This window comes from Papaver somniferum, chromosome 1, assembly GCF_003573695.1.
Source record: "Papaver somniferum cultivar HN1 chromosome 1, ASM357369v1, whole genome shotgun sequence".
NCBI classification, from domain to species: domain Eukaryota; kingdom Viridiplantae; phylum Streptophyta; class Magnoliopsida; order Ranunculales; family Papaveraceae; genus Papaver; species Papaver somniferum.
Genome location: NC_039358.1, coordinates 56,152,954 through 56,225,042, shown reverse-complemented (window position 1 = coordinate 56,225,042; position 72,089 = coordinate 56,152,954). Strand labels below are relative to the sequence as shown.

General features: G+C 39.3%; 1 protein-coding gene and 1 pseudogene across 1 annotated transcript; one reads left to right on the top strand and one right to left on the bottom strand.

Annotated features, from left to right (window-relative positions):
* The first annotated feature begins 44,535 nt into the window (after positions 1 to 44,535).
* LOC113287448 (alpha-glucosidase-like) lies at positions 44,536 to 47,869 on the top strand. Its single transcript, XM_026536213.1, has 5 exons — positions 44,536 to 44,765; positions 44,864 to 45,771; positions 45,857 to 46,087; positions 46,169 to 46,806; positions 46,875 to 47,869. The coding sequence occupies exons 1-5, from the start codon at positions 44,554 to 44,556 to the stop codon at positions 47,751 to 47,753; spliced, it is 2,868 nt and encodes a 955-aa protein (XP_026391998.1). The 5' UTR covers positions 44,536 to 44,553; the 3' UTR covers positions 47,754 to 47,869.
* Positions 47,870 to 47,936: 67 nt separating this feature from the next.
* LOC113314240 lies at positions 47,937 to 53,350 on the bottom strand (annotated as a pseudogene).
* Between the last annotated feature and the right edge of the window lie 18,739 nt (positions 53,351 to 72,089).

The window sequence follows — 72,089 nt, the reverse complement described above, 5'->3', positions numbered from 1 at the left end:
CATGCCAGGTTGCAAGGGTTACGTGGCATGTGCCAATGGCGCGTGTGGCGGCTTTGGCCTTGGGTGTGCACGGCTTGGCATGCCAGGTTGCAAAGGTCGCTTGGCATGTGCCAATGGCGCGTGTAGCGGCTTGGCCCTAGGTTTGCACGGCTTGGCATGCTAGTTTGTAAGCGTTGCTTGGCATGTGCCAATGGCGCGTGTGGCGGCTTGGCCCTAGGTTTGCACGGCTTGGAATGCTAGGTCGCAAGCGTTGCTTGACATGTGCCAATGGCGCGTGTGGCGGCTTGGCCTTAGGTTTGCACGGCTTGGCATGCTAGGTTGCAAGCGCTGCTTAGCATGTGCCAATGGAACGTGTGGCGGCTTGGCCCTAGGTTTGCACGGCTTGGCATGTTTCAATGGCACGTGTGACGGCTTGGCCCCTAGGTTTGCACAGCTTTGGCATGCAAGGTTGCAAGAGTTGCTTGGCATGTGCCAATGGCGCGTGTGGCGCAATGATTGTGCAGCTCGGATTTGACACGGTTGCCATGAAGCGCAATGATTGTGCGGCTTGGTTTTGGCATGGTTGCCATGATGCGCAACGATTGTGCGACTTGGTTTTGGAATGGTTGCCATGGTGCGCAATGATTGTGAGGCTTGGTTTTGGCATGGTTTCCATGATGCGCAACTACGGTGCGGCTTGGTTTTGGCATAGTTTCCATGATGCGCAACGATTGTGCGGCTTGGTTGCCATGATGCGCAACGATTGTGCGGCTTGGTTTTGGCATAGTTGCCATGAAGTGCAATGATTGCACGGTGCGTGCAATTGCTATGTATTGCATGATGGTTGCACGGTACGTGCATTTCTGCATGTTTGCCATGATTTTGCACAATGGTTGTGCGGTATGCGCAGACTTAGGGTTTTGTGTGTCAAAACCCTAGTTTAGCATTTGAAAAAGGATACCCTGGTCATTTTTACATAAGTGCATTAAATGTTCTAATAAATGTGTTTAGTGTCACCAGTGACGTCATGCTATACGTAAGGTTTTACGATTTTACGCCTTGTCTAAAAACCACCATCAAAATTAAGTCCCCTGCTTAGCTTGGAACATGGGCCTTGTTGCAAGGTAAGCATAAGATAGTGACAGACGAGGATAGAATTGAGACGGTAAGTCGTGAAAGAGGGACGAGGAGATTTGTATGACCTTTTTAGAGATGTAAGTAAGAATCCACAACCCTCGCATCTGGTAGCTTTTCACAAATCCCAGTATGACTAGGCGTCTTTGGGGCCAGGTTTTGGAACGCGAAGCGGAGCTGCTAGCATAGACTTGTCACGAATGGGTCTTGTCAGTACAAATGGGATCAGAATGAGCGTGGGATGTTTGGTAGATCACGACGTTGGCAAGGGAAGCGCGACAAGGGGAAACACAGGTTGCTGGAAAGGCTCTGACATGGTCCACTGGTAAGGCGGTGACATCGAAAGCGCGGGTTTTCCTGGATGGCACGGAGCATTGGCATTGGATGGGATTATCATGAAAGGCGCGGAGTGTTGCAAAAGCTGACGTGGAGCGTTGGCAAGACTGGCACTGGCAAGGAAAGCGTGGATGTCTTGAGAGTGGTAAGGCTTGCTCTTGTGTGCCCGATCTCCTTTCTCCATGCGCGGCTTTAACAGGGAATTCTTTCCTTATTCAAAAATCTTTTTTCGAGAGGTAAGTAGCATGAGCAATCCTTTCATCTGGTAGCTTTGCGCAAATCCCGGTATGATTGGGTGTCTTCAGGGCTAGGCTTTGGAACGCGAGGCGGAGCTGCTAGCATAGACTTGGCATGAAAGGGACCCATTAGAACTGACGGGCATGGAATGAGTGTGGGCCGCTCTATAAAGCGCTTGGCAAGGCATGGCGCTGGTAAGGGAAGAGCGACAAGGAAAAGTATGGACTGTTGGCAGGGCGTTGGCGTGGAAGAAAGTGCAGACTGCTTGGAAGAGTGATGATGCAAAGGAAAACGCGGACTGCTGGGCAAAGTGCTGGTGCAGAAGAAAGCGCAGACTTCTAGACACGATGCTGGCTTGTCTTTGTGGGCTTTCCTCTCCTCCTTACTCGGCCGAAACGGGAAATCCTTTCCTTATTCAAATTCCGAGAGTATTATGCTTCCTGCGTTCCTCACCAAACCCCGATCACCTTGTATGGACAGATGTGAAACTTTCCTCGTATCTTATTGCTCTTCTACCTATCTATGCGAGATACAGGTGTGTGTCCAGACCCTTTTGACTTCGGTGAATATGGAAGAAGAGCGGGAATATGACAAAGTATCCCGGCGCATTGAGAGGCTCCAGTGTAATAAAACTTCTTTTACGACCAGTTGTTAGGGCTGAATAGTCCGCCTCTCGGTTGAAACCGGTTGAAAACGGCAGCAAGATGAGTTTGTTCAACTTGTAGGAGAAGGCCATCGTAACTTCCCTGTCCAAGACGGTGTCATAGTCTTTGATTATGCGGATGAATCCGAGAATCCTCTTTGAGAGGTTGTTGAGGAGATTTTCGAGGAAGATGGCGTTGCGGTTGACGATGAAACTGAAACAGCTCATGGAGCGGACAACGAAACTGTTGGTGGTGACGCTGGGAAAGTCACAGTGGTCTATGCTGGGTCGTCTGTCGAAGCGGATGTCGGGAAGGAGACGGATATTGTTGCCGCTGAGGCGGTTTCCGAGTGGGATGTTGAGGCGTCGACTGCTGCTGATACTGCTTTCGGATGGAATCTTTATTGCCCGAGAGATTGTTGGGGAAAGTGCTTGAAGAATCTCCGACAGAGGCGTTGGCAACTCGTGTATTTGCTTTCGATGACCAGTTTTCCTTTTTGCTGTTTCTCTTTGTTGCATAGACATCTTGATGCTTTTGCGGACTTATTGTTATCTTCTTCGTATTCATGGAGAAGTTAGGGTTTCGCCAATTAGCATCCCGCTTGCGGTTTTACATCTTTGAAAAAATTCTTATGTGAAAGACCTCAATCTTCCATTAGATTTGGTTGTTCGACCTTCCAATCCCTTCAGAGCTCTTGAATAATTGAATAAGGCATTTCCTGTATATTTTCGGCTTTTTCTGGTCATGATTTGATGGTTGATCGTGTCTTCTGGGCTTCGACAGTGAAGGGCTCCCGTGTACATTCCCAATCCCCAAGTGTAGTTTGCATGTTTCCATCTTGTATGGTCAGTGGGTTTACCATGATAAGGATACCACCATCGTGTATTCGTACTTGTGATTTTGTTACTTTTTCCACGCGTAACTAAAATATGGAGGAGTACGGGTTACCGTTACAGTGATTGTTTCCATGGTGAAACTCTGGATGGTATCGACAAACGGGTGGCGGCAGTTCTTGGTAGCACATGTGATCAGAAGAGACTGTCCATGGAAGTAAAAGGATTGTCTGGATGCGTAAGTGAGCAAATTTGGAAGGAAGGAGTGGTGATTACAGGACGACCCTCGACAAGGAAGAGCGGCGGCCATGACAAAATCCTTAGAAAGAAAGAGCAGCGGCTATGACACGATCCTTGGAAGGAAGGAGGCGTTGAAGTGGCTTCGGTTCTCGGAGAGGACGTTGAAACTCATGGAGTAAAAACGCTGGAGTTTCGTCTTCGGATCCTAGAGCAGCTTATGGAAAGAACGCTGAAGCGGAGTGGCTGTTGGAGCGAATGTTAAAGCGGAGCGGCTGCTGAAGCGAACATTGAAGCGGAGCCGCTGGAGAGGATGCGTCAATCAGTGTGTTGTAAGGCTGGACGCTCTTCAAGCGGACAATGATTAGGAGCCCCCAGTTCCATTTATCAATATAGCTCTCCAAGAGAGGTTGGGATTTGGGAACGATTTCTCTGGTTGGAAAAGAATGATTTCCTGATGCGGTGCGGTTGAGAGCTGCAAATATGTCTTGACGTTGTGCCTTGGGGAAACATAGAATCTCATATAATTGTTTCATCACGGACTTCACAATTTTGTGGGCGAAGTCCCCTGAAATCATGCGTCTCTTGATAGGAAGAGAGTCTTAGTGAACTCAGGGGTTTGTTGATTTTCTTTGCTTCGATTTTGGGGAAGTCGTTCCTGATTTGTACGTGTGATGAAATCGGATTGCTGATTCCCTACGGGGCGTTCAAGTACAACGCTAGAAGGATGCAAGCTGTCAGCGCTGGGAGGATACAAGCTGCTGTAAAGATGCAAGTCGCTGTAAAGATGCAAGCTGCTGTAATATGCAAGCTGTTGTAAAGACGCAAGATGCTGTAAAGATGTAAGCTGCCGGTATTGGAAGGACGCAAGCTGTCAGCGCTGGAAGACACAAGTTTTCGGTGTTGGAAGGACGCAAGCTGTCGGCGCGCTGGAAAAGATGCAAGCTGCTGTAAAGATGCAAGCTGCCGGCACTGAAAAGATGTAAGCTGCCGGTATCGGAAGGACGCAAGTTGTCAGCGCTGGAAGACACAAGTTGCCGGTGTTGGAAAGACGCAAGCTGTCGGCGCGCTGGAAAAGATGCAAGCTGCTGGCCCTGGAAATATGCAAGTTGTCAGCACTGGATCTTGTTGGAACGAGCGGTGGCTTGGCATGGACGCTGGCTTTGCAAGGCGCTGGCTTGGCGTGGGCGATGGTTCCGGCGTGGGCGCTGTCTTGGCGTGGTGCGGTAGCAATAAAGTAGGCCAGCATATTCCAGGTATGTACTCCAGCGTTTCTTGTGTTGGTGCAAACCCTAGCCATAGGTATGTCTTCCATAAATCTATAGAAATATTGTTCTTCTCTTCGAATATTACCGTGGTAGCGTCAGGTACCTCATGAATAGTGACTGGTAATCTTTATGATGAATTGTAGGTACACATGGGCATGCAACTGATTCCACGAAGACTGGGCGTTAGGGTTTCTCTGAGATACAAGGTTGCAGGCCAAAATAACTGAAGGTCCTTCTGCGGACGTGGTCAAACAACAAGAGGCGGAGGTTGGAAGGCTGTACAAAGAGTTGTATCTGAAACAGGCGGTCCTCCAAATGACGAAGGACGTTTTCCTTGAGAAGAGCAAACCACCGTTGAATGGCTTCCTTTGGATGCACTTCTGTCTTCTGAAATTCTTCTTCTTCTTCTTGTTTTTTTTTTGAAAGGCAAATGAAACACTTGGCTTATGGTTTTGATTTTATGGATTTCTGGGTTGATAAACAAGTGTTACCTATGAGGGTTTTGGGTTATTATCCGGGATGAACCGTTTTAGGATGATGTCATTTTTTGGTTATGATTGTAAGTGATACGATCATCCCAGGGAAGATATGGAATCATGAATGTTGTGTGTCGGTAGATGACATGGGATAAAACATAAAATGGCTATCGGTGTTTTTTTTTTTCATTTTCGTGAATACTTGAAATAGTAAACCACGTATTTTTTCTAGGCAAGACTTACTCGGTTTCCCGGATCTCCTGATGAAATAAAATATCCTCCGTGTGTAAGATCGAGTTTTGTGGGAAGCCCTGCCGCGATTGTGGAAAGTCCCCAGTCGTCTTGGATTTTCCTGATGACTGGATTGTTCGCTTTCGGTTCCTGTGAAGTCCCCAGCCGTCTCTTGCAGTTTGCGACTAGTAATCAGGTTGTCTGGTAGTCGAGTTGTAGATCCCTGAACAAATCGCTTGCCTCTGCCATCCTGATGTCTGGATCGAAGTATGAGATCAGTTTTGAAAGCTGACATTGTAACCGAAAGATCAATCTCCCACTGTGGTCGCCAATTGTTTATGGGTGAAAACCGTTTCTACCGATTTTGGTAATTTCGGTAGGTGAGTGAGAAACAAATCTAAACCCTAAACAAATGTAATGCACGGGATTACTTTAGATTCGAGAGATCAATCTATACAAATCCGGCCTAAACCAAGAAATGGCCGTTCCGGATTTGCTTCGGTCACAAAAAGGAGGAGAAGGGCTGGTTTATGGAGGGAAGCGAAGAGAGTGTTGAGACCAGAACAGTTCTGGAAGACTAGTACTTGACTTGTATCATAAGGTGAAATCTTTGAGAAAGCTAGCAAAGTTGCCTTTCTGAGTGTTGTATTTCTCCTTGACCAAAAACTTGTGTTTTGGTGGAAATAGCTAAGACCTATTTATACAAGTCTAAATGAAATGAGAATAGGTGGTAACGCTTGGTATTGATGTAATTTGATGGAATTGATGTTCCATAATGAAAGAGCGTTTCACCATTACTTCCTGCATTTACTAACCGTTTTATTCTTAATACACTGTCTTGAAACGAGCATTTGTGTATGCCGCACGCTGTAAACCGCCAAGCCAAAATACTAAAGAGCATCCCCCAGTTTGTGACATGTATTGATGTCTCGAGTGTTTTCGTGGAAAACGTGTAGCATGTCGCTGGTGTTTGATAAGTTGAGCTTGACAGACGTTCCGGCTCAGTGGCGACCTTCGACGGTCGAGATTTTGCATCTTAAGAGGAATCGTGGCCTTTGATGTAGGCGCGGCATGCCAAAGTGCAAGGGTTGCACAACATGTGCCAATAGCTTGTGTGGAATGTTTTGGCTGTAGGCTGCACATCGGGTGCAAGTGGCAATGCCAAAATGCAAGTGTTGCATGGCATGTGCCAATGGCGCGCGTGGCGGCTTTGGCCTTGGGTTTGCACGGCTTGGCATGCCAGGTTGCAAGGGTCGCTTGGCATGTGTCAATGGCGCGTGTGGCGGCTTGGACCTAGGTTTGCACGGCTTGGCATGCTAGGTTGCAAGCGTTGCTTTGCATGTGCCAATGGCGAGTGTGGCGGCTTGGCCCTAGGTTTGCACGGCTTGGCATGCTAGGTTGCAAGCGTTGATTGACATGTGCCAATGGCGCGTGTGGCGGCTTGGCCCTAGGTTTGCACGGCTTGGCATGCTAGGTCGCAAGCGTTTGGCGCCGCCGACGTAGACTTGTTTTTAGGATAGAGTTTTTAGATTTATTTTTTAGGTTTTTATCTATTTGTTCTACTTTACGTTTTTGGGTTTTTGTCTTTTTACTACATATTTTGGAATTTGGAGCGAAAGAAAAATTTGCCAAAGCTTTTGGTGAATACTTAAAGATTTGGAGTTAAAGACAAAGCGAAAAGAGCGAAAGAAAAAAAAAGAGCAAAAGAAAAAAGAAAGAGAAAATTTTATTAGATTTTGTTTTATCTTTTTGATTTTTTTTAGTTTTTAGAAATTGTATTAGGATATTCTCTATTTTTGTAATTTTCTTTTTATTTTTGCACTTCCCTATTTGTACTTTGGACTTGGACACTTGGACATTCTTTTATTTTTTAAACCCTACGGAAGGGTAGTATTAAATATAAATTGTGTGCAGAGAAGGAAGACGATTACGATATCGTCTCGGCCCCTCGGGTTCGTACACGACATTGGCGTCGTGGCCCGAGTCGACTACAACGGTTCTTCGCCCGTCTGGTACGGGAGGTAAGTTTATCGAAACACTCGCGAATCCCCTGTCAGCGAGTTACTGTCTTCCTTCGTTTGAATATATGTCGAGGAACTGAATACGGATGCTTTAATTTCCTAGTAAAGGGCAAGGACTGGACATACAAGATAAGGGTTCGGATTTCATCACCGTTCTCTTCCTGCCCGCCGTAGGAAAACGATACTTAACGCGAACCTAAGCTTTAAAATTTGGAATAGAACGAGACCGATAGGGTAACGAGCTTAATAGGAAAGTCGTTCGAAGCATATTGGTTACTCTTTTGAGCATACTTTGAAGTTCATGATGGTTTCTGTGAGTAGAATGCGTGACTGAGCCGCCTTGTAATTCCGGTGAGGCCTTGGGTATCAAAGCTCCACTGAGCATCCCTCGCCTTTATTCAACTTACTTTAACTCGGATTGATTCCAGAGGGGTTTGCTCAGATTGTAACGAGTTCATTTTCGAAATATTAGAAGGTCTAGAAACAATCTAAGTGGAGCCATCATGCTTTTTGTTTGCTAGAAATTAGTAGGTTTGCTGTGGTGGAGTCAGCCTTGTTTCTGTTTGCATAGAACTTCCCTTCCTTTTAGGATTTTTCTTTTTCTTTTTATTTCGTTTTTCTAGTGTATGCCCGAGGTCATTAGAGAACGGGCTTGGAAAAGAAACACTCTAGGTCGTTTGATTAGTGATAAACCTAGTAGTTCTTCTTGTGAAGGCGGGGAGCTCGAAGACTCTTCTTTTGAGAGCCCCATTTTTGGAAACTTCAGTTTTGAGAATCTGTCTCTTCGTGAGGAAAGTCCCCCTAGTACTTCAGCTGTGCCAGCGATGACAACTTTGAAAGATTACATGTTCCCAACTAGGACCAACCGAGCTTCGTGCATTAAATTGCCAGCCAATACGGCTAATTTCGAGATAAAACCTAGTATTCTTCAGATGATCCCTATATTCTTAGGAAAAGATGATGAGAACCCTTTTTTTTTTTTCATATTAGGGACTTTGAAGAAATTTGTGGGACAGTTAGAATAAAAAACCTTACTGATGAAGTTTTGAAACTTAAGATGTTCCCCTTTTCCTTGAAAGATAAACCCAAGACCTGGCTAAACAACCTACCATCTGAATCCATTGAAACATGGCAGGAACTTATTGCTGCTTTTTATATGAAATTCTACCCTAAGCATAAAACTGCAGCTGCTAGGCAGAAAATTAGTGCTAGTGCGCAACAAGAGGGAGAGTCTCTTTATAAGTTTTTAGAGAGATTCAATGATCTCCTATCCCAGTGTCCTCACCATGGATTTGATAAGTTGAAACTCGTAGAGATTATTTATGATGGTTTAGACTATTCGACCAAAGCCATGGTCGAGGCTATGTGTGCTGGTGAGTTCACTAGTAAAAGTGCTGAGGATGCCTTTACCTTCTTAGGAGTTGTTGCTGAGAAATCCCAACAATGGGAGTCTTTTGTTGAACCCCCTAAAAGACTCTTGGTTAATAGAAGTATCACCAATATGGTACATACGAGTTTTGCGTCAGATGCTAGGTTTGCTGCTTTGTCTAGAAGGTTAGAAGATTTGGAAATGGGTCAGTCTAAAAATAGGGCCCTTGTTGAACCTAATAGAGCTTCTCAAGTCTCTAGTTGTGGAGTAGAGCCCGATAACTCATTTTGGGAGGGTCAGGTTAGTGAAGAACAAACCCATGCTGTCTATAACAACTCTAGGTTTGAAAACCGTCAAAAGTTTGACCCATACTCAGAGACCTACAACCCTGGTTGGAGAAACCATCCTAATTTTTCTTGGTCTAAGGATCATAATCCAAGGACAGTCTAGTAATCCTCAGCCTCCCCCAGGTTTTGGTCACAATAAGAATTCTTCAGGTCAAACCCAGTTCCAGAACCCTTCTGAGAATAGAATGACTAGCTTAGAGGAATCTCTTAGTATATTAAAAAAAAGCCAGGATATGTTAACACAAAGACAGGAAATGTCAGTAACGAGCCAAGTTAATTTTCAAGAGGAAACCAAGCAGAATTTTAAGAACAATTCCCAATCTCTTGCTAAGTTAGAACTTCAAGTCGGCCAAATATCTAAGTTTCTCACTGAGAGAGAAGATGGAAGGTTCCCTAGTCATACTGATCCTAAACCCCAAGGAGAGAAATCGTACAATCATGTGAATTCTATTACAACCCTTAGGAGTGGAAAGAAAGTTGACAATAAGGTCGCCATGCCTGAAAGTGAACATGCTGTAGTTCACCCTTCTGAGCCAGAAAATGAGGAGACTGATAGAGTCTCTAAAGAGACCAATGAGGGTCCTTCTGAGCCCGGATTTGTTCCCAGAGCCCCATTCCCACAACTTCTAGTTCCAACTAAGAGGAGTCCAAATTTAATGATATATTGGAGGTTTTTAAGCAGGTAACTATCAACCTACCATTGTTGGATGCGATTAAGAAGATTCCCGCTTATGCCAAGTGTTTGTACCCTATTAAAATAGCGTACGTGCATATCACATGAGGATTATAATGGAAGCCTAAATCCGGTTTATTATGGAAATCGGTGGGTTTGTTATGGAAAACCACAAGGCTTATTATGGAAGCCTGGATTTGGTTTATTATGGAAATCAGTGGGTTTATTATGGAAACCCACAAGGATTATTATGGAAGCCTGGATTTGGTTTATTATGGAAACCGGTGGGTTTGTTATGGAAACCCACAACTCCATGGTTAAAAGATCTTAATAAAAGAGGTTAAGATTTTCATGGAATAATTATTATAGATAATTATTAAATATTATTTAAGATAAATCCTGATAAAAGAGGATATTTATCTTAAGTAGTTATAATTATTATTCAAGATAATAATTATTTGGGAATTTATCATGAATCGGGTTGTTATTTGGGATTTATACAGATGAGGAGGTTATTTGGATAACTATCAAAACCATAAAGCTACATCTATTTTCTACCTACATATAGAGGAAAAATCTCAAATCAAAAGGTACATAATTCTATTCTTTTCACCATAATACACTTGCATAGAACATCCGTTGATTTTAGCATCGGAGTGTTTTTGCAGGTACCCCCACCTATTTTGATCAATTCTTTGGAGATTTTTCATCAACGGTAGCGATTGGATCACCTTTCCCGCATCTCGAAGATTGTTGGAGTGATCATTTTTTCACCAACATCTTTTGGCGCCGACTAAGGGGATACGAAGAAAAGATCGTGCTCCGTATTTGATAGAAGCCGTTCTCAAACGATTTTCGAAACTAGGGTTTCAAAATCATTGTAAACAAAAAGTTACAGAAGGTTTCACAACCTTTTCAGAAGTTACAGAAGGTTTCACAACCTTTACGGAGGTCACAGAAGGTTTCACAACCTTTTCAGAATTTCCAGAAAGTTGCAGGAAGTCTAACGACGTACCAGAAAGTTACAGGAAGTTCCAACTACGTAGCAGAAAGTTGCAGAACACAGTTCAGAGAGTTGCAGGAGCTTCTGAACACTTTCAGAAAGTTGCTGAAGGATTCTGAACGTTTTCAGAAAGTTGTGGGAAGATCCAAAAAAGTCACAGAAAGTTCTGCCAAAGTTGTTAAAAGAAAAGAGAGGCGTATGGATGCATCAGGAGTAAATCAACCTGATATGGATGTAGATGTACCCATAAAAAGTTTGATGAATCAACAAGCAAACCCTCGAATGTTGAGAAGTGTTGTTGTCCAACGAGATTACGACGAACGGGATGGAAGAGAAACATCGATGTCGTCATCGGCAACAACATCTCGATCTCGGTTTGAGGGATCTTTTCAAGGTTCAGAGAGAACAGCGTCTCGATGTGCAGGTCACCATCTCCAACCATCATCTGAAGCTTCCATCATCGAGAAGGTTTTCAAGAACAGCATCCAAGCATCCATGAACGACGACAGGCCGACCTCGTTAACAGAGGAGTAGGCTCTCGAGTTGACGATCTGTCGGCAGAACCAGCTAACGTTCAGTCAGCTTCTCAGGTTACTGTCTCACCAGCTATGCAAGCTAATATACTACCAGCTGCTTTAGTCGATGACCCACGGGTTACACAGGTTAGCAGACCTCACGTAACACCTATCGACCTAACAGTAAGGGAGCGTTTGCAAGAGCTTGAAAGAGAGAACAAACGGCTTAAGGTTGCGTTAGAGAAAAGAAAGGAAATTGAAGAAGATGCTATACCTCGTTCCAGCAGCGAGAGATCATACCGACATCGATAGTTTGGCAATGCACACAGATGGAGTGAATTTCATGACGATCTTCGTCGTCGACATAGCCAAAGAAACGAAAGAAGAAAAGAGGACGTCAGGGACGAATACCAGAGCCGAGATCACCGTGATGATGGTTATAATGGTCGATATGACATCAATAATGATCACTACTATGCAGCCGAGAGGGATAAACATGAACGAACAAATCATGTGAAGCATAGGCAGAGGGTCGATCGCAACAATGATCGTCACTCAAAGAAGTCTAGGCGTGAAAAGGAGCAAAGCAACACTCACCATACGAAGTTAGCAAGGCTGAAACGACGACTGCAGAAGCAAACTCTTAACTCTTACAGGGATCGAACTTCTGCCAGCTTTGAGAACACGGCGTAAAATAACTGCTTGAGTAATCATAGGAAAACAAAAGTTGAGATCAATAGGAACTAGTTTCCTAATTTCACAAGGAATCGACTCCATAATTTTACGCGGAGTTGGACTCTTAATACGCTATGATGGTCAGTGACTAAGAACGGTAATTTGGTTCCTATGGAGGAGAAGAATCGAACAGTGTTGCTCACAGCGAAGAGCTGACATCATTTCACGTGATCTCAAAAGCCAGGCGCAAGTGCTATCTCAGTCCGGTCGTCAAAGAAAGGTGAAGGCGCGAATTAAGGTTCTGAACCAACGTGTACGGGCTGCATATTTTGGATGGGCTATGTAATTTGGGTTTATGAACTCATTACGAGGGGTTGTAGCACCAAATGACTGTTAGAATTCCGAATAAATCCAACTATGGACGAATATGAACTTGGGAAGCTGCAGGAGTTTGACAAGATGTCGAGTTTTTGAAATTTTATACGAATTCAAATTCGTGGAGGTTATGGCGGTGATGCTTTTGAATAGAGTACGAAACGTACTTATGTAAGAAAACAGTCGGAGAAATCCAAATGCTACAGCCTACATATTGAGCCAAGCATTATACAATGGAAGACGAACAATGGGTCATAGAAGGGTCCGTCTCTGCCGTAAGCATGGTACCAGCTTAAAGTAACAATGTAATGTTCAAAAGTTTACAAGACTAGCATGTGGGACTTTAGTGACCTAAAAGTACAGCATGAGGCCATGCTAAGCGCCACGTGTTTGGTGTTTGATCTATGTGCCACATCATCGACTACTACCACTTCAGCAACTTGTGGTTTTTGCATGGATGCCACGTCAGCCCATTCTACCACGTCATCACCATCATGGAACAGTCGTCAAAGCCACGTCAGCGTCAGCGCATAGTCCTACCAGGTCATCATCCAGCGAAGCTGCCATGCCTGCAACCTTAACCAACTATGCCAGCTGGTAGTTAAGGAAAAAAGATGAAAATCAGAAATATGACCGAGTTCGAGGTTCGTGCATAGCAACATGATAGAATTCAAAGTTCTTTTGATTTATTGCTCGAGGTTCGTCAGCAACATAATAAATTGAAGATAAGCAAAGAAATCAAAGTTTTCATGTGCGGCGAAAGGGTCCGGAACCGAGGGACACGCCACACCAAGATAACATTTCGAGGCGATTCCAAAAGGAAAAATCACGATGAACCCAGAAATAAGATGGCAACGGAAAAGATACCATAATCCCATATCCATCTAGAAAGTGAGGAGCGGATATAATAGATCTAGTTCCTGCTTCACAAGGGGGCGTCTTTTCTATTCGAGAATATCTCTTCAGACATTGGGGGCGGCTAAAGTGACGCCTAGCATGCAATCAAAACCAACTTGTTTAAAGAAGTCGAATAATAGAAGACATATTTTTTAGTATCGTGGCAAGTACTGGGGGCGAATAAGATGGAAGGAACGAACGCCCGAGGAGGTATGTCCTCACTAGTTGTTACATTATAAAAGCGAATTTATAATCACAAATGAGAACTTTTTGCATGTATTTATTAAAGAAATACGTGCAATGTTTTTCTAATAAAGAGGAAGATAAGGGCGAGATATTTTAGTTATCAAAGGCGAAGTATTTTAATTATGAAGGAAATACTTGCAATGTCTTTCTATAAAAGTGAAAGACAAAGGCGAAGTATTTTGGTTATGAAGGAAATTGTTGTGATGTCTTTCTAGTAAAGAGAAAGGCGAAAAAAAAGTATTACAATATAATTAAGCTGAAGCTATAATGGAGTGAAAGGAGCAAAGGAAAAATGTTGAAGAACACATGCGGAGGAAATGCTTGCAATGTTTTTCTAATAAAGAGAAAAACAAAGTGTTTTGTTTATTAAGGAAATGCTTACAATGTTTTTCTAATAAAGAGAAAAACAAAGTGTTTTGCTTATCAAGAAAATAGCTGCAATGTCTTTCTAATAAAGAGAAAAATAAAGAGAAAAGCGTTTAGTAAAGGAGGTGGAGATAAAGAAAGGAAATGTACGAGGAAAATCTAGAGACAGTCAACCCGTAGACCAGAGATTGTCGTATATTATTCACGGACACACGAGCATTGAGTCGACAAATTCTAGGCCAGTACGGGAACAAGTGGGAAACCAATGTGCTTAGCAAATTACGGGAGCAACCTTCATTCATGTGAAGTATGTTCTCAAAGTCGAAATTGAATTATTAATTTGATCCTGATAATTTTTCTATTAAAGAGATAAATTTGAGCGTTTTTCTATCAAAGAGAAAAACCAAGGAAATGCTTCATTCACCATAAGGGTGGGAGATGAGATTAGAGAAGATTTACAAGACCAACACTTAGGTCATATGTTAGCTAATGGAAGAGAAAGAGAACATAACATGTTGATATGTTTGGCGTTTGGGTAATACTATATGGAGTTTTAAGTACGTTGTTGGTACTTTGAACGTGTTTGGTGATTAAAGAACAATGGCTTATGAGATGATTAAGTACATTTTTGGTGCTTCGAATTATTAAGCCAACTTTGGGGAAAATTCACACAACAAGCTGGCCAAGGCCACGAAAGTTTATCGAATAAACATCATATGACGAATTTGAACAAGCCGCGAAGGATAGTTCTTCTTTTGATTTTCTTAATCCGCAGAACAAGCTGGCCAAGGCCACGAAAGGTTATCGGATAAACAACATATAGCGAGCCGCGAAGGTTAGTTCTTCTTTTGATTTTCTTAATCCATCAACAAGTTGAGAATTAAGAGGGGGCGATGTTTGTACCCTATTAAAATAGCGTACGTGCGTATCACATGAGGCTTATAATGGAAGCCTAAATACGGTTTATTATGGAAACCGGTCGGTTTATTATGGAAACCGATGGGTTTTTTATGGAAACCCACAAGGCTTATTATGGAAGCCTAGATTTGGTTTATTATGGAAACCTGTGGGTTTGTTATGGAAACCCACAAGGCTTATTATGGAAGCCTGGATTTGGTTTATTATGGAAACCGGTGGGTTTGTTATGGAAACCCACAACTCCATGGGTTAAAAGATCTTAATAAAAGAGTTTAAGATTTTCATGGAATAATTATTATAGATAATTATTAAATACTATTTAAGATAAATCCTGATAAAAGAGGATATTTATCTTAAGTAGTTATAATTATTATTCAAGATAATAATTATTTAGGACAAGTGAAGATTATGATAAATATTAGAATTTATCATGAATCGGGTTGTTATTTGGGATTTATAAAGATGAGGAGGTTATTTGGATAACTATCAAAACCCTAAAGCTACATCTATTTTCTGCCTATATATAGAGGCAAAATCTCAAATCAAAAGGTACATAATTCTATTCTTTTCACCATAATACACTTGCATAGAACATCCGCTGATTTTAGCATCAGAGTGTTTTTGCAGGTACCCCCACCTCTTTTGATCAATTCTTTTGAGATTTTTCATCAACGGTACCGATTGGATCATCTTTCCCGCATCTCGAAGATTGTTGGAGCGATCATTTTTGCACCAGCACCAAGTTTCTTAAGGACTTGTGTACACGAATGTGTAAGCTTAGTGTCCAAAAGAAAGCCTTCCTAGCTAGTCACATGAGTTTCATTTTTCAGAATACTACTAATCTTAAGTATAAAGACCCAGGGTCCCCTACTATTTCATGCACAATAGGTAAATACCGTGTTGAGAAATCTTTGCTTGACTTAGGATCCAGTGTGAATTTACTTCCACACCATGTGTACCTTAAGCTAGGACTTGGTGATATGAAACCTACCCAGATGACACTTCAGTTAGCTGATAGGTCCGTTAAAATTCCTCATGGTGTGATCGAGGATGTTGAGGTCGACAAGTTTATTTATCCAGTGGATTTTGTTATCCTAGATACCCAACCTGTCCCTGACCCAGAGAACCAGATACCGGTGATTTTAGGTCGCCCATTTTTAGCAACATCCAATGCGATCATTAATTGTCGAACTGGTATTATGAATTTGTCTTTTGGTAATATGACTATTGAGCTGAACGTCTTTCATATTAGTAAGCTACCCTCTGAACTAGATGACCCGAGCATAGAAGAGGTAAACATGATAGGTACATTAGTCGAGGAGTCATTACCAAACACTTTGTTAGAATATCCATTAGAGAAATGCCTAGCTCACTTTGGGATTGATTTCGATGATGATAATGTGATTAATGAGGTGAATTCTTTGTTAATTCAACCCCTTTGTTAGACACTAGTAATGGATGGAAACCTAGGTTCGAACCACTACCAGTTTTTAAGTCTACCCTAGTTCCTTACTTAGAAGAGACTCCTAAGTTGGACCTAAAACCATTGCCAGATACCCTGAAGTATGTGTCTTTAGGGCCGTCTGAGACTTTACCTGTGATTGTTGCTTCCGACTTGGATAATGATCAGGAAAGTAGGCTAGTGACCGTCCTTCAAAACAACAAGGAAGCTTTAGGGTGGACCATAGCAGACATTAAGAGTATAAGTCCTACTGTTTGTATGCATCAGATCTATTTAGAGGAAGATACCAAACCTTCTAGGGAGATGCAACGAAGACTAAACCCTAATATGAAAGAAGTAGTTCGAACCGAGGTTCTTAAGCTGTTAGATGCAGGCATTATCTACCCCATTTCAGACAGTAAGTGGGTCAGCCCCGTTCAGGTTGTTTCCAAGAAATCCGATATTACTGTAGTCCAGAATGATAACAATGAGTTAATACCAACCCGAGTGACCACGGGTTGGCGTGTTTGTATTGACTATAGGAAATTGAACAAGGTCACTAGGAAGGACCACTTTCCCCTTCCCTTCATCGACCAGATGCTAGAGAGATTAGCTGGACATAGTTATTACTGCCTTTTAGATGGATACTCTGGCTATAATCAGATAGTTATTGCCCCAGAAGACCAGGAAGCACTTTTACTTGTCCCTTTGGTACCTTTCCGTATAGACGCATGCCTTTCGGGCTATGTAACGCCCCTGCGACTTTTCAGCGTTGTATTATGAGCATATTTTCTGATATGGTAGAAAAGTTTTTAGAGGTCTTTATGGATGATTTTTCAGTGTTTGGTTCGTCTTTCGATGAGTGCTTGCATCATTTGTCATTAGTGTTGACTAGGTGTAAGGAAAAGAATTTAGTGCTTAATTGGGAGAAATGTCATTTCATGGTTCGATCAGGAATTGTTTTAGGGCATATCGTATCTTTTAAGGGTATAGAGGTAGATAAAGCCAAAGTTGACCTTATTAAGACTTTACAGGTCCCAAAAACCGTAAGAGATATTAGGTCATTCTTAGGTCATGCAGGTTTTTATCCTCGATTCATTAAGGATTTTAGCTTGATTTCTAGACCTCTTTACAATTTGCTTGCAAAAGATGTTAAGTTTGTCTTTGATGATGCTTGTTTAGAGGCTTTTGAGAAGCTTAAGACTTTACTCACTACCGCCCCCATAGTCCAGGCACCCAACTGGAACTTACCCTTTGAGATCATGTGTGATGCTTCAGATTATGCTATTGGTGTTGTGCTAGGTCAACGAGAAAACAAATTACTTCATGTGATTTACTATGCTAGCAAAACTCTGAATGATGCCCAGTTGAATTATACCACTACCGAGAAGGAACTGTTAGCCATTGTGTTTGCCTTAGCCAAGTTTAGACCCTATCTCTTAGGTTCTAAGATCGTCATATATACTGATCATGCTGCTTTGAAATATCTTTTGTATAAGAAGGATACGAAACCTAGATTGGTTAGGTGGATCCTTTTGTTGCAAGAGTTCTCTCCAGACATTAGAGATAAAAATGGTGCCAAAAATGTAGTAGCAGACCACTTGTCTAGGATAGTTGTTAATTCCGCTGATGATTCCCTTCCTATAAGGGATAGTTTTCCTGATGAACAACTTTTCTTTGTTACCGAATTACCTTGGTATGCGAATATAGTGAACTATGTTGTTACTGGTTGAATGCCCCAACATTGGGGTAAACAAGAGCGTTCTAGGTTTTTAGCCGAGATTAAGCACTTCTTTTGGGATGATCCTTATTTGTTTAAGTATTGTCCAGACCAGATTATTAGGAGATGTATACCTGAGATTGACCAGTCCAGTATTATTTCCTTTTGTCATTGTAGATGGTGGATTTTCGACAAAGGCTAAGTTTGTAAACTTATAATTATACGAAGATCTGATTCAGAAATCAGACGTGAGTATCGAGACACGAGTCTCTCATCGAATTCTCAATGGAGAGTACCTTATCTCAGAGTACATGTGGATATATAGTCTCACGACTGGATAACGGCATATCTCATGAATACTGAATACTTTCAGTGATTATTTATATATAGCATCACGTGATGGACGGCTCCTAGACATCTTGCTCTGCTAGTATAGAGTGATAACGTCTTAAGGAACAAACAACAAGTTTACCCTGACTATATAAAGGATATGACTTACCGACAAGCTCATATCGGGATAATTAATGCTCATAGACAGCTTGCTCTGCTAGTATAGAGCCAAAAAGTTAATTATTCCTAATTACAATTGCTCTTATTCCATGGTCGAATCCAAGACTGGTCCCCTGGAATGGCAATAACTATGTTATCTCATTACTCCGATTTCATGATCGAATCCACAACTGGTCTCATAAATGGTAATAGATAAATCTTAATTACTCCGATTCTGTGGTCGAATCCACGATCCCATGGAATGGTAATGCTCACTTTATTATTCTGAATTCGTAGTCGAATCCTCAGCTGATCCTATGAATTAATAATAAACATTTTATTACTCAGTTTTGTGAATTACTCTCCACTGGATTCCACAATTAGTAATAAATAATCAACAACCAGGCGTCTGAGCTACCTCTAAGTAAGCCACGATTCAAATGGTGAAGGTGTATTCAACGATGATACACTAACAGGCACCGAACGAGTATTTCAAAAATACAACGAAACGACGAACCTATGAAAAATAGAGAAGAAAATAATAAATAATTAAAAATATTGACAGGATGCTGGGAGCACGGACACACGACCGACCGACTGTGTTGTGGTCAATCCCATGCCAGTTTATATTTTTAATGCATTTTTATTATTTTCCATGATTTAATGAAAATTCTCTCATTTTATCAAATCTCCTTCGTCTCGAGAAAACTCCTCAGTTTCATGGTACTTCCATAAACCCATAAAAATAATATAAAATTAAGGAAAGGAGTGTGGGGCGTGACCATTGGCCAACCGGCCATGCCTTGGTCCCAACCAGCCCCACACCCCACGGTTCCTTATTATTTTATTATTATTATTATTTCTCTAATTTCATGAAAAAAACTCTTTGATTTCATGGTATTTTGCACAAATCATCAAATAATAATAAAATAAAATAAATTATGAAAACTTGTGAGACCGGGCCTTGGCCGGCCGTCCATGCCCTAGCCGGTCCCACACGCCCATTTGTTTTATTATTTTAATATTAGTTTTCCTTGAATTCATCAAATTCCTTGATTTCATGGTATTTCTCTCAAATTAGGAAAATTCTCTCAAATCATCAAAATACTTAAAAATATTAAAAAAAATTTAGGGAAACTCGTGGGACAGAGCCCTAGCCGGCCGGCCATTCCTTCCACGGTCCCACACGCCCTTGTTTTTATTATTTTAATATTTTTTTCTTCCTTGAACTCATGAAAACTCCTTCAATTCATGGAAACTCCCTAAATTCATCAAACTCCTCAAAATTCATGAATTTTTCATAAAATCATCAAAATATTATAAAATTAAGGAAAAGGCACCACAGATCGTGGTCACGATCGGACGACCATGCCTTGACCACGGTGGTCCCACGCCTCCTCATTCCTTATTTGATAATTATTTTCCATCTTCTCATGGTGTTTTCCTCAGTTTCGTCGAAACCCTAATTTTGGCATATTTTCTCGAATAGATGCTCAATTGCACGCGAGAAAATATCAAAATTCTCAAAACTGAGACGCGGACGCCTTGGGGACACGAGCACGCTATCTTGACCGACCAAGATTGGATCTTTGGCTCACGGAAGCCGGTCCCATCATTTTTCACAGTTTTGACCTAATTTGCACAATTGCTCGTATTAGGTCAAAAACTCTCCCAAACACTTTGGATTTTCATGAAGTGATCATCAGGCGGTCACGAGACAGCCCAGGGCCGGTTTCATGACTCCATGGTCGGTCCCTCGCCTCGTCATAATTAATTAGATTTTCTCACCTAAGGCTCAAACGAGGATTTTCGAATAAATGATTAAACCAACATTTAATCATTCTTTCACCAACAAATCGTCAACTCTTCATGAGTTCTTTGTATTTTTTCACGTGAGCATATGGAAACTACATGGTTGATCCACGGTCCCATGTAGTCGCTCCCTCCTTCGTCCCATGGTTTAACTTCTGACGAACCATGAATTGATCATCAATTGATCAAATTAGGGTTTCTTAATCCAAGGATCATCATTCCAGATTCCAACCTTAATAATTTTACGATGACCTCATGGTCATTAATTTTATTAATTATGCTCGGTTCAACGACTAGTATTCTAATTAATATTTTGGTACGCTGCCAATAATCCATCAGACGATCAACACATGCTCAGACGATCAAATATTCAACAATTCATCACATGAGCAACACTTGCTCAGATGATAAATATTTTCTCAAACCAAGGAATATTGGTTCAACAATCAATATTCAACGATCCACCGAATGAGCAATACTTGCTCACTTCATCGTAAGAACTATACTTCTGTCTCATGACATGTTCATTTCATGAGTTTCAGAACATCATGTTCTACACTCAACAACTACATGGACTCATCGTCTCATCAAACCACGAAGTCATCAATTGACTAACAAACCACGAGACGTCAATCGTGTCACTTGGGGGATATCACTTAGGGTTTTGGTCTGGCGGTCTACAGCACGTGTGTTCAAACACACGATGGAATGTGAGAAAGTCGTGCAATTAGTTGAAGGAATTCACGAGGTAGTGGGTGGAAAATCGACCAAGTCTCCACACGTTGAGCAACTGGTTTCAAACAGATCTCCACTTCCCCACTCCTTGATTCCATCAACTGTCACACTTCATGGAATCATGGTGTCTACAATTCCAGCAATATAAATAAGTCTCTGAATCATGATTGAATCATCAACATTATCATCAATCTCACGTCTCATCGACAACACGAGATCATCAACTCATCAATTGAGCAACTACCCTCAATTGAGCAATTTCAATCACTTAGAGCTTATCGTATTCAGAATTCACACACCCAAAATCTTTAATTACCATTGATTCCACAAATTTCTCAGTTTCCCTCCTACAGATCAACACATCCTCTCTTGTGACCGAATTTACTCTGAAACGGTCATTGTCTTGATTTAGGCCGGAGTACTACAGATTGATCTCTCGAATCTAAAGCACCCCCTTTGCAGCGGTGCATCTGTGTGAGGTTTAACATTTCGCTCGGTTCGAGGAGTCTCCTCCGTACGGTCGTCTCGTCAATTCCTTAAAAACCAGCAAATCGTTTTTCCCCATCTACAGATTGGCGGCCACAATGGTAGATCATTCTCTCGGTTGTAATCTAAAAATCTCACAAGATGGTTGGTCTTAGTACTAATTCAACTAATTCAGATCAGAATATTTCAAACGGAAACATTCCTCATGTTACACCTGGCGACATGGAGGGCAGAGGGATCCCGACTTTGGCAGAGTTGGATCAAATCCTAGAGGTCCATACCAGGAACATGGACCTGATGAAGGAGACGATAAACCACATCCTCGACTTTCTCATCAGATTGACATCCGAGTTAGGCAGTATCTCCGCTACAGAAGCCTCAACACCGGGGACTGAGACGTCATCTGACCCTCAAATCAACAGCTTCACCACATACGAGAAGCCGGTGGAACAAGAGGTCACACATTTGATTGAAAATCTATGCAAACTCCTGCACTTCTCCAGGGATCAACGCACATACACATTTTCAGCACTTAACCAGATATCATCCAGCGTACAAATAACGCCACCAACACCATCAGTTGAAGAAGTCTCCCTAGTGCCTGGACATTCGATCGACAACATCTCTATTGGAGAAGAAGATCGCATGACGGATGAAGGACACAACCGAGCATTGTATGTCACTGGTTTCATCAAAGGCACCAAATTTAGAAGAGATCTTGTTGATACCGGTGCTTCCACCAACATTGTCACTATGAAGACTCTCAGGATGGCCAGATTCCCACAAGGTAAAATCGTTCGCTATCCTATCCTAATGACTGGATTTGAAGGAAGTCAAAGCCATACATATGGATATGCATACATAGATTTGAGGGTGGGCCGATTCGATCGAAAGCAAAGTTTCATGTGATCGAGCAAGAACCTGACTACCACATAATACTGGGACGCCCATGGCTCCATGATAACAAGGTGGTTCCTTCAACATACCATCAACGCATGAAGGCCCTGCTCGACAACAAGATCGTTCGCATTCCGTCTTCATCATCTCCTTATGCTCCCGTCTATGATACTGAGTTCCTTGAATCTCAAAAAGGCGTCCCGGAACCTCCAAGCAGGATTCGCAGTACTCCACTTCCAAGCTGGAAGACTATCGAGAAGGATAATAACGATCCGTCATCCTCAGCTGCTAAAATGATCAAGTCACCTACTACACCGACTAAACGCCATAATAATCAAGTCTCAACTCCATGGAAAAACTTCACGACCGATCGAGACGTAGAAGGGAGAGTCATTTATCGCCGACGGAAAGATTAGCAATTAATCGGGGAGAACGATGAAAAGTCTCCCCACCATGAAGAATCGTGTCAGAGTGAGAAATCACTTGAAGAAGAAGTCCAAGATGCCCCACGACAACTACAGGACGGCACCGACTCTACCACTGACGATCTTGAAACAATCAACATTGGGACTGAAGACGATCCAAGGCCAATCCTGATCAATTCAGTGTTATCACCAGAGGAGCGGATCGAGCTGGTAAAATTATTGAAAGAATATCAAGATGTCTTCACTTGGAAGTACGAAGAAATGCCGGGTCTGGATGAAAAACTCGTCACCCATCACCTGTACATCGTCCCTGGTTCCAAAGCTGTCAAACAACCGCCCAGACAATTTAGACACGAAGTCGAGGAGCAAATCAAGGTCGAAATCCAGAAACTGTTGGCAGCAGGGTTCATCAAGCCTATTCTTCATCCAACGTGGCTAGTAAAATGTGGTACCTGTTAAGAAGAAAAATGGTCAAATCATATGTTGTGTCGACTTCAGGAACTTGAATAAATGTTGTCCAAAGGATGATTTCCCTCTACCCAACATTGACATGCTCGTCGATGCAACCAGTGGTCTCGATATGTTCTCATTCATGGACGGCTATAGTGGGTACAACCAGATCAATATGTATGAACATGATGCCAACAAGACTGTGTTCCGTACTCCCATTAGGAATTTTCACTACACTGTGATTCCCTTTGGATTAAAGAATGCTGGTGCCACCTGTGAACGAGCCATGACTGCCATATTCCACGACATGATGCACAAGCAAGTAGAAGACTATGTTGATGATGTGGTGCTAAAATCGAAGACTCGAGCATCTCATCTCGAAGTTCTAAGACAGGTGTTTGAAAGGTGCATAAAATACAAGTTAAAAATGAATCCTCTAAAGTGCGCATTCGCAGTTTCTTCCGGAAAATTCTTAGGATTCCTGGTCACGGCTGAAGGGATCAAAGTCGACCCAGACAAGGAAAAAGCTATTACCACCATGCCTCCTCCACGTACTGTGAAGGAACTACAGATCTTTATGGGAAAGGTAAATTACATTCGACGCTTCATTCCTGGATTAGCTCAACTCATTGCTTCGTTCACACCTCTGCTGAAAAAAGGAGCAAGCTTCACCTGGACAGCTGTTCAACAAGAAGCTTTCCATAAAATACAACAAATATTATTGTCACCGGCCGTCATGAGGTCTCCAGTGCAGGGACGACCTCTGATTCTTTACACAGCCTCCAGTGACGTCGCTATCGACGCACTCCTCGCTCAGGAAGACGACGAAGGCGTCGAACGACCGATTTATTAATTCAACCGCACAATGAGAGATGCTCAACTCCGATACCCAAAGGCTGAAAGGGCATGCCTGGCATTGATACATGCAATCCAGAAGTTCAAACATTACTTACTATCTAACAGGGTCGTACTTATCTCCAAAGCTGATCCCATAAAGTTCTTGCTATCAAAGCCATCCTTGATAGGAAGACCAGCGAAGTGGCTACTCCAGATGTCAGAATTTGACATAACTTGCATGCCACCTAAATCCATCAAAGGTCAAGCGGTCGCAGACTTGCTCGCCTCTTTTCCAGGGGAAGACACAACAACACTACATGAAGAAGTGCCCGACGAATTCCCAGACATCTTGGTCATCAAGGAAGAAACATGGCTTCTATACTTTGATGGATCTTCCACCCCTAGTAGTGACACCGGAGGAGCGGGCATAGTTCTGGTGTCTCCATCTGGTGAAGTTTTCTCACATTCGTTCAAGTTGGATTTCCACTACCCCAACAACTCAGCAGAATATGAAGCCTTCCTATTAGGATTATCCTTGGCCAAGCAAGCAGGAGCAACACACCTCGAGATAAATGGAGATTCAAAATTATTGGTCAACCAGATGAATGGAACGTATTCTCTCAAAGAAATAACACTTGCTCCATTCAGAACCGAAGATCAGCGACTGTTGACCTATTTTGCTGACGCAACGATCGTCCATACTGGACGGACTAACAATAGGCATGCTGATTTCCTAGGAACTCTCGTCTCCAAGCTTCAATTCGAAGGAGCACAGAAAACGATCACTGTACAGAGGCGTACAGTATCTTCGACTTGGCTCACTCAGATCGAAGACATTCCAGCGAACGATTGGCGAGCACCCATCATTCATGAATTGAGCAGCTCTATCTCAGAAGGCCAAGTCAGCCTCAAGGAATTGAAGAACTACTTCTTGCTTCATGGAGGGCTATACTATCGAAACCCTGATGGATCTCTATCACGATGTCTTGGGAGCGACGAAGCGGAAGAAACTCAAGCGCATACATGAGGAAGTCTGTGGGCAAACGTTAGTGGTAACACTTTACAGAAAGCTTCAAAGAATGGGGTACTACTGGCCATCCATGGAGACTCAGTCAAGAATTTACAAGGATCTTGTCCTGATTCCAAACACCTCCTCATCACTTGGAGGTTTTGACGGTCCACCACACTGGGGACTGGAGGGAGCCTTACATCAAATACCTCCGGGACAACGAACTACCACTGGAAAAGAAGCAAGCAGTCAAACTCATTCAGAAAGCTAAGAGATTCGTCTATCTCGATGGGATCTTATACCGCAAAAGCTTTGGTGGAAATTTACTGAGGTGCTTAGCCGAACATGAAATCCCTACAATCCTGAAGGAAGTACATGATGGAGAACATCAAGGAAAGAGGAAACTATTTCTTCAAATTCATGAGAAATATTATTGGCCAACCATGGAAGATGATGCAGCCGCACACGTTCAGAGGTGTCACCAATGCCAAACCCATGGTAATCTCATCCACACTCCTTGTCTCCCGTTGAATTCTGTGAATAGTCTGTGGCTTCTACAGCTGGGGACTAGATATCATGGGAAGATCAATCCCAGCATCTTCAAAACAACATGAATACATCATCACTGCGACAGAGTACTTCACCAAGTGGGTCGAAGCTATTCCTCTTCGAAGCACCACTGGAGTTACGATTGCCGCCTTCATCAAAGAGCACATAATATGCAGATTCGGAGTTCCTAAGCATATCATCACAGATAACGGAACTCCTTTTGCCAATCAAGATGTTGAGAAGCTGCTCAATAAATATGGGATCAAACAAATCTTCTCCACGCCTTACTATCCACAAGGAAATGGTCAAGCAGAAAGTACCAACAAGACTTTGGTCAGGATTATCAGTCGGACGATTCATGACAATCCTCGATCATGGCATGAGCAATTACCCATGGCTCTATGGGCTTACAGAACTGCACCAAGGAGCTCGATCGGTACTTCGCCATATTCCCTTGTCTATGGAGCCGACGCCATACTTCCAGCAGAAATCAAAGTTCCCTCAGCCAGGATTGCAGCATCCAGTGGTGTACAATGGGATGAGGCCGAAATCTCCAGATCAAGAATCGCTGAGCTAGATATGCTGGAATCAAGGAGAACCAAGGTGGAAAAATATGTGGAAGCTTACAAACAGAGGATCTCCAGAGCCTACAACAAAATGGTAAGACCTCGAACATTTCAAGTAGGAGATTTGGTATTAAAGACGGCAAAGCACATTCAACAAGACATGTCCGCTCCTAAGTTCTCTCCTAAATGGGAAGGGCCATATGTTGTTATCAAAGCAGTGTCTAGCGGATACTACAAAATTTTAGCAATCAATGGAGGAAAGGAAGGAAACATCATCAATGGCAAATGGCTCAAAGCTTATTATGCCTGATCCATGAAACAAACTACCTCTTCATCATTTCAAGCATTTTCAAAAATGTAATTTCATTCCTCCAAAGAGCATGCGAATGCTCCTTTGTTCATTAAACATTTCATAAATGAGCAAAATTCGTTCATACCATGATCAACTGTTTCACCTAACTAGAAACTCAGATTTACTCAAAAAACAACAACCACAAATGCTCACTCAGAGCAAACCATCCAGCAACGGATAATCCCTGTAAGAAGCCTCGTCAAGCTTCTTCTGAAAAATCTTGGTCTTTGCCTTCAAGTCTTCGACCGCTTTCTCAACCCTTGCTGACTCCAGAGCCAGTATCCTCTCCTCATCCAGTAAAGCTGCATTCATGGAAATTGCATCAGCAGCCTCTGCCGCCTTATGAACCTTGATTATCTCAAGACGACGACGGAGCCAGCTTACATTGAATCGCAATATCTCACAATTCGAGATCATTTCATCCCATTGGTGCAGTTCATGGTTTTTGACGTCTCGCAAGTGCATCTGATTCATTTCCTCGATGATCGGCAATAGCCCCGCTACCGTGGTTAAAAGGGTTGGAAGAAAACCTTTCCACACTTCTGTGGTAGCAATGTGACCATACTTCTTCCAGATCTTGGTGTACAGAGACGCATGACATTTGGGAATCACGAATCCGCCGACCATTTCATTGTCTGGGAAGGTATTAATCAATGGGGCTTCGAATAAAAGTCCAGCGGTTGGGTATTCACGAGCATGGACACCGTCTCCGGTCTCCACGGATCCTACAGAATCTTCACATGCCTGGTTACTGCTTTCCTCAACCTCAACCACGGTCACGGACTTTCCACTCTTTCTTCGTCTAGCATCGACGACGACACGGACATCCGCCTACGATGAAACGAAGGAGTGTTAATCCCGGGACTCAGTACAATCTCAAGAGTCATAGGTTTACTTACAGACGATCCAGCTTCAGCACGAGCCGATCCATACCGGGCAGGAGCTCTAACAGTCCGCTTAGGCCTTGCATTATGAGGAGTAGTCTTCTTACAGTCCTACGACAAATCATTCTCTTGTGATCAACAATCTCGATTGAACAGAGACAAGAAAGGGAAGAAGAAGAAGTGTACAACTTACTGAGATAGACGTTGCTATTTCACGCTTCGACTGAAGATCATCTTGAGAAGAAATGCTATTGCTCGACATGACGGCAAGAGGGTAGGATCAAAACTTCTCTGCACGATGAAACTGACTCAGGAGGGAAGAAATATTTGCGTGGATCATAGATTTGGAGTCTTGAAGATATATATATCAGGCGATAGTCATATAGTCAACTCAGTTACGAGTTTCACTGAAACCCTAGGCTTCAAAGATCGATACCGAAGACGCGGAGGAAAATAACACACTGGGGACTGAACATCACGGGTCAAAGGATAGGCCACGCGGCCTTGTACACGTCATGAATTCTCAGTGTGTTATGTTACTTCTCATGAAAATCGACAAGTCATGATGAATTTGGATATATGGACATTGGTCCATGTCATGGATTAGAAGAAATCGACGTTAACAAAATGTTCATCATTCAGAAGAAAAGTCTAATTGAAGTAAAGTCGTTTAAACAGTCAAAAGAAAGATATCCACTATGAAGACTAAAAAGGGAATGCTCTAACGTCTAAAGAAGATGGAAGTAAAACTACTCGTCGGACTCATCCGAATTGTCAGCTTCATCGTCACTGTCCTTCTCGGAATCATTCTTCAGAGTCACTGTCAGGATCATTGGTGAAGTCCGGTGGACGGAAGATAACATCATCATCTGAATCCGATTATCTTCTGCTGCAGCTTCAGCTTCAATTTTCTTCATCGTCCTCTGATGCTCTCTTTCATATCGATCAGGCTTAATGTAACGCTCGGATGGTTCCCATGTGATCTCTCCTTCAGAAGCATCAGCATGAATCAGAAGGCACCCCATCCAAGAATTGACGCTTCTCCTCAACCCTCTGTCTCTTACGCCGGGTGCGATATTTTTCACGTTGACGGACATCCTCCTTTTTGTCTTCAGCTCTTTTCTTTTCGAGTTCAGCAAAAGAGACTCTTCGCTCACCCAAAGGAACATTAGGCTTCGCCCCTTCCTGAGTAACCCTAGCCTTTGATTTCGCTACAGGAGCGTCGGAATCCTCATCAGAAGATCCAGAGGAAGAAGAGGAATACCAGTAATCGTAATTGCTGTTATTGTTGGTCGACATTTTTTGGAACCGGAAGATCAAAGATTACTACTATGTAAACAAACCAACATAAACAAAAAATGGTAACTCTTAACTCTTACCTTTTATACTTCCAGGTATTAATGCTAGAGTTAACACCTCAAAATTGTTCGTCTCTTCGAAAACTGCAAAAACGAACGAAACTTTAATAATTTCGAAACTGATTTTTCTTAAAATCACGAACACAATTTTCATAATGTGAACATTCACACAACTGACCTATGAAGTTTACAACAATAAAATATTTCATCATAAATATATTGTCTATCTTCGAAGGTTCCTCAAAACCCACGTTTCTGATTTTTCGAAAAAGCAGCAATTAATGCAACATTGCTTACATAAATTCTCAAGAATTTTATCTAATTCATACAAATAAAATATACCATCAAATTTTACACAATATATGTCACGGCTGCATATATATATATAAATTCTTTTTTTTTCCTTCGTATCGTCATTATTTGTCTTTAAAACGAAGGTTTATTTCAAAAAATATTGTGAAAGCTCACATCTCATACATATGATAAAGTTTTGTATTGACATGAAAGCTCATAAGAAAAATTTTATCACTGGACACAAGTTCATCGTACATATTTTCCTTCGTGTCATCGTTATTTGTCTTTAAAACGAAGGATTATTCCGATTTCATGAAAATTCACTTCTTTTATGATAAAACCTTGGTACACATGAAATCTCATAAACTAAGTTTTATCACCGAACCTAGGTTCATATACTAAAAAAAAAAATATCTCCTAAATCAGGGATTGTAGTTAGTTTACAAAACTAACGATCGAACGAACATACGTTTTCATAAACGAGGGTTTTTCATAAAACTCACACTAATATACACACATGTATATAACTTCATCATGATCAAAACATGAACAACTCATGAAGGTCATAACATCTGAAAAAAAAATCGGCTCTTACCTGGTCGGCGCCGGCCGGAATCTGGCCGGTCGGTGGAGCGCCGACGAAATTTTTTTCTTCCTCCTGCTTCTAACATAAAGGTGGTGGAGAGGTGATGAAGCACTGGTCGGTTGTGGAAAAAAAAAGAAAAGGATTAATTCCTTTTATATCAATTTTATTTCCAAATATATCAGTAAGCAGGGGACTTAATGTAGATGGTGGATTTTCGACAAAGGCTAAGTTTTTAAACTTATAATTATACGAAGATCTGATTCAGCAATCAGACGTGAGTATCGAGACACGGGTCTCTTATCGAATTCTCAACGGAGAGTACCTTCTCTCAGAGTACATGTGGATATGTAGTCTCACGACTGGACAACGGCATATCTCATGAATACTGAATACTTTCAGTGATTATTTCTATATGGCATCACGTGATGGACGGCTCCTAGACAACTTGCTCTGCTAGTATAGAGTGATAACGTTTTCAGGAACAAACGACGAGTTTACCCTGACTATATAAAGGATATGACTTACCGACAAGCTCATATCGGGATAATTAATTCTCCTAGACAGCTTGCTCTGCTAGTATAGATCCACAAAGTTAAGTATTCCTAATTACAATTGCTCTTATTCCATGGTCGAATCCACGACTGGTCCCCTGGAATGGCAATAACTATATTATCTCATTACTCCGATTTCATGATCGAATCCACAACTGGTCTCATAAATGGTAATAGATAAATCTTAATTACTCCGATTCTATGGTCGAATCCATGATCCCATGGAATGGTAATGCTCACTTTATTATTCTGAATTCGTAGTCGAATCCTCAGCTGATCCTATGAATTAATAATAAACATTTTATTACTCAGTTTTGTGAATTACTCTCCACTGGATTCCACAATTAGTAATAAATAATCAACAACCGGGCGTCTGAGCTACCTCTAAGTAAGCCACGATTCAAATGGTGAAGGTGTATTCAACGATGATACACTAACAGGCACCGAACGAGTATTTCAAAAATACAACGAAACGACGAACCTATGAAAAATAGAGAAGAAAATAATAAATAATTAAAAATATTGACAGGATGCTGGGAGCACGGACACACGACCGACCGTGTTGTGGTCAATCCCATGCCAGTTTATATTTTTAATGCATTTTTATTATTTTCCATGATTTAATGAAAATTCTCTCATTTTATCAAATCTCCTTCGTCTCGAGAAAACTCCTCAGTTTCATGGTACTTCCATAAACCCATAAAAAATAATATAAAATTAAGGAAAGGAGTGTGGGGCGTGACCATTGGCCAACCGGCCATGCCTTGGTCCCAACCGTCCCCACACCCCACGGTTCCTTATTATTTTATTATTATTATTATTATTTCTCGAATTTCATGAAAAAACTCTTTGATTTCATGGTATTTTGCACAAATCATCAAATAATAATAAAATAAATTATGAAAACTTATGGGACCGAACCTTGGCCGGTCGGCCATGCCCTAGCCGGTCCCACACGCCCTTTTGTTTTATTATTTTATTATTAGTTTTCCTTGAATTCATCAAATTCCTTGATTTCACGGTATTTCTCTCAAATTAGGAAAATTCCCTCAAATTCATCAAAATACTTAAAAATATTAAATAAAAAATAGGGAAACTCGTGGGACCGGGCCCTAGCCGGCCGGACATGCCTTCCACGGTCCCACACGCCCTTGTTTTTATTATTTTAATATTTTTTGCTTCCTTGAACTCATGAAAACTCCTTCAATTCATGTAAGCTCCCTAAATTCATCAAACTCCTCAAAATTCATGAATTTTTCATAAAATCATCAAAATATTATAAAATTAAGGAAAAGGCACCACAAATCGCGGTCACGACCGGCCGACCATGCCTTGACCACGGCGGTTCCACGCTTCCTCATTCCTTATTTGATAATTATTTTCCATCATCTCATGGTGTTTTCCTCAGTTTCGTCGAAACCCTAATTTTTGCATATTTTCTCGAATGGATGCTCAATTGCACGCCAGAAAATATCAAAATTCTCAGGACTGAGACGCGGCCGCCTTAGGTACACGAGCACACTATCTTGACCGACCAAGATTGGCTCTTTGGCTCACAGAAGCCGGTCCCATCAATTTTCACAGTTTTGACCTAATTTGCACAATTGCTCGTATTAGGTCAAAAACTCTCCCAAACACTTTGGATTTTCATGAAGTGATCATCAGGCGGTCACGCGACAACCAAGGGCCGGTTTCATGACTCCATGGTCGGTCCCTCGCCTCGTCATAATTAATTAGGTTTTCTCACCTAAGGCTCAGACGAGCATTTTCGAATAAATGATTAAACCAGCATTTAATCATTCTTTCACCAACAAATCGTCAACTCTTCAGGAGTTCTTTGTATTTGCTCACGTGAGCATATGGACACTACATGGTTCATCCACGGTCCCATGTAGTCGCTCCCTCCTTCGTCCCATGGTTAAACTTCTGACGAACCATGAATTGATCATCAATTGATCAAATTAGGGATTCTGAATCCAAGGATCATCATTCCAGATTCCAACCTTAATAATTTGACGAAGACCTCATGGTCATTAATTTTATTAATTATGCTCGGTTCAACGACCAGTTTTCTAATTAATATTTTTGGTACGCTGCCAATAATCCATCAGACGAGCAACACATGCTCAGACGATCAAATATTCAACAACTCATCACATGAGCAACACTTTCTCAGATGATAAATATTTGCTCAAACCAAGGAATATTGGTTCAACAATCAATATTCAACAATCCACCGAATGAGCAATATTTGCTCACTTCATCGTAAGAACTATACTTCTGTCTCATGACATGTTCAATTCATGAGTTTCAGAACATCATGTTCTACACTCAACAACTACATGGACTCATCGTACCATCAAACCACGAAGTCATCAATTGACTAACAAACCACGAGACGTCAATCGTGTCACTTGGGGGATATCACTTAGGGTTTTGGTCTGGCGGTCTACAATATGTGTGTAACACACGATGGAATGTGAGTAAGTCGTGCAATCAGTTGAATAAATTCACAAGGTAGTGGGTGGAAAATCGACCAAGTCTCCACACGTTGAGCAACTGGTTTCAAACACGATCTCCACTTCCCCACTCCTTGATTCCATCAACTGTCACACTTCATGGAATCATAGTGTCTACAATTCCAGCAATATAAATAAGTCTCTGAATTATGATTGAATCATCAACAGTATCATCAATCTCACGTCTCATCGACAACATGAGATCATCAACTCATGAATTGAGCAACTACCCTCAATTGAGCAATTTCAATCACTTAGAGCTTATCGTATTCAGAATTCACACACCCACAATCTTTGATTACCATTGATTCCACACATGTCTCAGCTTCCATCCTACAGATCAACACATCCTTTCTTGTGACCGAATTTACTCTGGAACGGTCATTGTCTTGATTTAGGCCGGAGTACTACAGATTGATCTCTCGAATCTAAAGCACCCCCTTTGCAGCGGTGCATCTGTGTGAGGTTTAACATTTCGCTCGGTTCGAGGAGTCTCCTCCGTACGATCGTCTCCTCAATTCCTTAAAAACCAGCAAATCGTTTTTCTCCATCTACAGTCATGATCATGCTTGTGGGGGTCACTTTAGTGCTAAGAAGACTGCTGCTAAGATATTGCAGTGTGGATTCTATCGGCCTTCGTTGTTTAAAGACTCCCATAATTACTGTGATACTTGTGAACGTTGCCATAAATTAGGAACCATTTCCCGTAGGAATATGATGCCCTTGAACCCGATTTTAATTGTTGAGGTCTTTGATGTGTGGGGTATTGACTTTATGAGCCTGTTTCCTAATTCTTTTGGTAACCTATACATCCTTGTTGCCGTAGACTATGTCTCTAAGTGGATTGAGGCGGTTGCGTGTAAAACAATGACCATAGGGTTGTGATTGAGTTATTGAAAAATAATATACTTACACGTTTTGGTACACCCCGAGCTATAATTAGTGATGGAGGGTCGCACTTTTGTAATGGGCCTTTTAGACTTCTGATGAAGAAATATGGTATTACACATAAGGTAGCTACCCCGTATCATCCACAGACTAGTGGTCAGGTAGAGGTTTCAATAGGGAGATAAAACGTATATTTGAGAAAACAGTTAATCCTAATCGGAAAGACTGGTCGTCTAGGCTTACTGATGCCTTATGGGCTTACCGTACTGCGTTTAAGACCCCCATTGGAATGTCGCCTTATCGGCTTGTGTATGGCAAGGCATGTCATTTACCTGTTGAGTTAGAACATAGAGCTTATTGGGCTGTTAAGCAGCTAAAATTTTCACTTGACAAAGCAGGAGCCCATAGGAAACTCCAGCTCAATGAGTTGTACGAGATTCGTATAGATGCTTACGATAGTGCCAAGGAGTATAAGAACAAAATGAAACTTGTGAATGATAGAAATATTTTACGGAAGTCATTTTCTCCAGGTCAAAAAGTTCTTCTGTATGATACCCGCTTGCATCTTTTCCATGGGAAGTTACGTTCTCGGTGGACGGGTCCTTTTATTGTTCGCACTGTCTCACCGGATGGTAGTAGTTCTCCGAAGGTTAACGGTCAGAGATTGAAACCCTTTTTAAATCCCTTTCCTACATGTGATGTTGAGGAGGTCCCTCTGGAGGACCCTGTTTACCCTTGATTGACCATCGAGGCGATTGTATGTTGTATATTAGTTTTTGATTTCTCTCTTCACCCAGGTACTATCCTTCCGACTCTCTCTTTGTTGATTCCTCATGTTACTTTACTTTTTGTTATTGCTATTTCATTAGAAACATTGAGGACAATGTTAGATTTAAGTTCGGGGGTGGGGAAGAAACTTTTTGTTAGCTTTTAGTTGCAATAAATAAACTCCGGAGCCTAGAAACCTATGTTTATTAAGGATGACACTAACCAATCTAAGTGGATGGAAGCATCTTGGTTGTAGGATTTAAGGAACCAATATGATTAGATAGAAACATCTAGAAGAGTCTATTCATAAAAGCACAGAGCTCAGGTGTTAGAAAAAAGAAAACATGGTAGTTTCGCCATATCCTCGAGATGGAAACATCGAAAGAGTCCTGATCACTTCTTTTTTTCTTTTTATCATTGTTAGGGTGAAATAGAGTGACAGATATTCAAAAAAAATAAATAAAAAATTGAGACCAGACCACCAGACCAACCAGAATAAATACAATAAAGTCGACCACTGGTACCCTTGTATATGCCACCTGAGTTGACCTAGAGTTAGGATTATCGACCACTGGTTCCCTTGTATATGCCAGTGTGTTGATATTAGTCCAGACCAGTATCTCAGTCCATTAGGATAGGTTCACCTTAGTCAACATCATCCACGTTTTTCTCTACAACCATCTTCTTATTCTTAATCTATCCATGTGATTGGTTGACTCCGGTTTATGATGTCCAGAAACTATCTGAGTAGAGCTCTGTCACTTTATATGAATTTTAGTATGCTTGAGTGCAAACTCGTGTACAACAATTGGAATTTCACATCAGGGTACTTCCTCCTGTAGTAAATAAGTATGCCAACCAAGGAGATTCTTTAGTGCCTTCCAAGGTTCTGCGTAGATAGTTAGGGTCTGGAGTAAAGGTTTTGTGGGTACACTTCTGGTAAACCCTCCGGAGACGACACTCCGCCGCTAGGGCCACCTAGAGGTTTAACGACTTGCTGCACGTGATAAGTGTAGTCATTTTATTTTCTAGATTAGTTTTGCTCGAGGACTAGCAAATAATAAGTTTGGGGGTATTATGATGGAAGCATTTATGTGTCTAATTTGTCCTCAATGTTTCATATTGTTAGTACTTGTTTTCGTCCTTATTATGGTATTTTGTGTGTGTATAGGTATTTTTTGGAAATAAACATTGTTGGAAAAATCACCTCGAAAAATGACCCGGAGCAGCCTCGGAGAACACCTACTATTCGGACTCTCGGTTTGGATAAGGGGCACCCAACTGATAAGGGGTACCCCATGGTTATTTACACCCCAGGGGGTGACAACTGTTATTCGCACCCCACATATGGTTGGGGGACACCATCTTCTTAATTTCAAATACTGGAATTGGCGGGAAAGCTTGCCAGACAACAACATATCTTCTGGTGGGACTTTTGGCGAGTTTTAAGGAGATTAAAGCGTGTGAAATGGTTGGAGATATCCTGTTTCGATTAAACAAGGATGGTAACGTGTTTTGATCCAACAAACTTGGGCTGTATGCGTGGCAATTAAGTGAAACAGAATGGGAAGATACTCGGGATTCTCTGAAATATTGTTTTGGGAAGTTTGCACGAGTCTACAGCATATTACACTGATTATGGAACGTGTAGGAGCCTGTTCAGAGTGTGCTGGCATAAAATAAACGCATGATAAGGGAAGAATGGAAAGAAAATATCCCGAGAATATTTTTCTTCAATGCCGAAGTAATGGAAGATTTGCTGGAGTTAGTATTCTCAGTTCTGGGAGTCTATATAAGATGTAGAGGAGCATTAGAGCTAGGACAGAGAGTTTATGAGAGAAAGAGAACACCACAGAATGAGAAAATCAAGTGCAGGAAAATCTTTTCTGCTGCTGCATATCTGAAGAACGTGAAGAACAGACCATCCAAGACAGTCGTTTTTCAATAGTGAAGACGACACAGAGGCGAGGGTCGCAGAGCTACAACAGAGTGACAGTTTACAGTTATCGTTCTTTGTAACATTCTGGTTTGTAACAAATATAATTGTTACAAACCCGGTTTTTATTATATTTCTCCCATTTTCATCATTTGTAAGCACTTTGAGCAGTGAAATCAATTTTTGAGCGTGTTTCCAACATGATGATGAGCTAATTCTCCCACAACCAAGGCAATGAGGAAGCTATTTACGCATGAATAACTGGTAGTTATTTTATTTTATTTTCTCTAATTTATAATTTATAATTCACTCAATCACTGCTTTTGCAGAGTTTTAAATTGTTTGCATAATTTCCTTCATTAGTTGTGATTCAATTAGATAGGTTATACTTTTTTTAGATAATCTATGCTTAGGGGATACAATTAATTTTTGAGAATTTGCCTGATTATATGTGGATTAAGAAATAAGGGACTTAAAACATAATTAGAGTTTTGGGTTATTCACCATAATTTATTCATGTGTAATAGTGGAATCAGTGTCTTGGTTAATCCTAATATCTTGAAATCAAATTTTGCAATAAGTTTTCTTTATTTTTAAGTTTTATAAGTCTAAAATCCATTGCTTTCACAAGTCTCAACGAACCTATTACTACAACATTATTGAGATCACATCAATTTTTGGCACCGCTGCCGGGGTTGTAGTAATAGGTTCGTTGAGACTTGTGAAAGCAATGGATTTTAGTCTTATAAAACTTAAAAATAAAGAAAACTTATTGCAAAATTTGATTTCAAGATATTAGGATTAACCAAGACACTGATTCCACTATTACACATGAATAAATTATGGTGAATAACCCAAAACTCTAATTATCTTTTAAGTCCCTTATTTCTTAAACCACATATAATCAGGCAAATTCTCAAAAATTAATTGTATACCCTAAGCATAGATTATCTAAACAAAGTATAACTTATCTAATTGAATCACAACTAATAAAGGAAATTATGCAAATAATTTAAAACTCTGCAAAAGCAGTGATTGAGTGAATTATAAATTATAAATTAGAGAAAATAAAATAACTACCATTTATTCATGCGTAAATAGCTTCCTCATTGCCTTGGTTGTGGGAGAATTAGCTCATCATCATGTTCGAAACACGCTCAAAAATTGATTTCATTGCTCAAAGTGTTTACAAATGATGAAAATGGGAGAAATATAATAAAAACCGGGTTTGTAACAATTATATTTGTTACAAACCAGAATGTTACAAAGAACGATAACTGTAAACTGTCACTGTGCTGTAGCTCTGCGACCCTCGCCTCTGTGTCGTCTTCACTGTTGAAAAACGACTGTCTTAGATGGTCTGTTCTTCACGTTCTTCAGATATGCAACAACAAAAAAGATTTTCCTGCCACTTGATTTTCTCGTTCTGTGGTGTTCTCTTTCTCTCCTAAACTCTCTGTCCTCGCTCTAATGCTCCTCTACATCTTATATAGACTCCCAGAACTGAGAATACTCCTCTGTAAATCCAGCAAATCTTCCATTACTTCGGCATTCAAGAAAAATATTCTCGTGATATTTTCTTTCCATTCTTTCCTTCTCATGCGTTGATTTCATGCCATCACACTCTGAACAGGCTCCTACACGTTCCATAATCAGTGTAATATACTGTAGACTCGTGCAAACTTCCCAAAACAATATTTCAGAGAATCCCGAGTATCTTCCCATTCTGTTTCACTTCATTGCCACGCATACAGCCCAAGTTTGTTGGATCAAAACACGTTACCATCCCTTTTTAATCGAAACAGGATATATCCAACCATTTCACACGCTTTAATCTCCTTGAAACTCGCCAAAAATCCCACCAGAAGATATGTTTTTGTCTGTCAAGCTTTCCCGCCAATTCCAGCATTTGAAATTAAGAAGATGGTGTCCCCTTAACCATCTGTGGGGTGCGAATAGCAGTTTTCACCCCTGGGGTGTAAATAACCATGGGGGTACCCCTTATCAGTTGGGTGCCCCTTATCCAAACCGAGAGTCCGAATAGCAGGTGTTTTCCGAGGCTGCTCCGGGTCATTTTTCGAGGCGATTTTTCCAACAATGTTTATTTCCAAAAAATACCTACACACGCACAAAATACCATAATAAGGACGAAAACGAGTACTAACAATATGAAACATTGAGGACAAATTAGACACATAAATGCGTCCATCAACGTTGCTTGACATGTGCCAATGGCGCGTGTGCCGGCTTGGCCCTAGGTTTGCACGACTTGGCATGCTAGGTTGCAAGCGCTGCTTGGCATGTGCCAATGGCGCGTGTGGCGGCTTGTCCCTAGGTTTGCACGGCTTGGCATGCTAGGTCGCAAGCGTTGCTTGGCATGTGCCAATAGCGCGTGTGGCGGCTTGGCCCTAGGTTTGCACGGCTTGGCATGATAGGTCGCAAGCGTTGCTTGCATGTTCTAATGGCGTGTGTGGCGGGTTGGCATGCTAGGTCGCAAGCGTTTCTTGGCATGTGCCAATGGCGCGTGTGGCGGCTTGGCCTTAGGTTTGCACGGCTTGGCATGCTAGGTTGTAAGCGCTGCTTGGCATGTGCCAATGGCGCGTGTGGCGGCTTGGCCCTAGGTTTGCACGGCTTGGCATGCTAGGTTGCAAGCGTTGGTTGGCATGTGTGGAGGCTTGGCCCATAGGTTTGCACGGCTTCGGCATGCCAGGTTGCAAGAGTTGCTTGGCATGTGCCAATGGCGCACGTGGTGCAATGATTGTGCAGCTCGGATGTGGCACGGTTGCCGTGAAGCGCAATAATTGTGCGGCTTGGTTTTGGCATGTTGCCATGATGCGTAACGATTGTGCGGCTTGGTTTTGGCATCGTTTCCATGGTGCGCAACGATTGTGCGGCTTGGTTTTGGCATCGTTTCCATGATGCGCAATGATTGTGCGGCTTGGTTTTGGCATGGTTGCCATGATGCGCAACGATTGTGCGGATTCGCATAGTTGCTATGATGCGCAACGATTGTGCGGCTTGGCTTTGGCATGGCTGCCATGATGCACGACGATTGTGCGGCTTGGTTTTGGCATAGTTGCCATGAAGCACAATGATTGCACGGTGCGTGCAATTGCTATGTATTGCTTGATGGTTGCATGGTACGTGCATTTCGGCATGTTTGCCATGCTTTTGCACAATGGATGTGCGGTATGCGCAGACTTAGGGTTTTGTGTGTCAAAACCCTAGTTTAGAATTTGAAAAAGGATACCCTGGTAATTTTTACATAAGTGCATTAAATGTCTAATAAATGTGTTTAGTGTCACCGGTGACGTCATGCTATAGTAAGGTTTTACGATTTTACCCCTTGTCTAAAAACCACCATCAACATAGACATATTTGTTTATTTATCAAGCTTGCGATTTTGGGTCGTAGCAACTCTTGGTTGTGGGTGAGATCAGCTAAGGAAATCAAGTACGTACTATCTTGCTGGGATCAGAGGCGTAGAGGTGCACCTGTACCTTTTATCAGTGGGAGACTGATAGGGTTCAACTATAGTCCAGTCCGAAGTTAGTGTCTGTAGCGGCTTAATACAGTGTGTATCTAATCTGGACTAGGTCCCGGGGTTTTTCTGCATTTGCGGTTTCCTCGTTAACAAAATTTCTGGTGTCTGTGTTATTTCTTTTCCACATTATATTTTATATAATTGAAATAATACAGGTTGTGCATTAAGATCATCAACTTCTCTAATCCGACCTTTGGTTGTTGATTGTAGTTGATTGATCCTTGGACATTGGTCTTTGGTACCGTCCAAGTTATCTCTCTTTGATTTGACTCACAGATTTCTGTTTGTTTGAGTAACAATCTAATTGAGAGATAGAGATATTAACTCGTTGATATACTTTTAATTGATTGAGTCTTGTTGATTCTATTAAAAGTTTATTCGAGTTTGTCCATACATATTGCTAAGCAAAATATTGGGTGGTGTTATTAGACCCCCGCTTTTTCACTAAGACCATCTAATGGTGGAGATTGATCGCTTAATTTCTAAGTAGACTAAGATTGAATCTTAAACCAGGAGTTCATCTAACGGTGAATATTGAATGATTTGTTACTAAACTATCTTATCTTTGATTGTAAGCAACCCTGATTTGAAAGGATATATAACGGAGAACTCTAACAACTGTAAAACCTAATCCCGACACTTCTGTGTGTCCTAGTTGCAAACTAGAGTCGATTCTCCTTTAACCTAGGTTTTCCAAAATTATTATTAGGTCAACAACTTGAAGACTTCATTTGGGATTCGTGAAGATAGATCCAACTATTTTATCTGTATTGCGTATTCTAATCTTACTTTCTATCATATTGAGTTTTATCTTCTCTAAGATTTACTCGAGATTTATCTTCGATAGGTACGATATAAAAACTAAGCATAACAGTTCTTCGTCTCATACTCTTGTGATTCCGCAATAACTTTTTATGTTAATTAGTTGGGTAATTGTGAGGTGACTGATATTTATAGGCTGCTCTTCGGGAGTATAAGTCTGTGGGATTAGTTGGTTCTTGTTCACCTTGATTTTTGTATCAAAAGACGAAATAAAAAGAATAAAGGATAGACATATCTTAGGGATCCAGATTTGTTTATAAGTCTTCGACTTTGGGTCGTAGCAACTCTTAGTTGTGGGTGAGATCAGCTCAGGGAATTAAGTGCTCAGAATATGGCGTGTTTCTAGAGGCGTAAGGAACGCGACTGTACCTTAATCGTGTGAGACTTGGTTATGGCTCTACTACATTCCAGTCCGAAGTTAACTTGTAGTAGAATAGTGTATGTAGCTGCTTAATACATTATGGTGTTCAAAGATGGACTAGGTCTCGGGGTTTTTCTGCATTTGCGGTTTCCCCGTTAACAATATTTCTGGTGTCTGTGTTATTTCTTTTCCGCATTATATTTGTTTATGTAATTTAAATATCACAGGTTGTGCATAGTTCAATCACAGTTGATGAATCCGACCTTCTTTGTTGGTCATAGCTTGATTAGCACTTGGGCATTGGTCTTTGGTACCATCCAAGTTATTTCTCATATCAACTAGGCTCACAGATTTTTATTTGTTCGATTTGTTAATTGTATTGAGAAAGAGATAAAGTTCTTTGATATATATCTTGATTGAGTCTCACTTTTATGTTGGTGCTCTCGGAATTATATTGGAGTTTAGTCCATACAGATTGTTGAACCAATTATTGGGTGTGGTTGTTATACCCCCGCTTTTTCAAGAAGCATTCCATGCCTTTTCACGAGACTCATCCTAGTCATTCTCACAAATCAGAGAATCTCTCTCTATCTTGTCCAACTCGGATAAAGAAAATATTTCTCTCTCTCTCAACACATCATCACAAAGGCTGACTCAGCTTCACATTAATGGGGGGATATCAATTAGGGTTTTGGTCTGGCGATCTACGACACGTGTGAGAATATCCGTCCTATTTCTCACCGCAGAAGAGAGTAAAGGCGGTGGAATAATGAGATAAACTCAATTTAGTTTGTCTTTATCCATTCCCGAAGAGACGGGAGAAGTGATCCGCACGGCAAGCAATTCGGCCCTATCTTCACCGACATGAGATTAGAGAATTCAGCTATAAATATGTCCTCTATTTCTCCAAGCCAACACATAACTTTTCTCTCAACAACTCAAAGCAATTCTTATTAAAATCCTAGAATTCTCTGATCTCTCTCTTCATCTGCTTCCCTCCCTAAGATCGGCTCTAAGTCTCTTCCCTGTGACTGAAACAACCTTTGAACGGCTACCTTGCGTGGTTTAAGCGAAGACTATTCGTGTTCAACCTCCCGTAACTCACTTTCAGAAACCCTATAATTCTACTTCTAACCTCTCTCATATTTTAGGTAACTACACCCTTATATTATTATTATTATTATTATTATTTAATATTTGCTCATTTTTTTTATTAGTATTGCATATCCTCTTTAATCCATATTTTGACATGCTCTTTAAAGTATTATTGTTAGGTACACCCACACCATTTTTCTCAGGGCTAATCGGTGGTGGCATGTATGCTCGAGAGGCGAATACTAACTACTAATTCATATTTACTAATTCAGCTGAGAACGGCTGTGAATTGAAGTAATAAAATATTTTAGGGAAAGTGAAATATTTTCTACGAATTCAGTTGATGAATATAACGACATAATTTATATATAATCCGTTCTATATTAGTAAGCAATCTATTTAGAAGCATTACATTGATTCGAAAATGAGGTACGAGATGGTAGAAACATCATGTTCGTACTTTTGACTATGTATTCTATATAGTCAGGGAACACCTGAAGAGGGGTTGCTATCAGCACCAGTGAAATCCTGAAGAAAATATTTCTCTATACTTGTGGTCAATCCATCTAAGAGTTACCCAATCATTTTATATTTGATACATACGTGAATGTTGAGTTGTACAACATGAATGATGAAATTTGTAGAATATTGAAAGCTCCGCTGGAAGGCTCTAATATTACAGTTACATATTCATGTTTCAAAGAGGTTACGTGATCAGTCTCCCTGTAACAAGAGTTTTGTTTCTAAAATATAAAATATGAATTTCATATACTTCTGATGTCGGGTCAGAGATATACGAAACCATGATTTTGCGATTTTAACCTTCATCAAATCCACCATCAACACCAGAAAGCATAAGCAAAGATGGCTCTTAATCTTGAACATGAGTTTTCTTGGGCACATGAAATCCTACATCCCATGCTACCTGGGTGCCAGCTCACACAAACTCTGGAAACATAACACAAAAGTCTACAATAATTTTGGCGGAGTGAATCAACCATAGCTTAGACTAGATTAAGATCAGTACAGATAGAGTAGTGGAGGGACACTCTGGAATCGCATGAGCAGGTTTCATATATATACCGTGTTAGTGGTAGCGCAACTGTTAAGAATCAACACTGCACTAACAATTGAATCTTGGGTCAGGCTCATAGCGTCAAAAACGACAATAAAACGGAGCTGGACAAAAATATAATTCGAAACTAATTCGGAAAACCTTATGTGATTCCTAACTTCAGACTCTAAAGCACCGTGGTACATAATGGAATGGACCAACAAATCTTACTGCAGATACCAATCTATTGGAAAACCTCTCCACATCGATCTAGGGTCGTATAAAACGCATCTTATATTAATCAAATTATAACAAATTATTTATGGGGTATAACATACCCACGGATAATCGCTTAATTAATTAATAAAATTCATGCTTCAAAAATGGGAAGAAAAATGGACATGTCCAGTAAATTCATTTAAAAAAAAAGGAAACATCTACTACTTAAATTGGTCAATGGATATTAGGAAATCAAGTCCCATGACTAACATACAGTAGAAACTCTTTAAATTAATATCCTTGGGACCAGAGAAATTTATTAATTTAGAGAAATTATTAATTTAGCGAGTAAAATTTTAGCTTGTGCAAGCCTAATTGGGATCATCAAATTATATTATTTTAAAAAGAACTAATTTAACGAGTATTAATTTAATGAGTTTCTACTGTAATTTAGTTCCCCTTTCTAGATGCCTAGCCATATGTTGTCATCCACGTGGAGCAAGGGGCCAACTAAGAGCCTAAGACAGTTTAGAGTGAAATTCTGAATCATATTATTTTACTGTGGTTATGGCTCTTGATGTGGTCATATACATTCATGAGAGACTCGCATCAACCAAGGCAAATGTGCGTTAGTACTCAAGTTAGTTTCATCCAAATATGGTATTATTGCAGCTGCACGTTGCTCATTTTAATTCTTGATATGCTGCTGCGTGAAAGGATCGATCTTATCCTTATCAATGAGTGTTTATCCTTTGGTAATCCTTATCAACGAGTCTTAATTAACTTTGAAAGATTTGAAACTGTTTCTACGAAGTAAGAAAAGTTAATAAAAGAATCTCAAGGATTTACTTTGAGTTCTTTAAGCGTGAATTCTGAAACCGATTCTGTTTCATTGCAGGTTTCTTATTGGTCATCATTTCCATAAGCATGAATACTCATAAATTGCGTATTAATCACATTTTACTATTTTCACTCCGAAACCGATACTGTAATGAATGCCGATTTCCTATTGGCTAATTAGCGATAATTTCCATGCACACTCACTCAAGAGTTTGCCTATAAATTCAAATGCAATTCAGTCTCAAATTTCATCATCACAACACCCTCTTCCACTTCTCGAACAAAAATGAGGCGAATTTTTCTCGTCTTTCTGTTTTTCACTTCAGTTCTATTCTTTTTCTCGTCTCCGACGATTGCAGATGACCCAATAGGATATGGGTACAAACTCAGATCAGTCAAAGTTGACGCTTCAGGCAAGTCACTGACTGTAATTCTTGATGTGCTCCAGAATTCATCCATGTACGGGCCAGATATCCCAAATCTCCAGCTAACAGCCAGGTAAAATAATCAACTTCAAACTATTGTGCGCTGCATGCATGTGTTGACAGGTCGATCATATAGTATACTGTTCTGACACTTTGTTTGGTCACATGCAGCTTCGAGACCGCTGATCGGTTGCGAGTGCATATCACGGATTTGAATAACAAGAGATGGGAAGTTCCAGAACAGATTATCTCTAGGAATGCTGAGCCCCCCACTTCTGAGCCCCCCACTGCTGACCCCCCCACTGCTCAGCCCCCCACTACTGAGTCCCCCACTGCTCAGCCCCCCACTTCTGAGTCCCCCACTGCTCAGCCCCCCACCTCTGAGTCCCCCACTGCTGAGCCCCCCACTTCTGAGCCCCCCACTTCTGTTTATTCCCTACTTGACACTGCTGATCCCCCCACTGCTGATCCCCCAACAGCTGAGTCCCCAACACCTTCAGAATCAGAAAAGAACTCAAGTCTAACTATTGAAGGGTCTGATCTCATTTTCGCAATCCATAATGATCCCTCCTTTGGTTTTACAGTAACCCGTAAATCTTCTGGAGATGTTCTCTTCAACACTACTGGAGGGAATGCAACAGATTCCAACAGCAATTTGTTTGTGTTCAAGGACCAGTACATCCAAATCTCAACCTCATTACCAGCAAACAAATCTTCCTTGTATGGTTTAGGTGAACAAACTAAGAGAACTTTCCGTATGAAGAGCGGCGACAAGAAAACCTTGTGGAATTCTGATACTTCTAGTCGTAGTGTAGATAACAGTCTGTACGGATCTCACCCATTTTACGTCGATGTTCGATCACCGATGAAGGAAGGTGATTCCGCCGGAAATACTCATGGTGTTTTGTTCCTCAACAGTAACGGAATGGACATTCTATATGAAGACTCCAAATTAACCTATAAGACTATTGGAGGTGTTGTAGATTTCTACTTCTTTGCAGGTCCTTCACCAAAGGCTGTTATCGACCAGTATACACAACTCATTGGTCGTCCTGCTCCTATGCCATACTGGGCATTTGGTAAGGAAACTTATCACATGTGCACACATTTTTAGTTGAATGCAAAATTATCCTACTATAATAATTTGTGTGTACGTCTATGCAGGATTTCATCAGTGCCGATATGGATATAAAAGTGTATCTGTTCTTGAGGAAGTAGTTGCTGGGTATGCAAATGCCAGTATCCCTCTTGAAGTTATGTGGACAGACATTGATTACATGGATAAGTACAAGCTTTTCACTCTTGATCCCGTCAACTTCCCAGCTGACAAAATGAATGCTTTTTTGGATAAACTTCACCAAAATGGCCAGAAATATGTTGTCATTGTGGATCCTGGTAAGCAAAATGCTCTTTTTCGTCGATACGAAATCATACTTAAAAGGTTTTTACAAATACTTACAATCTGGTGTTGAACAGGAATTGGCATTAATGACACATACGGCACATACACAAGAGGTATTGAAGCAGATATATTCATCAAGTATGGCGGCAAACCTTATCAAGGCAAGGTCTGGCCTGGAGATGTCCATTTCCCTGATTTCCTTAACCCGGCAACAGGACCTTACTGGACAAATGAAATTGCCATGTTCCTGAAGACTCTCCCTATTGATGGTATTTGGCTTGACATGAATGAAGCAGCAAACTTTATTACATCTCCTATTGATCAAAATTCTACCATTGATAATCCTCCCTTCAAGATCGGCAACGGCAGGAACATCAACGGTGGAGCTATTCCTCCATCTTCTCTTCATTACGGAAACATGACTGAGTACAATCTTCACAACACATTTGGTCACGTAGAGGCCAAAGTAACAAACGCAGCTTTGGTAGAGGTGACCAAGAAAAGGCCATTTGTACTCAGTAGATCAACTTTTGTTGGGTCAGGAAAGTATGCAGCACACTGGAGTGGTGATAATGGTGCTTCTTGGGATGATCTTGAATTCTCCATTTCTACAATAATGAACTTTGGATTGTTTGGCATGCCAATGGTTGGAGCTGATATCTGTGGATTTTTGGGCGGCACGACTGAGGAGCTTTGCCGACGTTGGATTCAGGTAAGGGTAGAAAATTGGTCACTATACGCATCAACTAAGCACCAACTAAGCACTTTGTCTCATTGCAGGTTGGGGCGTTCTACCCATTTTCTAGAAACCACGGTGACATACACTCACCTTCTCACGAGCTTTATCTATGGGCTTCTGTAACAGAATCAGCAAAGGAAGTTCTTGGTCTCAGATACCAGTTACTCCCATACTTCTACACCTTAATGTACGAGGCTCACATTAACGGAACTCCCATTGCACGACCACTTTTCTTCTCATTCCCAGAGGATGAAGCAACTTATGAAATCAGCAAACAGTTCTTGCTTGGTGAAGGTGTATTGGTGTCTCCAGTAGTGAAGGAAAGAGAAGTTACAGTTGATGCTTACTTCCCTGCCGGTAATTGGTTTGATATGTTCAACTACTCAAATTCAGTCAGTGCAGAGAAAGGACAGATTGTCAAACTCGACGCACCCCTAGATAAAATCAATGTTCATGTTCGCGAAGGGAATATCATCACAATGCAGGGTGCAGCTATGACAACACAAGAAGCAAGGAAGACCGGGTTCAAACTTTTGGTTGTCGTAAGCAGCAGCGGTAATGCTACAGGAGAAGTTTTTTTGGATGATGGAGAAGAAATTGAAATGGGAGGCAAATCAGGAAACTGGACCTTTGTTAAGTTCTCTGGTGGTGTCTCAGGGGATGAGATGACAATTCAGTCAGAAGTCACAAATGGTGACTTTGCTGCGGCTCAGAAATGGGTCATTGAGAAGATTGTTTTTGTGGGTTTGAAAAAGAAGACTGCTACTTTCAGAAGGCATTGGTTGGACCTCTTTGTTAACGATGCTCCAGCGTCGAATGTGACATTTGACTGGAAGGGTGCTTTTGGTGTTGCAGAAGTCGCAGGGTTATCCCAGTCAATTGCAGAGAGTTTCGACCTGAAGTTTCCAATCAAGTACTAGTAATTAGGATAATGCAATCTGTATGAAGTAATATTTTTTACTACCACAGAGATGTAGTAGTATTTGTGTTGTTATGTTACTCTCATGACTTCAATAATAAATTGTCATTTAATTTTCACAAATTTCGAGTCTGGCTTCTCTTTAGATAAGCTACATGTCATAACCAAAAACTAAAAGTTGACATCATGCTGAACTCAACCTCTCAGAAGTGCGTGGATCCTCGCTGTGCTTCTCTGCAAACCATCTCGTAATTGTTCTCCCTTCAACTTTGTAAAGATCCATTTCTGAAGGAGATACGACGTCATAATCGTTGGTGTTAACACTCAAAACCATTAAGGTTTTAGCTACAAGTGTACAAAGACGAACCATACCTTTAATATCTGACCAAACCCTTAACCTAGAACTCTTATTGAAATCAACAATGACAACAAATTCAGAATGAACCAGAGATCGGTGATGGCGGTAAGCCACAAAATCTGCATCATACTGTAACCCAGATCTCACTACCCAGTTTTTCTTTCGGAGATGAGAATACGCAATGTAGAACTCAGGAAATGCTCTTCTCTTTGACTTCATGTATTGCCATACATCATCATCAGCTACCAGACACTTATTTTCATCCATAATCTTAAGGCATTCGAGAGAATAGCACAAATAAAAAGCTTCCTCAAAGCTTAGCTCATACCATTGTTTATCTTCATCTGTGGAAATCAAAATCTTCCTCAGAGCTTATAGGTGACAGAATTTGTCATGGCATAGAGATCTAATGAAAGGGTTTCTGTGTATTGCTGAAAATAATGAAGGAATACAGACTCAACCACTTATACACAACACATCTTGAGTTTGTTAACCAGAAAACGAATGCGAGGAGAAGGTAGAGACTTGGTGAAGAGGTCTGCAAGCTGGAACTCAGAAGACACATGAGGTAATGCAATAGTCTGATGCTTGTAATGATGACGAACAAAATGGCAGTCTATTTCAATATGTTTCGTGCGTTCATGAAAGACATCATTATGAGCTATATGAATACCAGCCTTGTTGTCACAGTAGAGAGGAGTGGGATCTGTCAGATGAACTCCCATGTCACCCAAAAGCCATCTTATCCACACAATCTCAGAGGTAGTATGAGCTAAAACTCTATACTCGGATTCTGCACTAGAGCGTGACACAACATATTGTTTCTTGCTACGCCAGGAAATGAGAGAATTACCAAGAAATATACAATACCCAGTAGTTGAGCGTCTGTCAGTTACATCTCCTGCCCAATATGAGTCAGAGTACGCACGAAGACGAAGATCAGAAGCAGATGAAAAATATAACCCTTGATACAAGGTACCTTTGATATATCGTAAAATCCGAAGAACATCAGCATAATGTGGTGACCATGGAGCAGACACGAATTGACTAACAACATGTACTGCGTAACTGATGTCTGGTCTGGTAATAGTTAGATAGTTTATACTTCCTATTAGCTGCCTGTAAAGAGTAGGATTTGAAAGAGCTTTGCCTTCGACGGAACTGAGCTTGACATTTAGTTCAAGTGGTGTGTCTGCAATCTTACAATCAGTTAAACCAGCACGATGCAAAATTTCAGATGCATACTTGACTTGTGAGATGAAAAATCCTTCAGAAGAGTTGTCAACTTCTACCCCAAGAAAATATCGCAAGAGACCGAGATCTTTCATTTCAAAACAAGAGTGGAGGTAAAATTTAAGAGCTTGAATACCTTCTAGGTGACTTCCTTTGATAATCATATCATCAACATAGAATAAAAGAAGAATCACACCCTTACTAGTTGATCGAACAAACATAGATGAGTCGTAAGGGCTTTGAGTGAAACCATACTTAAGAATTGCAGTTGAAATTTTTTCAAACCAAGCACAAGGAGCTTGTTTCAGCCCACACAAAGCCTTGCACAACTTACATACTTGATTTGGAGCATGTTCTCAGCCAGGAGGTGGTCTCATATAAACTTTTTCTTGAAGATCACCATGAAGAAACGCATTTTTAAGATCCACTTGGTGTAGATTCATTTGCGAGTAGCAGCAACAGCGAGCAATGTACGAACTGTAGTCATTCTTGCAACCAGAGCAAAAGTTTCTTCATAATCAATACCATACTCTTGTGTATAACCCCGTGCAACTATACGAGATTTTCGACGTTTTAATGTGCCATCTGATTTAGTCTTGACCTTGTAAACCCATCTACTTCCCACAACAGATTTACCAGGAGGCAGATCAACCATATCCTATGTGCCAGCCCTTTGATGAGTTGTTAGTTCTTCTCACATCGAGTCTTGCCAGTCTGGCAGTACTACAGCTTCCCTGTAGTTTTTAGGTTCATGTTCTGCTAAGATAGTTGTTAACGAGCATTGATAGTCAGAGTACTTAGCTGTAGGTCGCCGTGTTCGAGGAGGTAATTGAGCAGTTTCATGTGCAGGATCCCAATGTTGAGTTGCTGTATTAGAATCTTCCATAGAGTGGTCAACAACTGCTTCTGTGGATTCAACAGATGGAGGTTGAAATACATTTTTATCAGGGATACTAGGAGAAGTCGAGACAGATAGAGATTCATCATCGAATGGATGTAAATATGAAAAGGTTTCTAGAGAAGATGTTTTACTACTAGGAAGGCCACAAAAAGGTATCTTTTCCCAGAAGGTAACATGAAGAGAATTTCTTAATCTCCTACTTTCTGGATCATAACATATATACCCTTTATGCTCTATGCCATAACCGAGAAACACACAGATAGTGTTGTTTTTACCAAGTTTGTTGCGTTCTCTTTCAGAAAATAGGACAAAACATGTGGAACCAAACACACACAGCTCTGAGTAATCTGGTTTTTTTACTATATCATCGTTCCTAGGGAGATATATTACCTATAACAGTAGTAGGAACTCGATTAATAGTGTGTACAACAGTAAAAACAGATTCACCCCAAAAATTAGAGGGGACAAAGGAAGAGAGAAGTTGTTTCTTAGTTTTTTCTATGACATGACGATGTTTACGTTCTGCGACACCATTCTGTTCTTGTGTCTAAGTGCAAGATAATTGAAGTAGAGTACCCTCATATTTTAAAAACTCTTTGAAAGGATTGTATATGTATTCACCTCCCTGATCTGCTCGAAATATTTTGATGGATCTTTCGAATTGGTTTTTGATCATGTTGGAAAACTCAGTGTCAATCCTTAAGAACTCTGATCTGGATTTAAAAAGATACACCCATGTATAACGAGTGTAATCATCAATGAAAATAACATAATACAAAGCTCCCCCTTTTGTAGCAATAGGAGACTTTCCCCAAACATCAGGAATGAGATCAAAAGGTGCAGAAGAAAAGGTAGTACTGTTATTAAATGGAAAAGCTAGTTGTTTACCCATCTTACAAGCAATACAATGAGGCTCTTTGTCTAAAGGAACAAAACCTAGCAGCCCTTTACTAATCATATAGGAGAGACGAGAAAAAGAGACATGACCAAGCTTAGAGTGCCAAGAAATAAAAGGAGAAACTGTGGACGGTAAAGTAAAATCTAGAGAAACAACAAGTTTGTTGTTGAATTGAGGAATAACTAGATACTCCAGGAGGTAAAGGCAACTAACTCTACGGCCTATCCCAATAATCCTCTCTGTTTTGGGATCCTGTATAACACAACCATGAGTTGAAAAGAAGATATTAAAACCCTGGTTACATAATTGACCAATTGAAATAAGATTCATCTTAATATTGGGAACAAGAAGGACACCTGCTATGTGTATCTTGTTTGAAATTTAAACCTTCCCAATATGAGTAGCAATGATTCATGTCCCATCTTTTTTATGAATCTTAGGAGTAACAATAGGTTTTATTGTCTCAAATAAATTTGAGATATATGTCATACGGTTTGATGCTCCTGAATCAAGAAACCATTCAGTCGAAAAGTTACCTGAAGGAACTGAAAAAGAAGTTGCTGCTGTAGGATTGTTACCGATTGCAAGATCTTGTTTCAGCATCTCTTAAATGTCTGCCAAATTTGTTGTAGTTGCAAAGTTGTTTGATGTAGAGTTTTATGAATCATGTGCTTGCTCTAGAACTGGTGCAGCAGTAACATGACCTGGAGAGTAATATGATGGAGCAACATTGCCAAATCTTCTCTTGTTTCTCATATTTCTTGAAGATGGAGAAGTGCAATTTCCTACAATGTGTCCAAATTCCTTGCAGTAGTTGCATTGTGGTGTGCCTGGTGAAGGTGTTGAACTTTGCATAGTTAATATTTGAGAGTTGCCTTGAGAGTTACTGGTATTCACAGATGATGGACAATTCTTTACTAGATTTCCATAATTCTTACAGTTATGACATTGTACTTGAGAAATATCACGATAAGTTGGAGCTCAAAAGTTTCTCTGTGAACTAAAACTTGGATTAGAGCTTGGACGAGAAGGAACTGCAAGAACTGCTGGAATATCTGGTTTGATTCTTTTGCACGTCTCTTCAGTAATAAGTTCAGACAAGGCACTTTTTATAGTTGGAATTGGATTTCTATGAAGGATATAAGCTATCACAGATTCAAACTCATCTCTTAAATCCATTAAGAGTTGAACAAGCCGTGATTCTTCTCTGTATTTCTGCCACAATTCTACATCAGCTGTCCATTTAGGCTCCATAAGTCCTAGTTGATTCCATACAATTGACATTTCGGAGTGAAAATCAAATATTGTTTGCTCTGGTTGTTGTTTCAAGGATCGAATATCTTGTTCAAGCTTGTATCTCTGTGCAAAGTTGACTTGTGTGTATCTCTTAGCCAGAAAATCACATGCTTCTTTGGCTTCTTCAAAACCAGTAAGTTGCATACTTATGGATGCAATAACAATGTTTTTTATCCAAGTGAGGATCTTGTGGTTGTTGATTTCCCAAGTTTCAGAAGGATCTGTTTCTGCAGCATCTCTGTCTTTACCACTAGTGCTAGTTACAGGTCGTTTTTCTTTGTCATCAATATATTTCCACATGATTTTTCCTTTTAAAAAACTTCTCATGAGAAAAGACCAATGATTATAGTTGGATCCATCGAACTTCATAGTGATGGGTTGACATTCTTCATGCGACATGATAATAGGGTTTGGGTTTTAAACAGGAGATAATGATGAGATAGGTTTATGGTTTCTTAGTCACGATACTGATTCTGGTTCCTTTTGATTAGCAACGAAAGTGGACTATTGAATCTTACCTAGCTCTAATACCATGACAGAATTTGTCATGGCATAGAGATCTAATGAAAGGGTTTCTGTGTATTGCTGAAAATAATGAAGGAATACAGACTCAACCACTTATACAGGATTACAGATGACAAATAAGGTAATAGAATACATCACAATAACTACAAGATAACTATATAATATATGCAAGATATGGGATATCGTAACATGTAAGATACGATATATTTTAACAATAGGTTTTCCGAAACAAGAACGATCCAGTAGTTCAATTTGTCCACGGTCAACTGAGAGATGCACAACAGAATTTGACAGAAACCCTTGTGTTTCTGATTTACGCAGAGAAGATTGAAGTTGTTAAACTATTCTTGACATAGGGTCAGCAAGAGCTAATAACCGAGAAATCATGTGCTCAGTTTCATGTGCTTCCTTACCTTTCAAAAGATTGAGCACCAAGGTAAGCATGCACATTCTAACTCAACTAGGTTGTGTTGAGTTGAGCCTTGTCTTGTTCGTCATGAGTGACTAAGACAGAATCATCATTCTTAACCTCTTGCTTGGTTTTTTTTCTTTTGTTCCATCTCTTGTTTTTCTTCTTTGACTTGTGATGAAGAGTGTCATTATCACAACGTTTACTATTACAAGAGATTTCAGACATGATGTCTTTCTTTAGTCTTTTAAGAAGACTCTCAAAAAAATTGTTATCAATATTTATCAATTGAGTGTCATTCTTGTGACTAACTTTTGGTCCCTTCTTGGCTATGGAGGACTTCAAGACCCATTTAGAGATGGGTTTCGCAGGAGTGGATTTCTCTTTCATATCATTAGGATGATTGTCCTTTTGAATACTTTGCGAAACATCCTTTCTTCAATTTGGAACACCAGATCTTGTCTTTGCATTTAAAACGTCATCTCTCTTTCTATAATTTGGTCTTTTATGAGATGACATTGTCGAGTGATATGCAAAATTTGAACTATCATTGTAGTAATTCTTTTGCCTAAACGTAGGACAATAATGATCTGAGTTCTTATGAGGAGAAAACTTAGCCGATTCGTTTGATACAAATGAAAGTGCATCTTGCATCTTACGAACTTTGCTTCCCCATTGCAAGTGTCCTTTATTACCACAATAATAACAATGCTTAGTATAAATATACGAAGTATGAGTTTTAGTGTTACCTTTTTGTGGATCCTCTTGCCTTGGATCTCGACGATTTTTCTTCTTCTCTTTTTTCAACATTGTTTCTTTCTTAACATTAGCAGAAGTGCCTTATTTGATGGTCTTATTTGAAGTGTCTGCTTGAACGTAATTCTTAGGCTTGGCTGGCTTTGCTTCTTTACAAGAAATAGTATCATTTTTGATATCCTCTGGTTGAGAAGAATTAGTAGCTTTAACAAATTTTACCTTTTTGTTAACATTTGAAGCATCTATTCCCTTATAACCTAATCCTCGTGTATCACGATGATTTCTACTTGCTTCTAACATTGAGGTTAAATTGTTTGAGCTAACATTGAACTTTTTAAGGTCCAAAATTTCTTCTTCCAACGTCTTGATTTTATCAAGAGCACCAGCTAAATCATCCCTAAGGTGTTTTTGTTGTGAAATATATACACCTTCTTTATCTTCAAAACTCTTTGGTTGAGAATTAACCCTTACTTCAGATTCAGCAAGTTTCTTTTTCGACAAAGAGAGATCTCTTCGAATATTTTCACATTCTAAATTCTTAGAATTTAGCTCGTCTGTACGATCTTTAAGAAGAGAATCACTGATTTGGTAACCAATATAATATCCTTGAAAAACCCTCCTCAGTTTCTTGTTCTCACGACAAAGAGGAGTCATAAAACCAATAAAATCCGAAGTTCTCAGTTTTTCATTTTTCAAAGGATCCAGCAGTTTAGAGTATTCTGAGATATCCTCTTCTACTTCTTTTTCAAAATATGAGTCATCATCATCGTAAATTTCATAACCCTTCTTGTAGACGTATTTTCCAGTCGTCATCGGTTTCTACATTATTAACAAGATTAACTTATCTAGTAAAATCTCTAGAGATGATTTCTTCAGATATTGAATCGTAGATGTCATCATCAAGTGTTAATTCAAAACTCTTGATGTCTTGCTTTACGTTAACTGGATCATTCATTAGATTCAATTCTTATAGGTTGGATCGCACCAAACACAGATTATTAGATCTTTCCGTGTTTGCCTGCTCTGATACCAATTGAAAAGACGAGGGTAACCAAATATACCTCAATCTAAAATTTTTCCACTTATAATTCCTTTTCCGAAAGTGATTGTCTATGGACTGAGTCGAGACAATACAACTAACCGGTTCACACTTTGTGTGATGGTCTATGGATACGAGATCGAGACAATACAACAACGAAGTACGTTTACTTGATAATAGGTTCATACTTAACCAAACTCTATAGGGATGTCTATCAAGTAAAATAGGAACTAACGTTTGTGTATTTTACTTCTAATTATAATAAAAACAATTATAATTGCGGAAATAGAAAAGTAAAAGACACAACAAGATTTTGTTAACGAGGAAACCGTAAATGCAGAAAAACTCCGGGACCTAGTCCAGAATTGAATACTCTCAGAATTAAGCCGTTATACAAAATCAAACCAATTTCGTATAGTTGAGACCAAACAACTAAACCTATAGTTCACCTAGTTTCCTCGGTATCCCTGCGCCTCCAACTTGCAGTAAGTCACGCACTTGGAACAATTCCTTTGGTTCGTATTCCAAACAGTAAAGGAACAACAAATCTGTTCTGTAACAACTCTTTTCAAACAACGTGATATGAGTTTGACAAAGGCTATTCCGTTTAACCAATAAACTCCTTTGTCGGGTCCTTAGATATATCTTAGCAACACGTTTTTGCCGTTGCTAAATTTTTGCAACAAAAAAAAGGTAAAGTCTTCGTTGACCTAGTCAAAAATGATTTCTCCCAAATTTATCCTGCAATACCCCAGTTCCCTGCAATTACCCTGATTCATCCAATTCTGATGATTCAAATTAAGAACCCACGTATTCAACATTCCCACAGTTCATATACTCCAACTACAATGATTATAATTGATCCATTAACCCACAGAAAAATTTGGTAATTGACATACAATGATTTATGTTCAGATTCATACAATAACTATGTTTCCACACATATAACAATAATTCGGTGCAGATCACACCTACACCGAAGAAAGAAACACCATTCAAAAGCAATAGAGGACCACAATATGCCTATTACCAATTTTAAAGGTACTGTGTAGATAAGATTTATTACTCACAATAAGTAGGCCTTTATCCGGAAACATGTTACTTGAGACCTTGCACAAAATGATGAGCCTAGATGAGAATTACAATGTAACAAGGTAGATGTAAGTGCAAAGGAATATGAACAAAAATGAAATCAACAAATAAGAGACCGTGATAAAGAGTCAATCTTGAAGGTCTTTTATTACATTTTTATAGAAACAGAAACCCCTATCAGCAGTTTCCTTTAAGACATGTCATTAAAAGTCGGTCCACAAAGCTAATATGACCAAATTTTAAGCTTGAATAAAGAAGGTTCATATGCACACTTTGACCATTGTTTCATGTATAGCGGGCTTGTCGAGAAACTCTCTATCTTTTTGCTGTTGCATAAGGCTGGGAAGATAAATCGTTAGACACATAAAGAATGACACAACAGGACAACATCACAATTCAGTATCTGATAGAATACCTGTAGATCTTTGTTGTTTGTCACAAACTGCACAACACGTACCAAATGTCATCACTGACGAAATCTCCTGCTTTGTCGATCAACTGAAGAATCACATCTATATACCTTCCACCAGAGACGAATTAGAAACCAAAATGCTGAAAAGAAATCTTCAAGGGTGAAAAGCCTAAAGCGGGAAAATTGCACATATGTATGTAGGCTCTGATGTGAGTATCATGACATGCTGCTAATATAAACCATCTCATATAGCCATCCTTACCAACATAGATCAAGAGCAAACTTCTCTGCAGAATAGAAGCCTTTAATGCCAACTCCTTGTGCATTGCAAAGTCAGCGGAGATGAAATACTGAAAACATATTAGATAGTCAGAAGTTGAATGCCTGAGTTTCTTGCACCACGAATATATGTGACCAAACAATAGTCAGTATGCAAACTCCAACAAACAGACAAGATCCCAAATCCAAACATGTATAAGATAACTAAAACGCCAGTAGTGTTTTACATTCACAACCCAAGAAAGATAAGATATGGGTACACGAAAAGAAAGGCATACTAAGCAGGTACTTCCTTGCTCTACATGATACAACCAACATACATCAAAGATACAAATTAGATAGTGATATTACCTGCAATCGTTCCATATCTGATTCGGTGAATGAATTTTAACGCCTGACCTACTTCCATCTTCACTTGCAACCTGCAGATTTCAACACCAAAACAATATGAGAATGGACCCTTAGATATGATTTTAATGTGCAGGACATGATCACATAAATTTAGAAGTTCACATGACAATGTTCCTACATCAAACACCATTAAGAGTGGAAGGAAAACAAATGATTAATAAAATAAGTGTACATAGTGATGTTAAGTCGCCAACATACTCATATTCTTCGGGCATGTTTTTCTTTATCTCTTTGTTTGTCATTCCATCACAAACTCCAGCATTAATCTCATCAAGAGCACACCATTGTATCTGTAATGGATTTAATACTCCCTTCCATTAATTGTGAATCTTCAAACTCACCGCCAATGTTTTCTAATACAGCCTTCTGATTCTGAATATATAGAAAACCCAGAAAAAAAAAATTAGAAAACAGAGTTCATACTTCAGATTTTAAAGCAGATAGACAAAAAACATAGGAAATAAGAAAAAGAAAAGAAATACTCCGGCAATTATGTTAAATTCAGAGATGAAGCTAGTCTTATGGGCATCAACACCATCTTCACCGTAGAAAATTGGACAACAATCCATCAACATCACGCACGGTGAGATCATAACAGACTTTTAGAGACTCCAGACTTTTTATAAGGCATCTCTGCAGGTATCCAAAACGAAATGTTTTGACTACTTTATCAACCAATCTGGCACCAGAATTGAAGTTTGTCAGTATACTCGGCCCTATAAATATTAAAAACATGACACTTTTGTTAGAGCATTGCTCGGTCGAACTCGCATGCATTGCTATCTCAAGCATGTTTGTCAATGTTAGTGATCAAAACTATAAGTCTTGATTTCTAGCCTACATAGCTAAAGGTCTCGGACTAGGATAGAAAGTGTAGTTGAGCTCAAGACTCCATGGAAATCATCATACAAGACGAAGGACTACTCAAGGAACTGGTGGATCTTCATCGACTAAAAGGTATGTGGACACTTGAACTTATCTGTCACTCAAAAGTCTATCTACTTTATCTCCTATTCTTGAGACAAAAGTTGTTTTGATATATAGACTTTCATTATACACATTTGCTATTTCGAGCCGAGTTTAACTCTCCTATATATTTCTCGAAATATGTGTTGGTAAGCTTTCGCCTTAGCCAAATTCATCTTTACCTAGTGACGAAAGTCAAGTTATGTTTCAATCACTTTGAAAATTTCTCTGACGAAAAATGGTCTGTGAATAACGGCTATATCCGTCCTCTGAGAATGTTTCAATGATTGAAATGAGAGTTTAGATTACATAACCATTGGTAGGATATAAGCATTGTTATGGAAACACATATATGTATAAGTCCTTATTCCTTGAACCAAAGTTCGCGAACTTTGTTGATTAAGAGAAACGAAATGTGGCGTGAGCCAAGCCCGCGAACCGGCAGAAGTTCTCGACCCGAGAATTTCTGCTGGAGTTTGTGAACTCCTTCCGTGAGCTTAAGTCCGCGAACTTGATTTGGTTATATCTAAAACCGGTTGTTCTTGAACTCATGTTTATATAAACTAAGGAATGCTTCTGCAAACCGTGGCTATAAAGTTCATGAACCGATTCGAGTGAATCAAACCGTTTTTGCTTCGATTGTGTCTTGTGTAGCTACATAAGATCTAAGCAATTGAACAACTCTCTAACTAGTTCATTTGAGTCATTTGGACTAGTTATGGTGAAGAACAATATGGTTGATATGAAAGTGATCATATGGCCAACCATTTGGTTAACTATTGTTGAACCAACAAATGTTAATGTTTGGGAACGGTTACATAAACCCAAAATTGGACATTTCATTTGTGTGTAACAAGCTAAGGTTTCGATCCAACGGTTGAGAAATATTATCTTGAATCTAATCAGGTTTTTATCTAACTGTGAATATTGAATGCTTTGTTACAAAGCTAACATTGATTGCAAACCCTGATTTAAAAACTATATCAGGGAGAACTCTAGCAACTGGGAAACCTAATCATAGGTCCCGGGGTTTTTCTGCATTTGCGGTTTCCTCGTTAACAAAATTCTGGTGTCTGTGTTATTTCTTTTCCGCATTATATTTTGTTATATAATTGAAAAATCACAGGTTGTGCCTTGTTCAATCAATTATAATATCCGACCTTTTGGTTGTTGATTTAAATTGATTAACACTTGGATATTGGTCTTTGGTACCATCCAAGTTATCTCTCTAGTATCTGATAAAGACTCATAGATTTCTATTTGCTTGAGTACATATCAAATCGGGAGATTGAGATATAAACTCTTTGATATACTTTTTATCTAGATTGAGTCTGACTGTCTAGTTGATTCTCTAGAAAGCATATTAGAGTTTGTCCATACAGATTGCAAAGTGAAATATTGGGTGTGGTTGTTGTACCTCCACTTTTTCAATTGGTATCAGAGCAGGCAAACACGTTTAAAGACCTTACAAGTCTGTGTTTGTAGCGATCTGACTATATGACAATAGTGTTATCTCAATAAATGCACCACCAGATCCACGGATCCCAGAATTCTCTTCCATGAATGATTTAATAAAATCTGTAGAAGAAATTATGTCAAAACCTCCACCAGGTTTAAATCCCTTGAAGTTTTTTCAGGAATTGAAAAGAAACTTGAAAGCATATCTTCTGATGTTGATTTATTTCTCCAGAAAGATCAAGAGTCTCTTGACATGCTAAATCAAGTTATGATGAATAACATTCATGTTGAGGTTGATATTGATTTGCTAATCAGTGAGTGTAATACTCCTCCTCTGTGTAATCCAACTAGTTCTAACAAACTGGACGAATTACAAGAAGAGTCTAAATCTCAGCTATCTGAGTACGTCACCTCAAAGGACGAATTGATACATTTGTCAATTCCTGATACTTCCTATCAAGATAGTAGTGTTGTTTTCCTTTATGAAGAAGCTAGGATGTCTCTTTTTATCAAAAGAGTTTCCCTTCGCAGTACTAAAAACTATCTGTAGAAACTGTTTTTTTGTAAGTTGGAAAACAAGAAATCAGAAACATATATCTTTTTGGGTTCTCTTGAAGTTCTTTGATAGACTTATAAAAAACAGTTCCTTGGGTGTTTCTAAACACTACAAGATGTATGAGTTGCTGGAAAGAAACTCTTTCTTGGTGCCATGGTGAGCAAGACATTGTTCAACTCAACACAACTTGATTGTGTTAAAAGTGCATCCTCACCCATAAATGCCATGTTATGTATACAGTGAGGGAAGCACAAGAACTGGGGCACACATATTAAGTTGGGTATGATTTTGAATGTTTGGTAACGCTGTAGAATTCGATCGGACTCTTCTAAAAAGGCTTTAGGTTTGAAAATAGTAGTTCGGGATGTTCGGACTTCATGGTACACGTACCATGTATGCATATCATCTTTTAAAATCAAAATCCAGGGGTTTATGTTCGCGGACTTGAAAATTCGTTTGCAAACCCGTATGCATATTTGCCTGTAGACGTCGATATTCGGTCAGCTTGTTTTGGCCGTAACTTCTTCGTCCGAACTCGGAATGAACTAATTCTTTTTGCATTCTCTTCCTATTTGAATTCTCTTCAAAATGGAGGTGAGAATTATTGATTTTGGATGATTTAATATTGGTATTTGTCCCGTCTCTTGTTTTGAGTGTTTTGCTCCGTTTCGTCGCACTTGTTCCAATTCTATTGGACTTGGGCACTTGGATTATTGGAGTACTACTCTTCTAAACTCATTTGTAGCTTTTACAAGAATGTTGTTGGTGAATCACAAAGAAGGAAGTTCAAGAATGGAAAGTAGTACGCAGTGCTATGGAATTCTTGAATGTTCACAATCATCCTATGTGAACTATGGTGTATGGTCGTTATTGACTTTGTATGTTCTTCTTTGTTAAGAAAATATTTTTATACTCCTTTGGTAGTTATTCTTGTTATAAATCATCTAAGGACAAATCATCTTGTATGTGCATTACGAGTTTGTCTTGATGCCTAGGAAACTTCTTATGAGAATTTTTTCTTATTTTTGAGAAGGATTACTAGAGTTTGGAATATCAATTATTGTGATTATACATAGCTATGTCCAACGTTTTCATCTTCATGTTTTTAGATTTATTGGATTAAATTCTAAACTTATTTGGAAGATGATTTTGCAGTATTAATCTTTATGGTTTTATATATTGGAATATTATTATGGGAAATGTGTGTTTGCGTCCGTGAACTATGATTGTCCCATACCTTGTAAAAAGTAAAGTATTTCGTATGTCGATATGCATGTATTGATAAAAGAATGAATAGACTTTTGATAAATACAAAAGTTAAGCCTATTATGTCAATTATTGATGGAAGATAGGTTAAAATCTTTTGTTTGCAAGGATTGTGTCTATTGTATGTCTTTGTGCAAATAGTGATGGAAAATAGAATGAATCCTTGTGTATTCCGCAGTATTGATCTTCCCTGATCCATATTTTATGTATTATTGTGAGGCTCCGTAAAGTGTCTTATGTTGAGCATTAAACGACCAAGTTGATTATTTTTATGATTAGGTATGTCGTTGTTCCGTGAGGTACTTTATGTCGAGCGTATTCAACTAAATTAATCATCTTGTTTGGTTATTTAGTTGTTGCTCCGTAAGTTATGTCGAGCATGACCAATTAAATTGATTACTTTTGTGATTAATTTGGTTGTGTATTTCGATTAGATTAATTATGGGATCTCTTGTGATTAATCTAAATTGTATGTTTTTGAGTCTCCATAAGTTCACTTATGTTTGAGCATTTTTCGATTAAATTAATCATGCGTTCTCTTGTAGTTAGTTTAATTGAATAATTTGGATTCAAATTCATACTTGTATGTGATTTGTTATGTCAAAATAAATCCTTATTTTCTTTCAAAATTAAGGTCGCTCTTGTTGTTCTTTCGGGAATGACATATTATGGGGGAGAGTTCTTTTTGAACTTGCGCTTAATTAATTGCCAAATCTTTGTGGGGAGTGCGGTTGTGTAATATTATAGGGGTTATCTTGTATCTTTAAACTCCTTGACGAATGCATTTAGCTTCGGCTTTATGATTGCATCTAAATAAGATGATATGTGTTTCTTTATTTTGGTCATGAAATGTCTCTTTCGGAAATTTCATTAGGATCCCGTTCTTGTACCTTTGCCAATTTTATTGACAAAAAGGGGGAGAATTAATATGTAGTTCACACTACAAATGCATATAGATTTCGGATCATTATGTAAGGGGGAGTGGTTTCCATGTGATATGGAGTATTGACTAAGGGGGAGTGATACATATCACAGTATTGTTGTTGAAGTTGTGATACAAATGGACTTTGACGATTTGTAATGATACTATGACAATGTTTAATAATGATTGAGAACTATTGTTTTCTTATTGTTATAGCTACGGATTTTCAACAACGATGATGCTAAACTTACAACCTTTGGGATCATTGGAGTATTTGGAAGTGACGAAGATTTCGAGTAATGTTGAAGATTAGGCATGTGGAATAGGATCTAAAAAAGTTAATTTATTTATTTTTTGTATTCCATATGTATTAATAGTTTTGCCACTAAAATTGACAAAGGGTGAGATTGTTAGAGCAATGCTCGGTCGAACTCGCATGCGTTGCTATCTCAAGCATGTTTGTCAATGTTAGTGATCAAAACTATAAGTCTTGATTTCTAGCCTACATAGCTAAAAGTCTCGCACTATGATAGAAAGTGTAGTTGAGCTCAAGACTCCATGGCAATCATCATACAAGACGAAGGACTACTCAAGGTAACTGGTGGATCTTCATCGACTAAAAGGTATGTGGAGACTTGAACTTATCTGTCACTCAAAAGTCTATCTACTCTATCTCCTACTCTTGAGACAAAAGTCGTTTTGATATATAGACTTTCATTATACACATTTGCTATTTCGAGCCGAGTTTAACTCGCCTATCTATTTATCGAAATATGTTTTGGTAAGCTTTCGCTTTAGCCAAATTCATCTTTACCTAGTGACTAAAGTCATGTTATGTTTCAATCACTTTGAAAATTTCTCTGACGAGAAATGGTCTGTGAATAACGGCTATATCCGTCCTCTGAGAATGTTTCAATGATTGAAATGAGAGTTTAGATTACATAACCATTGGTAGGATATAAGTATTGTTGTGGAAACACATATATGTATAAGTCCTTATTCCTTGAACCAAAGTTTGTGAACTTTGTTGATCAAGAGAAACAGAGTGGCGTGAGCCAAGTCCGCGAACCGGCGGAAGTTCTCGACCCGAGAATTTCTGCTGGAGTTTGTGAACTCATTCCGTGAGCTTAAGTCCGCGAACCTGAGTTGGTTATATCTAAAACCGGTTGTTCTTGAACTCATGTTTTTATAAACTAAGGAATGCTTTTGCAAACCGTGTCTATAAAGTTCATGGACCGATTCGAGTGAATCAAACCGTTTTTGCTTCGATTGTGTCTTGTGTAGTTACATAAGATCTAAGCAATTGAACAACTCTCTAACTAGTTCATTTGAGTCATTTGGACTAGTTATGGTGAAGAAGAATATGGTGGATATGAAAGTAATCATATGGCTAACCATTTGGTTAACTATTGTTGAGACAACAAATGTTAATGTTTGGGAATGGTTCGTAAACCCAAAATTGGACATTTCATTTGTGTGTAATAAGCTAAGTTTTCGATCTAACGGTTGAGAAATATTAGCTTGAATCTAATCAGGTTTTCACCTAACGGTGAATATTGAATGCTTTATTACCAAGCTAACATTGATTGCAAACCACGATTTGAAAACTATATAAGGGAGAACTCTAGCAACTGGGAAACCTAATCCCCACACCTTACGTGTGATTCTAGTTGTATAGCTAGAGTTAATTCTCCTTTAACCTTTGGTTTCTTCTTCTAAAACCAGGTTAATGACTTAAAGACTTCATTGGGATTGTGAAGCCTGGCCGTTACTACTTTTATTGTAGTTGTGTGATCTGATCTTGCTGATTCTATCGTTACGAGTACAATTGTAATAATTGGATTGAGATTTATATCTCCGATAGGCAAGATAGAAAAGTAATCACAAACACTTCGTCTCATCGTTTGTGATGCCACAATATCTTTTTTCGCTGCGTCGATTAGGATTATTGTGAGGTGATCAATAATACTAGGTTGTTCTTCGGGAATATAAGTCCGGTTTATTGATTGGTTCCTGTTCACCTTGATTTATCAAAAGACGGAACAAAACTCGTAGGTATATTCGTGGGAGACAGATTTATCTATTACCGTAGATTTTTCTGTGTGATACATATTTTTTTATTAAAGTCTTCGACTTTGGGTCGTAACAACTCTTAGTTGTGGGTGAGATCAACTAAAGGAATCAAGTACGTAGCATCCTGCTGGGATCAGAGGCGTAGGAGCATAACTTTACCTTGGATCAGTGTGAGATTGATTGGGGTTCAACTACAGTCCAGACCGAAGTTAATTTGGAGTAGGCTAGTGTCTGTAGCGGCTTAATACAGTGTGTATTCAATCTGGACTAGGTCCCAGGGTTTTTCTGCATTTGCGATTTTCTCGTTAACAAAATTCTGGTGTCTGTGTTATTTCTTTTCCGCATTATATTTTGTTATGTAATTGAAATATCACAGGTTGTGCCTTGTTCAATCAATTAGAATATCCGACCTTTTGGTTGTTGATTTAAATTGATTGACACTTGGATATTGGTCTTTGGTACCATCTAAGTTATCTCTCTAGTATTTGATAAAGACTCACGGATTTCTATTTTCTTGAGTATATATCAAATCGGGAGATTGATATATATACTCTTTGATATACTTTTTATCTAGATTGAGTCTGACTGTCTAGTTGATTCTCTAGAAAGCATATTGGAGTTTGTCCATACAGATTGCTAAGCGAAATATTGGGTGTGGTTGTTGTACCCCGCTTTTTCAATTGGTATCAGAGCAGGCAAACAAGTTTAAAGACCTTACAAGTCTGTGTTTGTAGAGATCTGACTCTATGGACAGTAGTGATATCTCAATAAATGCACCACCAGATCCAGGGATCCCATAATTCTCTTCCATGACTGATTTAATAAAATCTGTAGAAGAAATTCTGTCAAAACCTCCACCAGGTTTAAAATCCCTTGAAGTTTTTTCAGAATTGAAAAGAAACTTGAAAGTATATCTTCTGATGTTGATTTATTTCTCCAGAAAGATCAAGAGTCTCTTGACAGGCTAAATCAAGTTATGATGAATAATATTCATGTTGAGGTTGATATTGATTTGTTAATCAGTGAGTGTAATACTCCTCCTCTGTGTAATCCAACTAGTTTTAACAAACTGAACGAATTACAAGAAGAGTCTAAATCTCAGCTTTCTGAGTACGTCACCTCAAAGGATGAATTGATTCATTTGTCAATTCCTGATACTTCCTATCAAGATAGTAGTATTGTCTTCCTTTATGAAGAAGCTAGGACGTCTCTTTTTATCAAAAGAGTTTCCCTTCGCAGTACTAAAAACTATCTGCAGAAACTGTTTTTTGTAAGTTGGAAAACAAGAAATCATAAACATAAATCTTTTTGGGTTCTCTTGAAGTTCTTTGATAGACTTATAAAAACAGTTCCTTGGGTGTTTCTCAACAGTACAAGATGTATGAGTTGCTGGAAAGAAACTCTTTCTTGGTGCCAAGATGAGCAAGACACTGTTCATCTCAACACATCTTGATTGTGTTGAAAGTGCATCCTCACCCAGAAATGCCATGTTATGTATACAGTGAGGGAAGAACAAGAACTGGGGCACACATATTAAGTTGGGTATGATTTTGAATGTTTGGTAACGCTGTAGAATTCGATCGGATTCTTGTAAAAAGGTTCTTAAACGTTTAGGTTTGAAAATAGTAGTTCGGGATGTTTGGGCTTCATGGTACACCTACCAGGTATGCATAGCATCTTTTAAAATCAAAATACAGGGGTTTAAGTTTGCGGACTTGAAAATTCGTTTGCAAACCCGTGTGCATATTTGCCTGTAGACGTCGATATTCGGTCGACTTGTTTTGGCCGTAACTTCTTCGTACGAACTCGGAATGAACTCATTATTTTTGCATTATCTTCCTCTTTGAATTATCTTCAAAATGAAGGTGAGAATTATTGATTTTGGATGATTTAAGATTGGTATTTGTCCCGTCTCTTGTTTTGAGTGTTTTGCTCCGTTTCGTCGTACTTGTTCCAATTATGTTGGACTTGGGCACTTGGATTCTTGGAGTACTACTCTTCTAAGCTCATTTGTATCTTTTAAAAGAATGTTGTTGGTGAATCACAAAGAAGGAAGTTCAAGAATGGAAAGTAGTACGCAGTGCCATGGAATTCTTGAATGTTCACAATCATCCTATGTCAACTATGGTGCATGGTCGTTATTGACTTTGTATGTTCTTCTTTGTTAAGAAAATCTTTTTATACGCCTTTGGTAGCTATTCTTGTTATAAATCCGGACGAAAAATATTGAGTCTACTCTCTAAGGACAAATCATCTTGTATGTGCATTACGAATTTGTCTTGATGCCTAGGAAAATTTCTTATGAGAATTTTTTCTTATTTTTGAGAAGGTTTACTAGAGTTTGGAATAACAATTATTGTAATTACACATAGCTATGTCCAACGCTTTTATCTTCATGTTTTTAGATTTATTGGTTTAAATTCTAAACTTATTTCGAAGATGATTTTTGTAGTATTAATCTTTATAGTTTTATATATTGCAATATTATTATGGGAAATATGTGTTTGCGTCCGTGAACTATGATTGTCCCATACCTTGTCAAAAGTAAAGTATTTCGTATGTCGATATGCATGTATTGATAAAAGAATGAATTGACTTTTGACAAATACAAAAGTTAAGCCTATTATGTCAATTATTGATGGAAGATAGGTTAAAATCTTTTGTTTGCAAGGATTATGTCTATTGTATGTCTTTGTGCAAATAGTGATGCAAAATAGAATGAATCCTTGTGTATTCCGCAGTATTGATCTTCCCTGATCCATATTTTATGTATTACTGTGAGGCTCCGTAACGTGTCTTATGTTGAGCATTAAACGACCAAGTTGATTATTTTTATGATTAGTTATGTCGTTGTTCCGTGAGGTACTTTATGTCGAGCGTATTCAACTAAATTAATCATCTTGTTTGGTTATTTAGTTGTTGCTCCGTAAGTTTTCTTATGTTGAGCATGAACAATTAAATTGATTACTTTTGTGATTAATTTGGTTGTGTATTTCGATTAGATTAATAATGGGATCTCTTGTGATTAATCTAAACTGTATGTTTTTGAGTCTCCATAAGTTCACTTATGTTTGAGCATTTTTTCGATTAAATTAATCATGGGTTCTCTTGTGGTTAGTTTAATTGAATAATTTGGATTCAAATTCATACTTGTATGTGATTTTTTATGACCAAAGAAATCCTTCTTTTCTTTCAAAATTAAGGTCGCTCTTGTTGTTCTTTCGAGAATGACATATTATGGGGGAGAGTTCTTTTTGAACTTGCGCTTAATTGCCAAATCTTTGTGGGAGTGCGGCAGTGGAATATTATAGGGGTTATCTTGTATCTTTAAACTCCTTGATGAATGCATTTAGCTTAGGCTTTATGATTGCATCTAAATAAGATGATATGTGTTTCTTTATTTTGGTCATGAAATGTCTCTTTCGGAAATTTCATTAGGATCCCGTTCTTGTACATTTGCCAATTTTATTGACAAAAAGGGGGAGAATTAATATGTAGTTCACACTACAAATACATATGGTTTTCGGATCATTATGTAAGGGGGAGTGGTTTCCATGTGAGATGGATTATTGACTAAAGGGGAGTGATACATATCACCATAGTATTTTTGTTGAAGATTTGATACAATTGGACTTTGACGCTGTGTAATGATACTATGACACTGTATAACAATGATTGAGAACTATTGTTTTCTTGTTGTTATAGCTACGGATTTTCAACAACGATGATGCTAAACTTACAACCTTTGGGATCATTGGAGTACTTGGAAGTGACGAAGATTTCGAGTAATGTTGAAGATTAGGCATGTGGAATAGGAACTACAAAATTTAATTAATTTATTTTTTGTATTCCATATGTATTAATAGTTTTTCCACTAAAATTGACAAAGGGTGAGATTGTTAGAGCATTGCTCGGTCAAACTCGCATGCGTTGCTATCTAAAGCACGTTTGTCAATGTTGGTGATCAAAACTATAAGTCTTGATTTCTAGCCTACATAGCTAAAGGTCTCGGACTAGGATAGAAAGTGTAGTTGAGCTCAAGAATCCATGGAAATCATCATACAAGACGAAGGGCTACTCAAGGAACTGGTGGATCTTCATCGACTAAATGGTATGTGGAGACTTGAACTTATCTGTCACTCAAAAGTCTATCTACTCTATCTCCTACTCTTGAGACAAAAGTCGTTTTGATATATAGACTTTCATTATACACATTTGCTATTTCGAATTGAGTTTAATTGGCCTATCTATTTCTAGAAATATGTTTTGGTAAGCTTTCACTTTAGCCAAATTCATCTTTACCTAGTGACAAAGGGAGAGATTGTTAGAGCATGGCTCGGTTGAACCCACCAAGCGTTGGTATGTCAAGTTTGGTTGTCATATTTTAGTGAATCAAAACTCATGTTAAGAGTCGCTTGATTATGTACTAGAGTTAAACTTCGTGTAGGTTAGCTTGAAAGCATTAGGATATGAGACATTACAAGAATCACGAAGACTTGAAGATGTGAAGAAGCAAGGAGCTACAACGACAACAATCATCCTTCCACTTGAGGTTAGTGATATTTGACTTGAACTGTTTTCATTCCCTAACGTATCTTTCAAGTCGTGCATATTGAAAACATAACTGCGAAGCATATTTGAACTCTAGATAGACATAATATTAAGGAATACAATACGAGGATTATTGCTTAACCATTAAACTTTATAGATAAGACATCGCCATAATCATTTGAATGCTATTGTGATTATGTATGGGTATGAGGTGAGGATTTCATCCTAGGGAACAATGTTTACATATATTCTAAGGAAGTAAGTTCATAAACTTGTTTGTGAACCGGAAAGGAAATTGCCAGGTGTTATTGGTTTTGTTATTCATTGCTTATCTTATGAACAACCAATATGTGTGATAGAGTATAACCGCTCACAACTTGTTGTGTTCTTGGTAGAACTGTTCACAAAGGCCTGACTTATATATTGGTATAACTTTTATTAGTAAAACCGATCTTAAGTAATCACTTGTGGTATGATCGGATGTTGTATGTCTGACCTTGTAAGGAAAAGGGAACCGATCCTAGTAAGGGAAAGGGAACCGATCCTAGTAAGGGGTGCACTACATCAAAGGGAACTGATCCTTGTATGGGGTGCAACAAGATTTATAGAAGAAAAGGGGAACCGACCCCATGGACATGTGCAACACATATAAGTTAGATACCATATATATGTGAGGAACCGATCCTAGTACCTAGTCAACCGAACTTTTGGGAAGCTAGTGTGACTATGCACAGTACTCACATGGAGGTAGAACTGAAACTTGTTTTGGTAGAACCGTAAACCAATGATTGTGATTCAATGTTAGTTTGATCAATCACATAGTTCTTGAAAGTCAGCTGAACCAATTCTAAACTTGTTTGGAAGTGTGGCAAATCGGTTTCAAGGTTGTAAATATGAAAGAGAATTTACAAAGTTAAGATGTCGACAAACTTTGAACACGTGCTATGAATGTTTATTTCTATAATTGTTCAAAGATATTCCTTAACGTCTAAGGAAAGAGAATCCCAGGATCGAAACATAAGTAAGTTAAGAATCTTTTAATTAAGGCTATTAATTTCATTTTGTAGGAAAATTACAGAATTAGTAATGTGCATTTACTAATTAGATTTTCCGAGAGATTTCGATCGTTATTTTTGGACAGAGCATTTCCAGGAATTATGAAAACTGAATCTGTGTTTATATGAATATCTTGAGAATATTTTCGGTTTTGGAAATTCCTTGGTGTCCAAACTTCCTTGTCTATAAATACACGAAGTTTTCCTTTCTAGCAAACTAATCCTTCATAAAAACAAACTTCCTCTTTTGTCTTTGTTACTGGTGTAGCCGCCTATCGGAGAGGAGAGTAATCTAATTAGGTGAAATCTCTTAGGACCGCTCGTTTTAAAGTCTTCTTTGGGATTGAGAAGCTCTAGCGCGACCCGTTGGTGGGAAACTAGATAATTGCGGTTTATCTTTGTTTTCGATTGATTTGATTGACTAACAGTGGTTGAAATCTGATTGCACCTAGTTTGTTTATTTTTGAGAATCTTCTCTTCTGATATAAGATTCACTCAAACTAGTTTAGAGTTTCGACAGGGATCTTTAGATTGTTGTTAGTTCTAAAGACGATCTTGTGATAATCCATTGTTAACAGACTCCGTTCTGTGTGTGATTGATCACAAGAGATTCAAGTGATTGTGTGCATATTTTTATTCAAGATTTAAGAAGATTTGAAGACAAAGAAGATATTGAAGATATGACTTGGGTTTTATAATCTTTGGTGTGCACAATACTTGTTTCGGTAAAAGAGGATCCAATTAATAATCGGTTTATCCTTGTGGCAAATTGGATTGATTAATTGAGTAGATCGGCATCAACACGGTTCTTCGGATTAAAGGTGTTGTAGGCTTAATCTTAAACAATTACCTTTGGGTGATTAAACATAAGATAGATCTAAGGACCTGACGAAGGAGTTTATGTTAAGATAAACGGAAGATCCTTTGTCCAACTCATATCACTTGGTTGAATATAGTTAATACCAAACAGATTTGTTGTTCCTTTACTGTTTGGAATACGAACCAAAGGAATTGTTCCAAGTACGTGACTTATTCATTAGTCGGAGGCGTGGGAATACAGACGAAACTAAGTGAACTATAGGGTTAGTTACTTGGTCTCAATTATATGAAGTTAGGTGTAATTTTTTGTAGCGGCTTAATCCTGAGAGTATTCAATTTTGGACAAGGTCCCGGGGTTTTTCTGCATTTGCGGTTTTCTCGTTAACAAAATTTTGCTGTGTCATTTACTTTTATTTTCCGCATAATAATTTTTTTATTATAATTAAAGTAAATCACACAAACATTAATTCCTATTTACTTGATAAGCAATCCAATTGTGTTTGGTTACGTCCGAACCTTTCTATCAAGTACACATACTTCGTTGTTGTATTGTCTCGATCTCGTATCCATATACGATCACACGAAGTGTGAACCGATTAGTTGTATTGTCTCAACTCAGTCCATACACAATCACTTTATGAGAAAGGACTTATAGGAAGGAAAAGTTTTAGCTTGAGGTATATTTGGGTAGCCTCGCCTTTTCAGCATTCGATTAGACTTGAATAACCGAAACCTCACTTCGATAAGTCTAACTAAGATCAGAATTAACTTAGTTTCTTATCCGGAATCGAATTGGACTAAACAACTCACCCCGTACACATATTATTTCGTTAAGCCATAAATAATTCATACAAACCAAAATAAATTCAACTTGCATAATTATTCACCTCAACCGGAAGCAATTGAAACAACATAGACATTATAAGCACCGTAATTTTGTAAGCCTAAACGACGGATACCATACAAAATCAAGATAACAATAGTTTTTCTTAACCGGAACCAATTGAATCACACACACACATCAATGTACCGAAATTTTGTAAGCCTAAACAATTGATACCA

Bases quoted from the DNA above. Each gene is read 5' to 3' on its own strand.
- LOC113287448 (XM_026536213.1), top strand. From the start codon at position 44,554: ATGAGGCGAATTTTTCTCGTCTTTCTGTTTTTCACTTCAGTTCTATTC. The intron at 44,766-44,863 runs GTAAAATAATCA...GGTCACATGCAG, and splicing joins AATCTCCAGCTAACAGCCAG to CTTCGAGACCGCTGATCGGT. The intron at 46,807-46,874 runs GTAAGGGTAGAA...GTCTCATTGCAG, and splicing joins TTTGCCGACGTTGGATTCAG to GTTGGGGCGTTCTACCCATT.